At 42.1% G+C, this 72,089-nt stretch overlaps 1 protein-coding gene across 7 annotated transcripts; it reads right to left on the bottom strand.

Annotated features, from left to right (window-relative positions):
- Positions 1–34,948: 34,948 nt before the first annotated feature.
- On the bottom strand, positions 34,949–63,097 carry LOC139360922 (small ribosomal subunit protein eS4, Y). 7 transcript variants are annotated; one of them, XM_071089411.1, is made up of 8 exons: positions 63,040–63,069; positions 62,352–62,429; positions 59,127–59,307; positions 57,346–57,443; positions 48,634–48,805; positions 43,717–43,809; positions 36,387–36,544; positions 34,949–35,111 (listed from the first exon to the last, which is right to left on the bottom strand). In XM_071089411.1, the coding sequence occupies exons 1-8, from the start codon at positions 63,040–63,042 to the stop codon at positions 35,010–35,012; spliced, it is 885 nt and encodes a 294-aa protein (XP_070945512.1). In that variant the 5' UTR covers positions 63,043–63,069; the 3' UTR covers positions 34,949–35,009. The 7 variants fall into 7 exon arrangements, with proteins under 7 accessions (XP_070945512.1, XP_070945511.1, XP_070945515.1 ...); XM_071089410.1 differs by lacking the exon at positions 63,040–63,069 and adding an exon at positions 62,884–63,033; XM_071089414.1 differs by lacking the exon at positions 63,040–63,069 and adding an exon at positions 62,626–62,870.
- Positions 63,098–72,089: the final 8,992 nt, after the last annotated feature.

Below are 72,089 nucleotides of genomic sequence, written 5' to 3'. Positions count from 1 at the left end.
TGCTTTTGAAAGAGAAGAAATATGGCTCTGTTCTGTCCAGCTCACCAGTGGCCAGAAGTCTTATCTCTGGTGTTCCCTGAACATTGATATTATCCTGTTCTTTTTTCAAGATGCCCAGATTTCATACTGTTCAAACACACGTTCTCTACAAACAATATGTGCAGTTGACACAATCATCACAGGGTCCTGAGGTGACATTCATCCTCTTCATCTTACGAAGAAGATGATGGGATTAAGAGATTAAAGTAAAGATAGGCATAGGAAATCACAAAGGTATTGATTGGGGTAGAGATAAATGTCCATGAAATCTTCACAATTTATGTTCAGAGATTGCAGGAAATACAGGCATAAGAAATTATACTGGCCAGGCGCGGTGGCTCACACCTGTAATCCCAGCACTTTGGGAGGCCGAAACAGGCGGTTCACGAGGTCAGGAGACCAAGACCATTCTGGCTAACAAGGGGAAACCCTGTCTCTACTAAAAAATACAAAAAACTAGCCAGGTGAGGTGGCAGGCTCCTATAGTCCCAGCTACTCGGGAGGCTGAGGCAGGAGAATGGCGTGAACCCAGGAGGTGGAGCTTGTAGTGAGCTGAGATCTGGCCACTGCACTCCAGCCTGGGCGACAGAGCTAGACTCCGTCTCAAAAAAATAAAAAAATAAAAGTATTAATTTGGGGACTAACAAATGCCCATGAAATCTTCACAATTTATGTTCTTCTGCCGCAGCTTCAGCTGATCCCTCCGTTTGGGGTCCCTGACTTCCCTCAACATTTGGGTAATTAACTTGTTTGCCCTCCATGAAGTAAGCAGTCTTGTATGCAAATGATCAAAGTCAGTTTCAGGACAACATGAGTAAACAAGCTATTCAGATAAACTCCTCTACATTCCCTTGTTAAGTGCTTTTTTTTTTTTTTTTTTTTTTTTTTTGACAGTCTCGCTCTGTTGCCAGGCTGGAGTGTAGTGGCATCATCTTGGCTCACTGCAACCTCCGTTTCCTGAGTTCAAGAGATTCTCCTGCCTCAGCTTCCCAAGTAGCTGGGATTACAGTTGTGTGCCACGACACCCAGGTAATTTTTGTATTTTCAGTAGAGATGGGGTTTCACCACATTGGCCCAAATAGTCTCAATCTCTTGACTTCATGATCCACCTGCCTTGGCCTCCTGATGTTATTTGCTTTTTACTACTAGCTCAAAGTAAGAGGATCAGGCTGCCTTCAGTCATAAACCTTTCCTAAAGTTTTTTCGGAACCTATCCTTCCAAGAAAGTTTTGTTTTTAATATAATTTCCTCTTATAATTTCTCCCACCACCCTGAACAAATTGCCACATCTCCCCCATTTGTTTTTTGCATCAGATTTTGTTGATTGAAGAGTACAGATGTGTGCAGCAACAGGTCTATCAGAGTGGCAGTCACTGCTTGTATTCTAGCTTTACATCCTAGACTTAGGAAATAACTTAAGAGTATAATTAGCAACATTCTTTTCTAATCAAGGAGTGACCTACAGCAGTGGGGGGTCTATCCAGGAGAGATGATCTCACACAGCCTTCCATATGGCTGTTTGTTGTGCGTGTAGATCTACGGCATTGAGGGATTCTGGAATTTTAGTTTTATGTTGCTTTACAACTGCTGTTAAATTGTCATGAAAGATTCCCCAGAGGTGTTGTTTCACTTTATCCCAGCTATGTATTAACTGATTCCATGGTTGTGAAGTCACACAGATATGTTTATGCTCCCAGTTGCATTTTAATTGCTGTCAGAATACCAGTGCATCTTGTCACTCCCCCACATATTCCAAGGCAGCCTCAAGGGCTTGTGGACATGCAAGAACCTTTAGATCTATACCTTGTTATAAGAGAAGTTTCTTACACACATTTCTGGCGAAATTATCTATAAAAGAAGCCATTTGAACTGATTCCGTACTAAATGCTACAGCAACACTAGTAGTTGCTGGGATGACTATGGTTGAGACTCTAAAGGCTATAAGTGTAACTTTGAATCTTTTGTGTCTGACCTGGGACAGGACATGTTCTAAGATTCCCTGCCCTTGCCAATCGTGTGTTAAATTGACTGGTAGGAAAGCCCCAGATGGTCTCCTGAATACCATGACACTAGTAATATTTAAATTAAATATATTATAATTAGAGATACAAAAGGCAAATCAAACCTGTCCCTGTGCTACGGTCACAAACATGGAGTTTTGGGGTGTAACAGAAATATTGTTTACCATAAGAAAAACATGAATGGGTAGTGTGCAAATCAGCCACTGATCAGTGCGATTATGAAAAAAGGTCAGTAGAATAATTGTGACTGGAATTATGGTATGTCCCATGCCCGGCGTTAAAAGGGGTGCAAAGACGTCCCAGATAACATAAAGTGTCTTGGGGTGGCATGGACTTTACTTGAGGATGGAGACATGCCATCCCTCTTTTGGCCCAAATTATAGGGGAACGGGACGTGGCTACAAAACTGTCACTGACACCACGATAGACAAGGACGTCAGTATGATCACCCTGCAAACAGCTATGGGGGGCTCCAGTTTAAGATGCTATAATTGCCTAACTGAAGGCTACAAGCTTATTCCCCATGACAGACCTCAGAGCTAAAGTGGAATCCATTACTTTCTTGGCTTTGTTCTTTAGCACAGTGAGGAATGTTTGGGAAAGTGACACTGATTGCCCTGCCCAGTTTAAGGTTATGACTGATCCTCTTCACCATCCCCCAGGTAATGCCCAGGGCTTGTGTAATCCACAGAAGCTGCACTGTCCGGGGCTGCAGGTCCTGTAGGATCATTTTCTGTATTTCTGGGTTGGGTCCTAGTAACTCCATGTATGGTTTGATGCGTCATGCTGGAATCCAAAGAGGGACTTGTGAGGGTGTGAACACAAGCATATCCTCTCCTCCACATTAACAATTCATTTAGAACACATCATACATTAATCTTTCCATCTTTGCACAAAACTACAGGTTGAGAGGTTTTAGCAAAATGCTTTTCTACAGCTGATTGAAATTTATCATCTAAATTTAAAAAAATAAGGGTAAATAAGGCTTGTGTCAATAGTGTTGCATAGTCCTTACTCATATTCCCCTTTTTTGTTTTTTGAGCATATCTTTAAATGTGGAGTGGGTATATTCTACTAAGGTCTGTCCTTGAGGGTTATACAGGATGCCTGTGGAATGTTGGATGTTCTATGTATGATAAAATTATTGAAATTGTGAGCTGGCATAAACCAGACCGTTATCAGTTTTAATTTTTGTGGGATGCCCCATAAATGCAAAAGTTAAAAGATGTTTAATGAAATAATGGGTGGACTTTCCAGGAAGAGCATGAGTGCTAATTAAATGAGAGTTGGTATCAAGAGATACATGTACATATGAAAGTTTCCCAAATTCAGGAACATGTGTAACAACTGTTTGCCATAACTGATTAGGTTCTAGTCCACTAGGGTTTACACCTGTTGAAGGAGGGGATGTGCCTGTGAGCTGGCAATCTGGGCATTGCAGGATAATTTGTTTAGCTAGTCTCTGGGTAAGTTAAAATTACTTAGATGAAAAAAGCTAATGTGATTGGCTGGCTTGGTCAGGCAGTGATGTCATAACTTGTAGGTGTGCTTGATCACTGCCATAAGCCAACGAGCCAGGCAGTAAGCTGTGGGCCCAAATGTGTGTAATGAAAATAGGATGTGTATGTTGACCTAGCAATTGTTGAAGTCAGAACAAATATGCACCCAGGGTGGGCTCCAGGGTGGACTTAATGAGGGCTGTCTCAAGGTTCTGCAATAAACAAACAGAGTAAGAAGAGTCACTAACAATATTGATGGGCTGAGTGGAAAAAGCCTCCACAGTCAATACTAAGGCTCCAATCTCAGCTCTCTGAGTGTTAATAAATCCAGAATGAGTTGGGGAATTATGGGGTCTCCACTAGACAGCCTCTTTTCCATGTTCACCAGAGCCGTCAGTAAAGAGTGTTAAAGCATTAGGTATGGGAGATTGAAATACTTTTGTAGGCAAAACTACAGAAGTATGAGATAAGAACTGAAGGAGCTTGTCAGCAGGAAGTGCATGCTCTATATGGCCTGAGTAATCAGAGAGAACTATTTGCAGGTCTATCACTATTTGCAGGTTTATTGCTTCAAATTGCTATTTACTTAAAGGAATCTTATTGATATTAGGATCATAACCTAGCAACTGATTGCATCTGTGGCCTGAACAGATGACTTTACTGGCTAATTGGATATAGGGAGAAACTGTTTTAGTCCCAGTATGTGAGCAAAAAACCCACTCTAGAAAGCATAGCCCTGGGGCTATCTGTTCTATTAACCCTGTAGAGGAGTGTTTAGTGGGAAAAATATAAAATTGAACTGAATACCATGGGTCAATATGAGCTAGTTGTCGTTGAGAAATAGCTAGCTCTGCTTCTTCAATTTCCCATTGTGCTGCAGAAGTTAAATACCTGGAAGAGTCTAGGGCAGCATTGCCTTTTAAGATAGAAAACAGCTTCTGTAATTTATCACCTTTTATGCCCAAGATGGGGCAAAGCCAGTTAATATTGCCTAGCAGTTTTTGATGATCATTTAAGGTACATAAGTTGTCAGTATTTAATTTAAACTTTTGCGGTCTTACTGACCAAGAAGTTAGTATGTACCCAATATATTTCGAAGGAGAAATTGGTTACAGGATACAACAGTTGGCATTAGGTCTCTTAATTGAGCCTGTGAAAATGAGGCTCCACTAGCTTTAAGCAGCTGTTTCAATACTTTTATATGTTGTTTCTGTTGAGCTGATAACTGTTGTCCCAGATTGAAACCCTAGCCTGAACAATTCCTTCGAACTTGGAAATCCTGAGTGGGCACCAATGACTTACTGATTGCGCAGTCTTCTTCACCTTTGTTTTTGAGGGTTCTGTCATGATGCACTGCAGCATTCCTCTCATGGGACACCATCTGCCAGGTCTGACCCACAGACCCTGGTCAAACGACAGATGAATAAATGCACTCAGACACAGGTATCCAGTTGAAGAGCAGGCTAGGGGATTGGGCTGCCTACAGACATTAAGAAGTATGCTGTAAAGAGTCAGCAGCAGCAGCCCTGACAAGCTGGTGCCACAGGCATTTGTTTAGCACTGATTTAATGACAAAAGCTTTGAGTCAACACACTTGTGGATAATTAACATAGTCACCCTCCCCAGACAAAGCAGTCCTGCACAGAAATGCTCAAAGATTGGTGTTAGGACAACATGAGTAAGTAAGCTATTTAGATAAACTTCTCTATATTCCCTTGTTATTTGCTTTTTACTATTAGCTAAAGGTAAGAGGATCAGGCTGCTTTCATATCCCTTTCCTAAAGCTTTTGCAAAACCTTCTGGCCTTCTAAGAAGGTTTGTGTTTTTCCTATAATTTTCTCTTATAATTTCTCCCACCACCCTGACCGAGCTCCTACAGAGTAGAATCAGAGAAGGTGGAGTAGAGAGCTAGGGTTTTCAACTCTGCCATGTGGTAACAAGACACTCTTCCCCTCCTAGCCAGAGAGAGATGCAAGTAAGGCCATGGGTGAAGCTGAAACCTGCACATACATTTATCAATAACAAGAAACCCTGCCTTGTGTGTCAAAGGAAGTGAAGAAGGGAATTTGGAATTCTGCCTCTACTTGACATGCACACCACTTGCCTCTCTTAGGGTGGTATCAGACAAAGCCAGCTACAAATAAGGGTCATAATAAGGTCTAGAGTCTCCTAATAGTCCCTCAAATATTCAAGTTTCAAATAAAAATTACTCATAAAAATCAAGAAATAGGAAGTTCTCCACCTCAATGAAACAACATGAGAAATGTCAACACAGAAATGTCAATACTATCAGGATTATCTGAGATTTTTAAACTGTCATCATAAAAATAATTAAATGAAGAATTATGAACATGCTCAAAAGTAATGAAAAAGTATAAAGCATAAAAATTAAAGGGTTCAGTAAACAAAGGGAAATTTTAGGACTAAAAACTATAACAGAAATCATATAACTTGGTCTGAGGTGATCCTAAATGTATGTAGAGAAAATATGTAAGGCATAAAAAGGAAAATAATACAGGGAATAATGAGAGGTATACAGATTTATATTCTTCACTGAACATAGTCTACTGATGTCAGTAGACTACGACAAATTACATTTATAGAATTGCATACCTCAAAAAACAATTTAAAAAGGCATGTATTTATACTTCTTTAGGTATACTCAAAAGGTGATAAATACATCAAAATGAATGTCTCAGATCTCTTCAAATAAAACACATAAAGGACAAAAAATAAAACTCAAGAGAAAAAAAAAACCAGCAAACAGAAAATGAAGAGCTCATGAACATATCAAAAATTAACATTAAATGTAGGCTGGGCATGATGGCTCATGCCTGTAATCTCAGCACTTTGGGAGCGTGAGACAAGAGTATTATAAGGTCAGGAGATTGAGACCATCCTGGCTAACATGGTGAAACTTAACCTCTACTAAAAATACAAAAAAAAAAAAAAAAAAAAAAGGAGCCAGGCATAGTGGCCTGCACCTGTAGCCCCAGCTACCCAGGAGGCTGAGGGAAGAGAATCGCTTTAACCCAGGAGGTGGAGTTTGCAGTGAGCCAAGATAGCACCACTGCACTCCAGCCTGGGCAACAGAGTGAGACTCCATCTTCCAAAAAAAAAAGAAAGAAAAAAAAAGTAAACTATTTTAAATAGTTTAAATACATCTAAAATATGGAGATTAGCAGTGTGAATTTAAAAACATGCCCCACATGCATACTATCTACAAGAAACTCACTTTCACATAAAAGTAGAGACAGAATGAAAAGTTCAAAAGTAAAAAGAAAAATGTATCATGCATACATTAAACAGAAGAAAGCAGGAGTGGACAGATATATTACCAGATAAAGTAGACTAGCAAAGATAAAATTATCAGTGATGTAAAAAATATTATATAATGATAAATGAAACTACTAACCTAGAAGAAACCGCAAACTGAACTGCACATACAGCAAGAAACAGAACTGAAAAGATGTTAAATAAAACCTAAAAATATAAAAGAAAAAGACAAATCTACAGTTATAGTTGGAAAGGACAACATCCTTTCCCAATTCACAGAACAACAGAAAGAAAACCAGCAAAGAACAGGACTCAGCAATGCCACCAACCAAAAGAATCTAATCAACATTTATGGAACATTCCGCCCAATGCAAAATACACGTTGTTTTCACGGTTCCTGAGCCATAAAAGAAAATTTAACAAATATAAAAGACTTACAATAATCCAGTGCATTTTCCAACCACAATAGAACTAAAGTAGAAATTAGTAAGACAAAGATAGCAAGAGGAAAATCTCCATAAACTGGGAAGATAATACTTTGGTCAAACAAGAATCCTTTAATAATGAGAGGATTAAAGAAAAAGTGCAAGGAAAATAAAACAATACATTGAGCTGGATAAACGTGAAAATACATTTCAGATAAGACGATGGTAAAAGCAGTGCTGACAGGTAAATTTATGGCATTAAATTAAAACATGAGAAAAGAGAATATATTTCAAAAATATACACTTCCACTTTAAGACACTGTATATAGAAGACCAAAATTAACTCGGTTTTCTTTGTCTGGGCTCAGCCTTTAGGACACACGTCCGCTGGGCCAGTGAATACCTTAAAATAAACACTTTTCTGCACCCTGTCCAGTCTCTCTGGTTCCTTAAATCACGCTTCATCTGCTGCCAAAACATGGGAACTGGAGATAGGAGATTTCTGTCTCCTTTGTCTGTGGGACTGAGGCCTCGGAACAAGGGAGATCTGGCACCCTTGGTGCCACGGGAGGACTTCAGCCCATAAAGGAATTGGCCCTCCTGTGGCCTGGTGCCCTCCCGACAGCAACAGAACCGGCAAAGGAGATTGCCGGACAGTGTCAGGAGCAGTGCGCAGGCATCTGACCTGCAGTCCAAGGCTGGGCCTTAAGGCAAGACCCCTCCCCAGCAAGTCTGATCACCTCCCAGGGTGAGACAACTAGTCTGACCCAGAGGGACTGGGGACAACAGGAGAGGCCCCTTGTTTCAGATGAAACTTATGCCCCAACCGACATTAAATGCAAGAGAGGCTTGTAGGTCGGTCAAAAAAGAAAATGAAAGTGGCGAGAGGGGCTCGCCGCTTTAACTAAAGAAAGAGAGAACAGAGGAGATGCAAGGAAACTGAAAGTGGCAGGGGCTCACCGCTTTAACTAAAGGCCAGTAACTGGGAAACTGGGAACTGGAGAGGTGTGTCAAAGTATTTGAAAGAGATGGTCTTAGCAGAGGCCAACACGGGGTGTGACCTGGGGAGACACAGATAGACAGCGTGCTCCGAAGCGAGTGTGGGACGAGCCAGATCTAGGGCATTGCATACAGCCAATAGGAGTTGCTCCACGGCTGCAACTGACTGTGACAGGATTAAGGTACTCTCCTGGTTTAGCAACGCCCAAACTTCCCGTAACACCCGGAGTCAGTCTAGGAGTGAAAGTGAGAGCGAGCGTGCCTCGCAAGGCTGGAGATGGAAGGAAATGCGTCGAAGCCTACCCCATTGGAGTGTATGTTGAAAATTTTCAAGAAAAGTTTTGTTTTTTGTTTTGTTTGTTTTTGAGAGGGAGTCTCCCTCTGTCGCCCAGGCTGGAGTGCAGTGGCCGGATCTCAGCAAGCTCCGCCTCTCGGGTTCACCCCATTCTCCTGCCTCAGCCTCCCGAGTAGCTGGGACTACAGGCCCCCGCCACCTCGCCAGGCTAGTTTTTTGTATTTTTTAGTAGAGACGGGGTTTCCCCCTGTTAGCCAGGATGGTCTCAATCTCCTGACCTCGTGATCCGCCTGTCTCGGCCTCCCAAAGTGCTGGGATTACAGGCTTGAGCCACCGGGCCCTTCCAAGAAAGGTGTTTTAATAGAGATTATGTAGTTAAATGGTCTCCTCAGAGATTGAGAACTCTCTGTGAACTAGATTGGCCTTCTTTTAATGTCGGGTGGCGGGCTGAAGGAACAATAGATAGGCAGATAATTGGCCATGTGTTTAGGGTAGTAACTGGAACCGCAGAACAATCTGGGCGCCCCAATCAGTTGCCATACGTTGACTCCTGGCCCAGCATCATTCAAAATCGCCCCAAGCGGCTGCAAGTCTGTTTTGAAAACTACTGTAACAGCTTGGGAGTCTGTGACAAATCAGACACAGTAAGAGTCCAAAGACACTGCAGAGAAAAAGAAAAAGCCATAAGGAGAGCAGAAAAAGCCTGTTTTGCAAATTCCGCCTGGGGAGAGGAAAATTCCACCTTCCTATGTACCAACATATCCATCTCTGGCAAGGCTAAGGCAGGATGCCACACAAGTGGCCCTAGAGGAATAAAGCTCAGAGGAGAGTGAGTCTCAGGTTTCACCCCACTAGGAAGAGTTAGAGCCCCTGTCTGTAAAGACTAAGGAAGAACCTTAGGATAATGTGGCAGGTCCTCTCTGATTAGGCCGCACCCAAGCTTTGCCGATGCCTCTCTGGGAGACACAAGGCTAAATTTATCATGATGAACAAGGTCAAATCCCAGGAGGGCGGCGCCTTTTTGTTTACCAGCCTTTCTCCACCACTGACCTCCTAAGCTGGAAACAGCTTACACCCTCCTATACGGAGAAGGCCCAGGCCCTTACAGACCTGATAAGGTCCATCTTTCTGACTCATAACCCTATCTGGCCTGATTGTCAACAACTTCTTGTAACATTGTTCAATATGGAGGAATGCCGTAGAGTGGCACAAGCAGCCCTCCAGTGGTTAGAAAGCAATGCACCAGAGGGCACAAATAATGCCAAGCAGTATGCACAGGAGAGGTTCCTGGAGACAGATCCAGGTTGGGACCCAAACCAGTCAGAAGGGTTACAAAACCTGCAAGGGTATTGAGAGGCACTCCTTAAAGGAATAAAGGCCAGAGGGAAAAAGGCAATGAATATGGGAAAGGTCTCAGATGTTCACCAGAAGGCTGATGACAGCCCCAGTAAATTCTATGAAAGGCTCTGTGAAGCATACCGGCTTCACACTCCCATTTGACCTGGAGGCTATAGGGAACCACTGCATGATTAATGGGGCATTTGTGGGCCAGGCACAAGGTGATATCAGATGAAAGCTTCAGAAGTTGGAAAGGTTTGAGGGTATGAATATCACTCAATTCATTCAAGTGGCTATCAAGGTGTTTGTTAATTGAGAGGAGGAAACCAAGAAACAGGCAATGCCAAAGCTAAGAAAAAGGTTGATTTGTTTGTTGGCTGATGCCCTGGTAGAGAGACTGGATTTGTGAGAGGATGTGGACATGGACACGGTTGTGGACATCGTTGTGGAAGAGGACAAGCTAGGCCAGGGCAAGAGGTCTGGCTAGGCTTGAGAGGGATCAATGTGTGAGATCCAAACAGAAAGGGAATTGGAAGGATGAATGTACAGAAGCAGAAAAGGAAGGAGGCAACAGCCAAGGACCTGAGACACGGCAAAGGCCAGCAGCTGCAAGCCATTGCATTTTGAAGTAAGAAGCTGACTTGGTCAGCCTGGCAAGAATTGAAGAATATGAGGACTGAGACAGACTGAGCTCCATCTCTCTGGGCCCCTGGGAACCCTTGGTCTCTATGGAAGTAGGGGGCCAACAGGTGGGCTTTATGGGAGATACTAGTGCTGAGCACTCGGTGGTGACATGGCCAGTGGGGTCACTATGTAAAAACTGTGCTACTATAGTTGGGGCAAGGAGTCTCAGAAAAAAGGTCTTTCTTTCAGTCCAAGAGGTGTGTTATTGGAGGTCAGGAGGTCTGGCATGAATTTCTGTATCTGCCAAACTGTCCGGTGCCCCTCTTAGGGAGGGACATATTTCAGAAACTACAAGCTCAAATTTCTTTCAGGTCAGAAGGAAACATGACTCTAGATCTGAGTCGACCTAATGCCACGGCATTAACCCTTACCTTGCCAAAAACTGAGGAATGGAGGCTATACATGAAAGAAGCATATAAACTGTCCAAGTTTATAGGCAGACTAATGGATAGGATTGTTCTGAAGGTAACTGAAGTGTGGGCAGAAGACAATCCACCAGGACTAGCTATACCACAAGCATCAGTGGTAGTAGAGCTGAATCTAAGTGTGTTACCAGTGCAGGTTCCACAGTACCAGGTGTCCATAGAGGTATTACAAGGTATGAATAAACATATGAGCCAGCTGTTAGAACATGGAATTATAAGAAAATGTGAGTCACCCTGGAACACACCTCTCCTACCAGTTGCAGAAACCATCTGGTGCAAGACCTATAGGCCATAAATAAAGTCACTGTTACCTTGGATGCCGTGGTGCCCAACCCATATACAATGATGAGTCAGACACCTGCTCATGCTGTTTGGTTTACTTGTTTAGACTTAAAGGATGCTTTCTTTTGCCTCAAGCTAGCTCCAGTAAGCCAACCTATTTTTGCATTCCAATGGGGAGAAACATAGTATACTTGTATGTGACTCCCACAAGGGTTCAAAAACTCCTCTCCTCTCCTTGAGGAGGCATTAGTGTAGAATCTCAAGGATTTTGTCCCGCCAAATGACAAATGTGTCCTGTTGCAGTACATAGATGACCTTTTGCAGGCCTTACTAAGGAAGATTGCTACCAGGGCATTGAGGACTTCTTGCTTCTACTGTGTAAAGCAGGTTATAAGGTGTCCCAGAAGAAGGCCCAGATTTGTGAACAAGGAGAGAATCTAGGTTTCTAGTAACTCAAGGGCAATGCAAACTGGGCAGTGAGTGAAGACAGGCTGTTTGTACTCTTCCAACATCTGTAACATGGCAGCAGATCAGAGAATTCTTAGGGGCAGCTGGGATATGCCGCATTTGGATACCAAACTTTTCACTTATGGCAAAACCGTTGTATGAAGCCACTGAGAGGGGAGAAAAAGAAACTCTCCTATGGGCAGTTGAACAGGAAGAAGCTTTCAACATTAAGAAAGCTTTAATCCAGGCTCCAGCTTCAGGATTGCTTGACCTCACTAAACCATTCTTTCTCTTTCTCTTTATGAGAGAAAGAGAATGGCCACGGGAGTTGTAGTTCAAATGGTAGAGTTGTGGTATTGACCAGTGGCTTTCTTGTCAAAATGACTAGATTTTGTGGACTTTGGATGGTCCCCCTGTTTCAAGACATTGGCCGCCACGGTAATGCTAGCCGAGGATGCTGCCAAGTTAACTCTAGGACAAAGGCTAATAATATGGGTGCCACATGCCACAATTGCCCTAAAACGTCAAAGAGGATATCACTGGCTATCTAATTCAATAATATTAAGATACCAAGGGCTCTTATGGGAAAATCCAAATATAAATTTAGAAACTGTAAATATCCTAAATCTGGCTACTCTTTTGTGCATGGAAATGCCCAAGCTGCATGACCAATTTCCCCACCACTACTGTATGGATGTGATGGATGAAATATTCTCGAGCCAGAAGGATTTAAAAGACAAGCCCATCAATCAGGCAGGAGAAAGAAATAAAGGATATTCAATTAGGAAAAGAGGACATCAAATTGTCCCTGTTTGCAGATGATGTGATTATATATTTAGAAAACCCCATCATCTCAGCCCCGAATCTCCTTAAGCTGATAAGCAACTTCAGCAAAGTCTCAGGATACAAAATCAATGTGGAAAAATCACAAGCATTCCTATATACCAATAACAGACAGACAAATCATGAGTGAACTCGCATTCACAGTTGCTACAAAGAGAAAATACCTAGGAATCCAACTTATAAGGAATGTGAAGGACCTCTTCAGGGAGACCAATAAACCACCGCTCAATGAAATAAAAGAGGGCACAAACAAATGGAAGAACATTCCATGTTCACGGATAGGAAGAATCAATATTGTTAAATTCGCCATACTGCCCAATATAATTTATAGATTCAATGTCATCCCCATCAAGCTACCAATGATTTTCTTCACAGAATTGGAAAAAACTGCTTTAAAGTTTGTATGGAACCAAAAAGAGCCCGCATCTCCAAGACAATCCTAAGCAAAAAGAACCAGGCTGGAGGCATCACATTGACTTCAAACTTTACTACAAGGCTACAGTAACCAAAGAAACATGGTACTAGTACCAAAACAGAGATATAGACCAATGGAACAGAACAGACCCCTCAGAAATAATACCACACATCTACAACCATCTGATCTTTGACAAACCTGACAAAGACAGGAAATGGGGAAAGGATTCTCTACGTAATAAATGGTTTTGGGAAAACTGGCTAGCCATATGTGGAAAGCTGAAACTGGATCCTTTCCTTACTCCTTATACGAAAATTAATTCAAGATGAATTAATCACTTAAATGTTAGACCTAAAATCATAAATATCCTAGAAGAAAACCTAGGCATTACCATTCAGGACACTGGCATGGGCAAGGACTTCATGACTAAAACAACAAAAGCAACAGCAACAAAAGCCAAAATTGACAAATAGGATCTAATTAAAGAGCAGAGCAAAAGAAACTACCATCAGAGTGAACAGGCAACCTACAGAATGGGAGAAAATTTTTACAATCTACTCATCTGACAAAGGGCTAATATACAGAACCTACAAAGAACTCAAATTTACAAGAAAAAAGCAAACAACCCCATCAAAAAGTAGGCAAAGGATACGCATAGACACTTCTCAAAAGAAGATATTTATGCAGCCAAGAGACACATGAAAAAATGGTCATCATCACTCACCATCAGAGAAATGGAAGTTAAAACCACAATGAGATACCATTTAGAATGGCACCAGTTAGAATGGCAATCTTTAAAAAGTCAGGAAACAATACATGCTGGAGAGGATGTAGAGAAATAGGAACACTTGTACACTCTTGGTAGGAGTGTAAACAAGTTCACCCATTGTGGAAGACAGTGTAGTGATTACTAAAGGATCTAGAACTAGAAATACCATTTGACCAAGACATCCCATTACTGAATATATACCTACAGGATTATAAATCATGCTACTGGGGGCAGGCGCCCAAGATGTCTGAACAGGAATGGCTCCAGCCTCCAGCTCCCAGCATGAGCAACACAGAAGATAGGTGATTTCCGCATTTTCAACTGAGGTAGCGGGTTCGTCTCACTGGGGCATGTCAGTCGTGGCTGGTCAGCTGGTGCAGCCCAACCAGCGAGAGCTGAAGCAGGGCGAGGCATCGCCTCACCTGGGAAGTGCAAGGGGGAAGGGAATTCCTTTTCCTAGTCAAGGGAAACTGAGATACACAACACCTGGAAAATCGGGTAACTCCCACCCTAATACTGAACTTTACCAAGGATCTTAGCGAACGGCACACCAAGAAATTATATCCCACACCTGGCCCGGAGGGTCCCACAACCATGGAGCCTCCCTCATTGCTAGCACAGCAGTCTGAGATCTAACTGCAAGGCAGCAGGGAGGCTGCCAGAGGGGCGCCCACCATTGCTGAGGTTTAATTAGGTAAACAAAGCCACCGGAAAGCTCGAATTGGGTGGAACTCTACGCAGCTCAAGAAGGCCTGCCTGCCTCTGTAGACTCCACCTCTAGGGACAGGGCATAGCTAAACAAAAAGCAGCAGAAACCTCTGCAGATGTAAATGTCCCTCTCTGACAGCTTTGAAGAGAGCAGTGGTTTTCTGAGCACAGAGGATGAGATCTGAAAACAGACAGACTGCCTGCTCCAGTGGGTCCCTGAACCCTGAGTAGCCTAACCGGCAGATATCCACCAATAGGTGCAGACCAACATCTCACACCTCACACGGATGGGGACACCTCTGAGAGGAAGCTTCCAGGGCAAGAATCAGACAGCAACACTCACTGTTCAACAATATTCTATCTTCTGCAGCCTCCGTTGCTGATACCCAGGCAAACTGGATCTGGAGTGGACCTCAAGCCAGCTCCAACAACCTGCAGCTGAGGGTCTTCACTGTTAGAAGGAAAACTAACAAACAGAAAAAATACCCACACCAAAATCCCATCAGTACATCACCATCATCAAAGACCAAAGGCAGATAAAACCACAAAGATGGGGAAAAAGCAGTGCAGAAAAGCTGGAAATTCAAAAAATCAGAGCATATCTCCCCCCTCAAAGGAACCCAGCTCATTGCCAGCAATGGAACAAAACTGGAAGGAGAATGACTTTGACAAGTTGAGAGAAGAAGGCTTCAGTGGATCAAACTTCTCAGAGCTAACGGAGGAATTACATACCCAGTGCAAAGAAACTAAAAACCTTGAAGAAATAATGGAAGATGGATAACTAGAATAATCAATGCAGAGAAGGCCATAAACGAACTGATAGAGATGAAAGCCATGACATGAGAACTACGTGACAAATGCACAAGCTTCAGTAACTGACTTGATCAACTGGAAGAAAGAGTATTTAGTGACTGAAGGTCAAATGAATGAAATGAAGCGAGAAGAGAAGTGTAGAGAAAGAGTAAAAAGAAATGAACAAAGCCTCCAAGAAATAAGGACTTACGTGAAAAGACCAAATCTATGTCTGATTGGTGCCTGAAAGTGACTGGGAAAATGGAACCAAGATGGAAAACACTCTGCAGGACATCATCCAGGAGAATTTCCCCAACCTAGTAAGGCAGGCCAACATTCAAATTCAGGAAATACAGAGAATGCCACAAAGACACTCCTCTAGAAGAGCAACTAAAAGACACATAATGGGCCAGGCGCGGTGGCTCAAGCCTGTAATCCCAGCACTTTGGGAGGCCGAGACGGGCGGATCACGAGGTCAGGAGATCGAGAGACGATCCCGGCTAACACGGTGAAACCCCGTCTCTACTAAAAAATACAAAAAAATAGCCGGGCGAGGTGGCGGGTGCCTGTAGTCCCAGCTACACGGGAGGCTGAGGCAGGAGAATGGCGTAAACCCGGGAGGCGGAGCTTGCAGTGAGCTGAGATCCAGCCACTGCACTCCAGCCTGGGTGACAAAGCAAGACTCCGTCTAAAAAAAAAAAAAAAAAAAAAAAAAAAAAAAAGACACATAATGGTCAGATTCACCAAAGTTGAAATGAAGGAAAAATTCTTAAGGGCAGCCAGAGAGAAAGGTCAGGTTACCCTCAAAGGGAAGCCCATCAGACTAACAGCAGATCTCTCGGCAAAAACTCTCCAAGACAGAAGAGAGTGGGGGTCAATACTCAACATTCTTAAAGAAAAGAATTTTCAACCCAGAATTTCATATCCAGACAAACTAAGTTGCATAAGTGAAGGAGAAATAAAATCCTTTACAGATAAGCAAATGCTTAGAAATTCTGTCACCACCAGGCCTGCCCTACAAGAGATCCCGAAGGAAGCATTCAACATGGAAAGCAACAACAGGTACCAGCCATTGCAAAAACATGCCAAAATGTAAAGACCATCGATGCTAGGAAGAAACTGCATTAACTAATGAGCAAAATAACCAGCCAGTATTATAACGACAGGATCAAGTTCACATATAACAACATTAACTTTAAAAGTAAATGGACTAAACGGTGCAATTAAAAGTCACAGACTGGCAAATTGGATAAAGAGTCAAGACAGATCAGTTTGCTGTATTCAGGGGACCCATCTCACATGCAGAGACACACATAGGCTCAAAACAAATGGATGGAGGAAGATCTACCAGGCAAACGGAAACACAAACAAACAGAACAACAGGGGGTGCAATCCTAGTCTCTGATAAAACAGATTTGAAACCAATAAAGATCAAAAGAGACAAAAAGGCCATTACATAACGGTAAAGGGATCAATTCAACAGGAAGAGCTAACTATCCTAAATATATATGCACCCAATACAGGAGCACTCAGATTCATAAAGCAAGTCCTTAGAGACTTACAAAGAGACTTAGACGCCCATACAATAATAATGGGAGACTTTAACACCCCACTGTAAACATTAGATCAACGAGACAGAAAGTTAACAAGCATATCCAGGAATTGGACCCAGCTCTGCATCAAGCAGACCTAACAGACATCTACAGAACTCTCCACACTAAATCAACAGAATATACATTCTTCTCAGTACCACATCACACTTATTCCAAAATTGACCACAGAGTTGGAAGTAAAGCCCTCCTCAGCAAATGTAAAAGAATAAAAATTATAACAAACTGTCTCTCAGATCACAGTGCAATCAAACTAGAACTCAGGACTAAGAAAGTCAATCAAAACCGCTCAACTACATGGAAACAAAACAATCTGTTCCTGAATGACTACTGGGTACATAATGAAATGAAGGCAGAAATAAAGATGTTCTTTGAAACCAATGAGAACAAAGATACAACATACCAGAATCTCTGGGACACATTTAAAGTACTGTATAGAGGGAAATTTATAGCACTAAATGCCCACAAGAGAAACCAGGAAAGATCTAAAATTGACACCATCACATCAAAATTAAATGAACTAGAGAAGCAAGAGCAAACACATTCAAAAGCTAGCAGAAGGCAAGAAATAACTAAGATCAGAGGAGAAATGAAGGAGACAGAGACAGAAAAAAGCCTCCAAAAATTCAATGATTTAAAGGGGTATCACCACCAACCTCACAGAAATACAAACTACCATCAGAGAATACTATAAACACCTCTACCCAAATAAACTAGAAAACCTAGAAGAAATGGATAATTTCCTGGACACTTACACTCTCCCAAGAATAAACCAGGAATAAATTGAATCCCTGAATAAACCAATAGTAGGCTCTGAAATTGAGGCAATAATAAATAGCCTACCAACCAAAAAAAGTCCAGGACCAGATGGATTCACAGCTAAATTCTAACAGAGGTACAAGGAGGAGCTGGTACCATTCCTTCGGAAACTATTCCAATCAACAGAAAAAGAGGGAATCCTCACTAACTCATTTTATGAGGCCAACATATCATCTTGATACCAAAGCCTGGCAGACAACAAAAAAAGAGAATTTTAGACCAAAATCTCTGATGAACATCAATGCAAAAATCCTCAATAAGATACTGGCAAACTGAATCCAACAGCACATCAAAAACCTTTTCCACCATGATAAGTGGGCTTCATCCCTGAGATGTAAGCCTGGTTCAACATACGCAAATCAATAAATGTAATCCAGCATATAAACGGAACCAGAGACAGAAACCACATGATTATATCAACAGATGCAGAAAAGGCCTTTGACAATATTCAACAGCCCTTCATGCTAAAAACTCCCCAATAAATTCGGTATTGATGGAACATATCTCAAAATGATAAAAGCTATTTATGACAAACCTACAGCCAATATCATTCTGAATGGGCAAAAACTGGAAGCAGTCCCTTTGAAAACTGGCACAAGACACAGATGCCCTCTCTCACCACTCCTATTCAACATAGCATTAGAAGTTCTGACTAGGGAAATCAGGTAAGAGAAAGAAATAAAGGGTGTTCAGTTAGGAAAAGAAGCAGCCAAATTTTCCCTGTTTGCAGATGAAATAATTGTATATTTAGAGAACCCCATCATCTCAGCCCTAAATCTCCTTAAGCTGATAAGCAACTTCAGCAAAGTCTCAGGATACAAAATCAATGTGCAAAAATCACAAGCCTTCTTATACACCAGTAACAGACAAACAGAGAGCCACATCATGAATGAACTCTCATTCACAATAGCTTCAAAGAGAATAAAATACTTAGGAATCCAACTTACAAGGGATGTAAAGGACCTTTTCAAAGAGAACTACAAACTACTGCTCAGTGAAATAAAAGAGGACACACAAATGGAAAAACATACCATGCTCATGGATAGGAAGAATCAATATTGTGAAAATGGCCATACTGCCCAAGGTAATTTATAGATTCAATGCCATCTCCATTAAGCTACCAATGACTTTCTTCACAGAATTGGAAAAAAACTGCTTAAAATTTCATGTGGAACCAAAAAAGATCCGAATTGTGACGACAATTCTATGCCAAACGAACAAAGTTAGAGGCATCATGCTACCTAACTTCAAACTATACTACAAGACTACAGTAACCAAAACAGCATGGTAGTGGTACCAAAACAGATATATAGACCAATGGAACAGAACAGAGCCCTCAGAAATAATACCACACATCTACAGCCATCTGATCTTTGACAAACCTGACAAACACAAGAAATGGGGAAAGGATTCCTTATTTAATAAATGGTGCTGGGAAAATTGGCTAGCAATAAGTAGAAAGCTGAAACTGGATCCTTTCCTTACTCCTTATACGAAAATTAATTCAAGATGGATTACAGACTTAAATGTTAGACCTAAAACCATAAAAACCCTAGAAGAAAACCTAGGTAATACTATTCAGGACATAGGCATGAGCAAGGACTTCATATCTAAAACACCAAAAGCCATGGCAACAAAAGCCAAAACTGACAAATGGGATCTAATTAAAGAGTTTCTGCACAGCAAAAGAAACTACCATCACAGTGAACAGGCAACCTACAGAATGGGAGAAAATTTTTACAATCTACTCATCTGACAAAGGGCTAATATCCAGAACCTATAAAGAACTCAATCAAATTTACAAGAAAAAAACCAACAACCCCATCAAAAAGTGGGCAAAGGATATGAATAGACACTTCTCAAAAGACATTCATACAGCCAACAGACACATGAAAAAAGGCTCATCATCACTCGCCATCAGATAAATGCAATTCAAAACCACAATGAGATACCATCTCAAACCAGTCAGAGCGGCAATCATTAAAAAATCAGGAAACAACAGGTGCTGGAGAGCACGTGGTGAAATAGAAACACTTTTACATTGTTGGTGGGACTGTAAACTAGTTCAACAATTGTGGAAAACAGTGTAGCGATTCCTCAAGGATCTAGAACTAGAAATACCATTTGACCCAGCCATCCCATAACTGGTGATATACGCAAAGGATTATAAATTATGCTGCTATAAAGACACATGCACACATATGTTTACTGCGGCACTGTTCACAATAGCAAAGACTTAGAGTCAACCCAAATGTCCCTCAATGACAGACTGGATTAAGAAAATGTGGCACACATACGTCATGGAATACTATGCAGCCATAAAAAAGGATGAGTTTGTGTCCTTTGTTCTCACTCAGAGGTGGGAAGTGAACAATGAGATCACTTGGCCACAGGAAGGGGATCATCACACACCGGGTCCTGTTGTGGGAAGTAGCATTAGGAGATATACCTAATGTAAATGACGAGTTAACGGGTGCAACACACCAACATGGCACATGTATACATATGTAACAAACCTGCACATTGTGCACATGTACCCTAGAACTTAAAGTATGAAAAAAAAAAAAAGAAAATGTGGCACATACACACCATGGAATACTATGTAGTCATTAAAAAGGATGAGTTCATGTCCTTTGTAGGGACATGGATGTAGTTGGAAACCATCATTTTCAGCAAACTATCGCAAGATCAGAAAACCAAACACCGCATGTTCTTACTCATAGGTGGGAACTGAATAATGAGATCACTTGGACAGAGGAAGGGGAACATCATACACTGGGGCCTATTGTGGGGAGGGGTGATGGGAGAGGGGGGAGGGATAACATCAGGAGATATACTTAATGTAAATGACGAGTTAATGGTTGCAGCACACCAACCTGGCACATGTATACATATGTAACAAATTTGTACGTTGTGCACATGTACCCTAGAACTTAAAGTATAATTTAAAAAATATAAATCATGCTGCTATAAGGACATATGCACACATATGTTTATTGCGCACTATTCACAATAGCAGGCTTGGAACCAACCCAAATGCCCATCAATGATAGACTGGATTAAGAAAATGTGGCACACATACACGATGTAATACTATGCAGCCATAAAAAAGTATGAGTTCGTGTCCTTTGTAGGGACATGGATGCAGCTGGAAACCATCATTCTCAGCAAACTATCGCAAGAATAGAAAACTAACCACCGCATGTTCTCACTCATAGGTGGAAATTGAATAATGAGATCACTTTGACACAGGGTAGGGAACATCACACACCGGGGCCTATTGTGGGGTGGGGGACAGGGAACGGATAGCATTAGAAGATATACCTAACGTAAATGATAAGTTAATGGGTACAACACACCAACATGGCACATGTATACATATGTAACAAACCTGCACCTTGTGCACATGTACCCTAGAATTTAAAGTATTAAAAAAAAAAGTTCTTTGAGCCTGGTACAAATATGAAATCCAGGAACTTACCTTTTGCTCTAAGCCTAGTGATGAAAGGTATAATATCTCCTATTGGCTAAATTTCTATATAAGCTTGACGATTATGCCTGTGAACTGAAGTAAGAAATATATCGTAATCCTATTTGTGGGCAAAATACTAGGCAGAAGGGTAACATCACATAGGTGCTGTGCCATGCAACAGACCAAGACAGAGCCAAATCATGAGTGAATTCCCATTCACAACTATTTCAAAGAGAATAAAATACCTAGGCACCCAACTTACGAGGGATGTAAAGGACCTCTTCAAGGAGAACTACAAACCATTGCTCAGTGAAATAAAAGAGGACACACACAAATGGAAGAACATTCCATGCTCATGGGTAGGAAGAATCAACATCGTGAAAATGGCCTTACTGCCCAGGGTAATTTATAGATGCAATGCCATCCCCATGAAGTTACCAATGACTTTCCTCACAGAATTGGAAAAAAAAACTACTTTAAAGTTCCTATGGAACCAAAAAAGAGCCCGCAGTGCCAAGACAATTCTAACCCAAAAGAACCAAGCTGGAGGCATCATGCTACCTTACTTGAAACCACACTACAAGGCTACAGTAACCAAAACAGCATGGTTATGGTACCAAGACAGAGATATAGACCAATGGAATAGAATAGAGCCCTCAGAAATAATACCACAGATCTACAACCATCTGATCTTTGACAAACCTAATAAAAACAAGAAATGGGGAAAGAATTTCCTATTTAATAAATGATTCTGGGAAAACTGGCTAGCCATACATAGAAAGCTGAAGTTGGATTCCTTCTTTACACCTTATATAAAAATTAATTCAAGATGGACTAAATACTTCAATGTTAGACATAAAGCCATAAAATCCCTAGAAGAAAACTTATGCAATAGCATTCATACCACAGGCATGGTCAAGGACCTCGTGACTAAAACACCAAAAGCAATGGCAACAAAAGCCAAAATAGACAAATGGGATCTAATCAAAGTAAAGAGCTTCTGCACAGCAAAAGAAACTACCATCAGAGTGAACAGGCAACTTACAGAATGGGAGAACATTTTTACAATCTACCCATCTGACAAAGGGCTAATATCCAGAATCTAGAAATAAACACATTTATAAGAAAACATCAAAAAAACTCCATCAAAAACAGGTGAAGCATATGAACAGACACTTCTCAAAAGAAGACATTTATGCAGCCAACAGACATGTGAATAAATGCTCATCATCACTGGCCATCTGAGAAATGCAAATCAAAACCACAATGAGATACCATCTCACACCAGTTAGAATGGTGATCATCAAAAAGTAAGGAAACAACAGGTGCTGGAGAAGATGTGCAGAAATAGGAACACTTTTACACTATTGGTGGGACTGTAAACTAGTTAAACCATTGTGGAAGACAGTGTGGTGATTCCTCAAGTATCTAGAACTAGAAATACCATTGACCCAGCCATCCCATTACTGGGTATATACACAAAGGATTATAAATCATGCTGCTATAAAGACACATGCACACGTATGTTTATTGGGGCACTATTCACAATATCAGAGACTTGGAACCAACCCAAAGGTCCATCAATGATAGACTAAGAAAATGTGGCACATATACACCATGGAATAATATGCAGCCATAACAAAGGATGATTTCATGTCCTTTTTAGGGACATGGATGAAGCTGGAAACCATCATTCTGAGCAAACTATTGCAAGGACAGAAAACCAAACACCGCATGTTCTCACTCATAGGTGGGAATTGAACAATGAGACCACTTGGACACTGGGTGGGGAACATCACACACTGGGGCCTGTCATGGAGTGGGGGTAGCGGGGAGGGATAACACTAGGAGATATACCTAATGTAAATGACGAGTTAATGGGTGCAGCACACCAACATGGCACATGTAGACATATGTAACAAACCTGCAAGCTGTGCACATGTACCCTAGAACTTAAAGTATAATAAATAAATAAATAAATAAATAAATAAATAAATAAATAAAGTCCAAGAAAAAAACAATTTAAAAAAAATAAATAAATATATACACAAAAGACCAGCCCTTTGAGGACCAAGATGTTGAATATTTCACAGATGGGAGCAGTTTTATATCAGAGGGGGGTCTACCAAGCTGGGTATGTAGTGGTGACTCTAAGTTCAGTTGCTCAGGCACAGGCTTTCTCCCTGCTGTGACCTCAGCACAGAAAGCAGAATTAAGAGCTCTAAGTAGAGCACTGCTGGTGGCCAAAGGAAAAACAATCAACATTTACACTGACTCAAAGTATGCTTTTTCCACACTGCATGCCCACGGGGTTATTTACAAGGAAAGAGGACTTTTAACTGCAGGAGGGAAATAAAAATAAAGAGGAAATTTTAAAGCTCTTAGATGCTGTGTGGGCTCCAGACAGGATTGCAGTCATTCATTGTAAAGGACACCAGATGGAGGTGGCATAGAGGCACAAGGAAATAGCAAGGCAGAGAAGCCAGGCAAGCAGCTATGTCCAACCTAGGTACTAAAAAGTAGACCCCAACCCTGCCACTTCTTCTACAGTCTTCCTTTACTGAAGCCCCAAGTTACTCTTCAAATGAGAGAGCTTGGTTTGAACAAGAGAGCGGAGGTTACATAGAAGGAGGCCGGTGGAAGTTCTCAGATGGAAGGCTAGCCATTCCAGATGCAATAGCCCCCTGATTTGTGAAACAGTTTCATCAAGGAACGCACATGGGTAAAACTGCTTTAGAGACTCTTGTAGGACGGCATTTTTATGTGCTGCACCTTACTGCTATCACTCAAGCTGTTTATGGCAATGCGTGACTTTTGCTCTGAACAATCCAAGGCAAGGGCCAACTCAGCCCCCAGGAATTCAAGGTACAGGAGCGACACCTTGTGAGAACTTGCTTGTGGACTTTACCAAACTGCCCCGAGCAGGGGGCTAATGGTGCATGATAGTGTTTGTTTGCAATTTTTCAGGATGGGGTTAAGCATTCCCCACAAGGACAGAGGAAGCCCGAGAAGTAACCAGAGTATTGCTAAAGGACATTATTGCTAGGTTTGGATTGCGTCTGACCCTAAGATCAGACAATGGCCCAGCATTCATGGCTGAAGTTGTATAGCTACTAACTCAGCTGCTAAAAATAAAGTGGAAATTACACACAGCCTACTTCCCACGGAGCTCAGGGAAGGTAGAATGGAGAAACCAGACATTGAAGCAGTTGCTGAAGAAATTCTGCCAAGAAACTCATCTTATGTTGGATCAGGTCTTGCTCATGGTCCTTCTCTGAGTCAGATGTACCCCTACCAAATTAACTGGGTATTCACCCTATGAGATTGTGTTCAGCTGACCACCCCCAATTATATATCAGATTATAGGTGATCTCTGGGAACGAGGAGAACTAACTTTAAGAACTAACTTTAAGGCAAATGCAGGCCTTAGGGCAAGCTATGCAGAAGGTCCACAGCTGGGTTCAAGAAAAGATGCCTATTAGCCTGACAGACCCAGTCCACCCTTTTACACCTGGGGATTTTGTTTGGGTTAAGAAATGGAACCCAACCACGTTAGGGCCCACATGGGATGGGACCCACCCTGTAATCTTGTCTACTCTCACTGCTGTTAAAAGTTGCAGCTATCATACCCTGGATTCATCACAGTCAACTGAAGCTGGCTGCCCAGGACCAGTGGACCAGTTGGCAGGACGCAGATCATCCAACATGACTGATTAGGTGGCAAAACCAAGCCACTGCTGAGAAGAACTGCCCTGCTCTGACCACACCAGAATCTGGTCTATGCATAGCTGAAGCTTGAGGAGTCTTCAAGCCCTGCTCTAGTCACACAACTGAAAGCTGACTAGTCTACCCACAGCTGAAGCTTGAGGAATCAGCAATAGATAAGTAGATGTGGATACAATTCATAAGTCTAGTTTTGATTTTATCAGTATTAATTATCTTGTTATAATGCTGTTACTACAACTGTTGCCAATCCCTTGGCCCAGGAGAAAGCCCCCCCTGCCCATGTGTAGTGTAATCATGTTTCTATTATATACACTAATGTTGTTACCATTTCTGCCTAATTCTTCCTTGTCTCTTACCTCTTTTCATCAGAAATGTTCATTCAACTATAGAAGCAATCATGGTCAGACACACTACTGCATGAAAAATGGCATTGACTGAGTATTAGGCTTTGCCCCAAGAAGAATATGTACGAGCCCAACAAGAAATAAACAATTTTGGTGCTCTCTATTAAACAACATTAATACAGAGCACCAAAGTGGGGATGAAGTGGGAAATCAAGAAAATAACAGAATAGTAGCATAAGTAATAATAGTAAAAATTATCATAATAGTAAGAAAAATAACAGTTCATAGAATGAATTTCTGTATTAACCAAGGCTGAGAAGAATTTAGCCCCCCAAAGTTAAAGTTAGAAAAGAATACTAACTGTCTGTTCAAAGAAACACTAACTGTATCTATCTACCACATATTTTGTAGGCTCTGTAAACTCGTTTCTTTCTTCCCTGCACAGCTGCAAGGTCACAAGACAGATAAGCATAAGCTGCAAACCAAGTTAAGACATGTTACAAAAGTGTCACAGCAGACTTTTGTTCTTGTTTCTGTAAGCCTGCTTCACATAGTACCTGCCTGAAAATGCTTAAAAGGGAATCATTTTCTTTGTTCTGGCCTCAGCCTTTAGAACAAATGTCCGCTACGCTGGTGTACACCTTAAAATAAACACTTTCCTATACTCCATCCCGTCTCTCCGGTTCCTTAAATCCTGCTTCACAATGAAGTAAGAGAAAAAATAAAGTACTTTCAAGTTGGAAATGAAGAAGTGAAATTATCTTGGTTTGTAGACAGCATCATTTTACACACAGAAAAACCTAAAGGATTCATCAAAACCAGAACTAATAAAAGAATTCAGAGGTCGGGTGTAGTGGCTTACACCTGTAATCCTAGCACTTTGAGAGGCCAAGGTGGAAGGATTGTTCGAGATCATTCAAGATCTTCCCACCTTGGTGTTTAAGACCAGCATGGGCAACATGGCGAAACTCCATCTCTACAAAAAATACAAAATTAGCCAGATGCGGTGGCTCACGCTTGTAATCCCAGCACTTTGGGAGGCCAAGGCAGACACATCATGATGTCAGGAGTTTGAGATGAGCCTGGCCAGCATGGTAAAACCTTGTCTCTACTAAAGATACAAAAAACTAGCTGGGCATGATGGTGAGTGTCTGTAATCCCTGCTACTCAGGAGGCTGAGGCAGGAGAACTGCTTGAACCCAGGAGGCGCTGGTTGCAGTGAGCCGGGGTCGCACCATTACACTTCAGGGTGTAGTGTGAGACTGGTGACAGGATGAGACTGAATCTCAAAAAAACAAATGAACAAACAAAAAACAAAACAGCAGCAAAAAAATTAGGCATGGTGGTAGCTGCATGCCTGTAGTCCCAGCTACTTAGGAGACTGAAGAGTGAGGACTGAGCCTGGAAGGTTGAGGCTAACGTGAGCCCTGATTACACCAATGCACTGCCAGCCTGGATGCTAGAGGAAGACGCTGTCTCAAAAGAGAGACAACCTGTAATGCCAGCACTTTGGGAGACTGAGGCAGGTGGATCACTGGAAGTAGGAAGTGCAAGACCAGCCTGGCCAATACAGTAAAACCCCATCTTTACTAAAAATACAAAATATTAGGATGGTAAGCTCCTGTAGTCCTAGCTACTTGGGACTGAGGTGGAAGAATGTCTTGAACCTCCTTAGAGGCAGCAGAGGTTGCAATGAGTCAATCTCATGCCACTGCACTCCAGCCTGGGCAACAGAGCAAGACTGCATCACCAAAAAAAAAAAAAAAAAAAAAAAAAAAGACGAGAGAGAGAAACAATACATAAATAAAGCCAACATTAAAAAATAGCATTTCTACACACAAAGAGATTTATCTGAAAAAAGCAATCACAAAAAATAAGCCCACTTACAATACCTACAAGAAAGTTAAATACTTAAGAGTACGTTTAGGCTGGTTGTGGTGGCTCACACCTGAAATACCAGCACTTTGGGAGGCTGAGGTGGGTGGATCACAAGGTCAGGAGATCGAGACCATCCTAGCTAACACAGTGAAACCCAGTCTCTACTAAAAATACAAAAAAATTACCCAGGCGTGGTGGCAGGCACCTGTAGTCCCAGCTACTTGGGAGACTGAAGCATGAGAATGGCGTGAACCCAGGAAGCAGAGCCTGCAGGGAGCAGAGATCACAACAGTGTACTCCAGCCTGGGCAACAGGGGAAGACTCCATCTCAAAAAAATAAAAAAAAGAGTATGTTTAACTGACTGGGCATGGTGGCTCACATCTGTAATTCCAGCACTTTGGGCAGCCAAGGCGGGTGGATCATCTGAGGTCAGGAGTTTGAGACCAGCTTGGCCATCACGGTGAAACCCGTTTCTACTAAAAATACAGAAATTAGCTGGGTATGATGGCGCATGCCTTTAGTCTCAGCTACTCAGGATGCTGAGGCAGGAGAATCACTTGAACCCGGGAGGCAGAAGTTGCAGTGAGCTGAGATCATATTATTGCACTCCAGTCTAGATGTTGCAGCAAGACTCTTGTCTCAAAAAAAAAAAAAAAAAAAAAAAAAAAGTATGTTTCACCAAGGAAATGGAATCATCTGTATACTGAAAACTACAAGGTACTGATAAAATAAACTGAAGGAAAAGTTGCTGCCTGTTCATGGATTAGAAGAATCAATATGGTCAATTTTCAATTCTACTCAGAGCTATTTATTTCAGTGCAATCCCTATCTATGTCAAAAAAAAAAAAGTGTCTTGAAAACAGAATAGAAGAAAAATCCTGAAATTCATCTGGAACCACAACAACCCTGAATAGCCAAGTCAATCTTGAGCCAAAAAACAAAACTGAGGTTATCAACTTACCTGACTTCAACATATACTACAAAGCTACAGTAACCAAAACAGCATTACACTCAAAAAGAAAGAAAGAAAAACAGCATTGACGTATGAAACAGAATAGAGTCCCAAAATAAATCCATACTAATTTTTGACAAAGGTGCCAAGAGCACACAATGCGTAAAAGACCGTCTCTTCAATGATTAGCATTAGGAAAACTCGATATTGACATGCAGAAGAATGAAAATAGGCTCTCTCACAATACACAAAACCAACCAAAATACATTAAGAACCTCAATGTAAGTCCCAACATTTCCACAACTAAGTATAAGGAAACACAGAGGAAATGTTCCAGGATACTGGTCTGGGCAATGATTTGCTTAATATGATGTAACAGGCAACCAAAACAAAAACAGAGAAATGGGATTACATCAAACAAAAAAAGCTTCTGCACGGCAAAAACAAAACGAAACAAAAACCAGTACAAACAGTGAAGAGAAACCTACTGGGTGAGAGAAAGTATCTTGCATACCATAGGAATGATAAGAAGTTAATATCTAACATATGAGGAACTCAAAACTTCTCAATAGAAAGTTTTCAACTAACTCAATAACAAATGGGCAAAGAACCAGAATAGACATTTCTCAAAAGAAGACGCAGGAGTGGTCAACAGCTATTTGAAAATACTCAATATCATTAGTCATCAGAGAAATACAAATCAAAACCACAAAGAGGTGTCACTTCACTCCTGTTACAATTGCTGTGATGAAGGAGAAAAAAGTTAACAACTGTTCACAACGATGTGGAGAAAACAAAATCAATGCGCACTGTCGATAAGAAAGTAAATTAGCACAGCCATTATGGAAAACAGTATGGAGGTTATTTCAAAAATTACAAATAGAACTACCATAGGATCCAGCAATCTCACTGTTAGGCACATATCCAGAGAAAAGAAAATCAGTATTATCAAAGTGATATCTGCACTCCTATGATTCTTTCAGCACCATTCACAATATCCAAGATATGGAAGCAACCCAAGTGTTCATCATGGGAAGAACAGATAGAGAAAATGCAGTATACATACACAATGGAATCATCTTCAGCCTTACAAATGGAGAAACTGTGCCATCTGTGATGAAATACAGATAAATCTGGAGGGCATTATAAATGAAATAAGCCAAGCACACAGAAGGACAGATTTTGCATGATCCCACTCACGCCTAATTCAGAAACATCAATCTCATAAATGTGGATTACAACAGTAGTTAACCAGAGCCTGGGGTACTAGGGGAGGTGGGGTTGAGGAGATGTTAGTCAAAGAATGTATATTTATAGTTAGACAGTAGGACTAAGTTCAAGAGATCTATTATTCAGCATTATGACTACAGTTAATGACAACATAGTGTATTCCTGAAAAATGCTAAGAGATTGAATGTTAAGGGTTCTCACCACAAAAATGGTAACAATACACATTTGTTAGTCACATTTAACCAGTCTACAATGTATGTGTACTTCAAAACAACATGCTGTACATACGCAACACATATAAGGTTGTCAATTTTAAAAATATTTTTTTAAAAAGTAAAAATATAGAGAAAAAATGTCGTGTGTTATTCATCATTGGAATGGTTTGAGAAATTTCAGTATTCATCATTGGAATGGTTTAAGAAATTTCACTCTCTTTTCAAAATATCCATCAGAGACCAAATACAAATCTTACAGTGCTATAAGCACAAAGTCATGTGACATAAATCCTGGCTTTCAGACACATTATAATTGAGACTGCAATGTTAGTAAAGTGGGAAATGCACCATATAAAGCATTTTATCTCATTTCCCATGAGGGTGAGAGCGCCAGAATTTTGGCAATGTTGCCTGCAGTGGCCAAAATGCTGTTCTGATTACAATGTCTGAAGAGTATTGGCAGAGATCCCAGCATCTTATGGAGCAAGAATAATGAGAAATGTTACATGAGACTAATTTATTTCATGCTTTTGGCATTACTCCAAGTAGGTTAGCATTAGTCGGCATCTCAAGTGTTTCAGCAAATCTGTTCAAGTTACCCAGTTTCCTTTCCTTTTAAAATCACATCTCAGTTGTGACAAATATACCTGTGTAATCAGAACTCCAATGCCACAGGAAATAGATGGCTTAGAAAGTTCCCACATGCCTGTTAACAGTCAAAAGCCACCTTCCATACATCCTAGCCCTTAAAAGTGGCCACCCCATGCATTACTTCATCAGACTAATACCTTGTTTTTAAGGGTGGCATAATGTGTTTATGAAAACGAACACCACTTAAGGTATACAAATTGATACTCTTTTTACATATTCACTAATTGAGTTTACTCCCCAAAAGTCAAGATGAAGAATAATTTTTCAGTACCCCAAAAGTCCATTCTCAGTTACTCATCCCTACCTCAAGGTAAGTGCTCTTCTGTTCTCTGTGCACCAGATTTTTTATGTTCTTGAACAACATATAAATTAGAACCTCTTTTGAGTTTAGCTTCCTTTGCTCTAAACCATGTCAGTGATACTCTTCATGTTGCTCATCTTTTAAGTTTAGCTTCCTTTGCTCTAAACCACTTCACTGATAACACTTCAGTGTTGCTCAATGTTTTAGAAGCACTTTCCTTTTTATTGCTTGTGTGGCTTGTTCCATATCACGTCCTTTAAACTACCTCTCCGGATTTTCTTGTATACTGTTATATCTGCCTGCTTGTATTCAGAACATATCCGTATATGTAACTATATGCACAAATGCACAGTAATTCTTCACATGGTAGGCATATGGTATTTGGTTGACTTTCTTACTAGGAAAGGAGCTATTAAAGATGGTCAATTTCTAGGTGTTTGCAATTTGCAACGCCTGTTTCAACACAGCCATCCCTAAAATCAAGACTCTGGGATCCTTTCCAGGAACACATAAAGTCACAATTATTTTCACACAAAATATAACTTGCCCTTTTCACCATACTAATGTTTGCACTGGAGGTTCAATGGCACTGGTGGTTGAGACTCCTGGCTTCCTACCACTAATGGATCAAGACAGTAGCACCAAACTGCACTTGAAGTCATTTCTAATTTTCGCAATCATAAAAGCTTCCCTAAATATAAATAAGCAAGTTTCACTTAAGAATATCCCCAGCACACAGGGAGAATATCATGTGAAGGCTAGTTATGTAGCCACAAGCCAAGGAACTATAAGAGCTTGGAGAGGCCTAGAACAGATCCCTCCTAACCATTGAAGCAGTATGGCTCTGTCGACACCTAGTTTGGGAATTCTGGCCTCCAGGATTAGGAGACAACTAATTTTTGTCTTTTAAGTTACCCATTTTGAGTACTAGCAAACTAATACAAACGGAAAGCACGGTTTGGAGGAAAAGTGTTAACATGCCATTAACTTGTATGTACTCTTGGTTGACTCTATTCTACTGAATGTCACTGATCAAAGGCCTTTGTGTAGGGCCTGATCTAAAAAGACCTCTACCCCAGTTCCATTTTCTTTCTTTATAGACCTGTCATGGACAGAACCTTACTTTTGTTGACTCTAAATAATCAATTTCCCACACATGAGCTCAAGCTTCAGTATTTTCTGTCTGTTCTGTTCAGTGCATGTCAAATAGTAGGTGCTCAAAAAATATGCCTCAAGAATGAAGAAATGAGAAAGTAATGTTTCATTTGGGAATACAGATTTTTGTGTATGGTCAAGAGCTGTTGACATTGATGGTGCTCATTCCTTTGTTCTGCTTTTCATCCCTTTTTTCCTTTTCTTCATCTCTCTTTGGGCTGGGATTTAAGTATTTGGACTTGTTGCATGAAGGTCATGGGCCTGAGTTGCTCTTTCTCTGCTGTGGATATGTGTGTTTTTGTACCAGTTTGTCTATGAGTTGTACAGAGAAGAGGAGTTCTTAGTCCTGCTCTGCCACCCCTCTTGGTAGGAGAGTTGGAGGAAACCAGACCTTCAAAGCTTGAGCACAAAGGCCTGAGGGCTTGACCTCTGCCAGACAGAAAGAGGCTGTCAGGTTACGGACCTCTGTAGGGCAAAGATTAGGACCCACGTGCAGTCATAAAGTTTAAGACATTAAACAACAGAGGAGCAGTATTTTGTGAAAGCTCAGACTTGTTGCCTTTTGAGGACCAAGGCAAGCTGAAAGAGACTCAAAACAAAGTTACGGGTTGACAGTGTAGCTCTTTGAGCTCACCAGCTAGTGAAATATAGGAAGAACAAACTCAAATAATATGCAGTGCACAGAGGAGGATATTAAGTCAGAGATGAACATTTATGGGATAAAATCCTCCAACAGGCCGGGCGCGGTGGCTCAAGCCTGTAATCCTAGCACTTTGGGAGGCCGAGACGGGCGGATCACGAGGTCAGGAGATCGAGACCATCCTGGCTAACACGGTGAAACCCCATCTCTACTAAAAATACAAAAAATTAGCCGGGTGAGGTGGCGGGCGCCTGTAGTCCCAGCTACACGGGAGGCTGAGGCAGGAGAATGGCGTAAACCCGGCAGGCGGAGCTTGCAGTGAGCTGAGATCCGGCCACTGCACTCCAGCCCGGGCGACAGAGCGAGACTCTGTCTCAACAAAAAAAAAAAAAAAAAAAAAAAAAAATTCCTCCAACAGAGCAGGCAATAGATAGAAGAGATATATGCCAGCGGATGTTTAGTGGCTTAGTTTTACTTACATATGATTTAAAATTCACCTACTTACAGAAAGCATTTGAGGGAGATGATGAGATGAGGGTGAGGGATAAGGTAACAATAACCCAAGGTTGTCAAGCATGATGAGGTAAGGAATGTCCCTACTTCAGGGAGGAAGGATTGGAAAGAGAAGACATTTTTGAACGTGTTCAGTATTGCAATTGTGAGTCATGAGATGGAGGGACACTGAAATAACAGTGTCACGAAACAACAATAAACATGGTAGTCAGAGAATTACCCACCTCTTTTCAGTGTAGTATCTTTGTTGCACTGAGTCAAAACTTTGACTATCAGCCAGGGTGAATGGCTCATGACTGTAATCTCAGCACTTTGGGATGAGAGGTCAAGGAGGGCAGATCAATTGGGGTCAGGAGTTTGAGACCAGCCTGTCCAATTTTTGTACATCCAAACTACAAAAATTAGCTGGGCATGGTGTTGTGTGTGCCTGTAGTCCCAGCTACTCAGGAGGCTGAAAGGCACAAGAATCGCTTCAACCCAGGAGGCAGAGGTTGCAGTGAGCTGAGATCACACCACTGCACTCCAGCCTCGGCAACAGAGTTAAGACTGTCTCAAAAAACAAAACAAAATTTGATTATCACAGGTGCATGCACACATGGACCCAAACACACACACACCCATTTTGGCAGTTGCAACCGGGATCTTAAAATTACACCAAATTCCTCAGTTTTTAAAGTTTTTCCTTTCTGTGTCCTGAAAGAAACCCCCTGGTTTTCTCTTTCATTTATGTGGTCATTTCACTTCAGTTCTTTCAGAAACAACAGATGTGATACACAGGAAGAGCTCAAAAGCAAGCACCAAATGAGGATTTACAGCAAAACAGCAGTTACAACCATAGGTTTTTGAACTTGTGGATGCATAAAGATACCCACTTGGCAAGTACCTCCTTTAAGACTCCAAGGAAGAAGACTATTGACTCTTATTCCCTCTATAACTGATTCATTTATAGAATCCAACAAGAGACAGTGTCTTGCCCTGTCGCCCAGGCTAGGGTGCAGCAGCAGAATCAGGGCTCACTGTAGCCTTGAACACCTTGGTGAAAAAAGCTATCAACTGGTCCTTCCACCACCACCTTCCAAGTAACTGGGAGTACAAGCATGCACCACTACACCTGGCTAATTTTTTTTGCTTTTTACTTTTTGAAGAGACACAGTCTCAATATATTGCCCAGGATGGCCTGAAACTTGTGGGCTCAAGTGATCGACTCCCAAAGTGTTGGGATTACGGATGCGAGCGACTGCAATAGAAAATAACCTTTATTTTTACTTCCTGTTATGTATCAGAATTCAGCATTTGCTTTTCAACAGTACCAAATCTTGAACTGTTGGCGTCAACTGCCCGCCCCCCGCCCTTTTTCTTTTGTTTGTAAGTCTTTACAAACATCAAAGATGCCCACATCCCACTGCCTAGTACTTGTAAATGCTACCTGCCAAGACAAAGTGGACTAAATGTGATGTCATTTAAGTGACAGTCCATGAAATAGAGATTATCCTGGTGGGCCCTTAAAAGTGGAGAACTGTTCCTGACTGGGTCAAAGAAAGACTATTCAGTGTATCTGAAGGATAGGACCACTAGGCAAAAAATGCACGTGACCTATAGAAGCTGAGAACAGGCCTCAGCTGCCAGTCAGCAAGCAAACAGGGAACGTGCCCTACAGCCATAGAGATCTGAATTTCTACCAATAATGTGAATGAGGAAGGAAACTAACACCTTCTCCAAAGCTTGCACAAAAGAACACAGTCCTTTTGCAGAGAGAGGCCGGACTTTGGAACAAAAAAATTGTGAGGTAAATTCCAAAAGGTGAAAAAAGAGGGGAGGAGGGAAGCGGGGGGGAAAGAAAAAGCATAACCATGGTAAGGCACAAAAAATTATTTTAAAACTCCCTAACTAACACAAACACATTTTTCTTCTATGATTTCAACAAATGTTCATTCCCTCAGGCAGCCAGAAGTATCATGCTTTTTGCACTTTATTTAGTGATGTTATTGCCATCATTCTGACCAGAGAAGATGTGAGTAACACGTATGAGGGAAGGAACGAAAAGGTTTATTTCCTGGAGGGTCAGAGGAAGAACAAGTGGTACCTAGAGATCTTAAGATGGTGCCAAAACTAGGCCCAAAATTCAAACCCTACTATTATCCACAAAGGGGAAAACACACACACACACACACACACACACATATATTTGGAAACAGGAATTCACTGTTTATTTGTGCAAAGAGAAAAAATATGCCACTACTGTAACTTAGCCACTGCTCTGTTTGGCAGCCAGTCTCTTGTCTCTCTCTTCAGCAATAGTAAGTCGGATGCCCTTTCCCCTGGGCAGGGAAATCCAAGGTTTATTACCCTGCAATTGAGAAGGAGATAAAATAAGTATATAAAGGGATGAAAAGGGAGAAGACGAAAGAAAGCGGGAGGGAAAGACAAAAATAAAAAGAAAAAAAAAAAACAAAACCCAACACTTCACCAAAACACGTATGCCTTGTACCTTCCTTTACATTAAGGGGCACCTAACAGAACACTACCAAGCAAAATTCCCAACAAAATAAAAACTTCCCTCTACGTGTTTCCTGAGAGTTGTCTGCCTCTCACTGTTCCTCCCACTTCCCACTGCTGAGCTGCTGAATACAAGTCTTCCTGCTTCTATTTTGTGTGAAGCAATCAGTCAAGCAGCTTTTCATGAACACCTTTTTCTATGAGGCACTCACAGTGCTGAGAAAAAAAAAAAAAAAGGCCATTAACCTCAGCTTCTCAGTTTTGAAGTGCAGAACTGTCAGCTCCCTGTCATCAGCTTTACAGAGCTTTCACATGCATCTACTCACTCCCCTGATTTCCTGCTTTCAAAAGTACAGAATGAGGTGTCATAATTCAGTACTGAGAAGAGAAATGGACCAACTATAGAGCTGCCAAGTGGCACAGCCAAAGAGGCAACAGTAGGCCTCCCTCCGTACCATATCGTCTCTCAAGTATCAAATGGCTGCCAGCGTACAAGTGTTAAGGTGCCGCTCCCAAGGCTGAATTGCTTGATGAAAAGCTTTCGATTAAATCCCTTGCCCTTTGCTTAAGTCATACAGTAATGGACTTTCATGTGAGGGTACTGTGTGACTCCAGAGGTGCTCCTTCACTGAAAAGGTCTTCAAATATCTCAGAGCAAGGTCATCTTTAATGAGTAAAGGAAACTAACAGGTGGTATGTGGCTTGTAAATGTCCTTATTCTCAAATTAGCAACTCACTCATAGTCCCTTACATCAATCTTCATTATCGACTCCATGTTGAATGGTGAGGTATATGATGTAGTCTCAGGGCAGTTGGCAGACAGTGACCTTAACCCAGCACATACCAGTGGTATAGCCCTGCAGAAGTTACAAGGCTGAGTTTAACTTAATTTGTTGTGTGACAGTGCTGGCAAGTCACACAGACCTCCTCAAGAGGCAGGCGCAAGGCTCTAGATCTAACTAACACTCTTTCTGGGTCAGAGGCTCTAAATACAGAGCTTGCTGCACTCTGTGCACCTTAACAAAAGAAAAAGAAAAGAACAAACAAGCACCAGTAGTGATTGCAGGTCTTTATGCTTTTTAGGGTGAGTCTTCTTAGAAAGCAGTAAAGATAGTGGAAGTCTTACATTGCCAATGACAAAAATGTTGGAAATCCTTGTGGCAAAGCTGTTGCCACTGGCATCCTTCACATGCACCACATCGAAAGAACCAGGATGTCTTTCCCTGTTTGTGATCACACCAACACGACCGAGGTTAGCTCCACCAATCACCATACACACATTGCCTAGAGGGAAAGGAAAACAAACAGAAGAGCAGTCATTTTAAAACCAGATAGAGGCCTGCTGCCTTTAAAACCAATTAACACAGATGGGCTCACCGGGACAAAAAAATGGAGGATCATTCCAAAATCATAATTTCAAGAACTCTTATCACTATGAACATGCTTTCTGGGAAGCAGATTGCAGTCAGCATTTTAAGGCAAGCCCCTAAGGATTTTTCCCACAACAAGCTTTCCCTGCATTGTTTGTCCAACAATAATTCTTCAAAGGTTAAATAAATAATCATTTTGGGGGGGGCGGGAGAAAAGATGGCACAGAAGAGTACTAGGTGGGTGGGAAGAAAGGAAGGATGACTGAGAGGGAGGGAGAACTGGAGAAATTCAGGCTAATCAGAAAGACACTAGACAATAGTGAAAGGCCTTTAACTGACTGCTAGTTAATCCAATCCATAGAGGGGGAAAGTTCCAATGTTCTGATGGCTGTCACGGGGTCCCTGGAACAATAACGTTCATTTCAGATATCTGGACTTATTTTTGTGGGACATAACCACCTAATATAAGCATCCTATACAGGGCACAGGCCACCATGTCAAGGAAGTTTTATTTATTACAGAATAAGCATGTTTTAAGAAAAAGTTTCCCTCAAACCATTGCTAATAAAGACTCAGCCATGAGTCCACTTTTTTATGTGAAGACACATTAAAAAAAAAAAAAGAAAAGAAAAAAAACAGAAGACACACCAAAATCAGAGAATGCAGCCCTGTCTTAATGTCAACAAAACAAAACACAAACTAGTAACCTAGCCTAAAAAACTCCAGGGTAAGTTTGAAATTATAATCTATGAATCAAGGGGAAAAACACTTACTGAGCTCTCAAAACCTGACGGGAAAAGAAGAAACCAACTCAGCCTGAGGGTCTTAAAGATGAGGTTCTGGGATAAAAGAAAATTAAAATTATGTTTCGGGTGAAAATTGCTCAATTTGACAATGAACAAAGAAATTTCTGTAGTTTGACCCTCCCTACCACAAAGATGTTTGCTGATCCAAAATGCAGATTTTTAACAGAAATCCAGGGCCAGTGGGAAAAATGTGTTTGGGTACAGTGAGAAGTCACAGGAATTAAAAGGACCAAAGGTTTTGCCTCAGCATTAGGAAGTGTACTGAGAGTCAGAGAAGTGATTTGAAAGTAATTTTTTGTAAGTGCTGGTATTGCATTTATTCCAGATGGTATGGATACCCAATAATGTGCAGGTAAGTCACAAGAAAGCACCCACACACTCCTACCAGAAAGATAAAAAAAATCACATTAACAGCCCAAGATTTTGTTTCTTAGGTCAGCATACTCGGCCAGTTCTTTAGGGTTCTTGTGGCAGCCACTGAGAAGACAGTTAAACGAGCAGCACCCAACATCTTCAGCTACAAAAAATTTTTGTACACTATGCTTTAGTTCAGAGTTTAGGAAGATCTGGACAAAAACACCTGGTCAGTAACAAAATGCAAGGTTTGTTCTATCTGATAAGCAGAAGATGGCACCTGAAAAAGAGGTGAGATGAAATGCCAATGAAAGCTTGGGTGTTTTGTTCAAAAGACCCAATTGCAGAGACTCCTGTAAAAGAAACTCAGTACTTGGGAAAGAGCAGCAGAAATGCCTCGGACTGCTTATGTCAATAATAAGGTCCACAAAGGTTTTTCAGTTTATTTTTCAGAGTCCTTATGTGGGAACACTATGGACTTAGGATGCACAGGGAAAAAACAGAACTAAGTTACTCATCATAAGATTCAAATTGTTAATAATAGTTCCTTCCCTTCACTTGCTTGCCACTGCTTCTAGAAGTGAAGAAAGGGTATAAACTGATGAAAACACTGACTCTTTCAAGGTGTGTTAAGTTCCAATAAAAAGCCCCTGACATTTAGGAAAGTACTCACCAGGGCACTTTAGTATATGTAAGATGAAAGCTAAGACCTTTCACAAGAATCACTGTCACTCTTGAATGTGTCAGATCTATTCTTTATATCTATTAGACAACCCTCAGGAAAACAGAATAAGTGGAAACTACTGTTGACTTTTGTTGTGAGACTCTGCCTTCTTTCTGATGGCCTCACGACGACAGTGGAATAGAAATCAAAGCGCTGGGTTCAGTCTCCAAGTGAAAGCTCTAACCGGAGACCCTCAAGGCAGAACCCTCACAAACACATGAGCCCAAAAACAACCCTGTCTTCCTAACAAAATACAGAATTTAGCCAGGTGGTCATGTTTGTAATCCCAGCACTCTGGTGGGTTGAGGTGGCAGTTCACATGAGGACAGGAATTCAATACCAGTTTGGCCAACATGGTGAAACCCAATCTCTACTAAAAATACAAAAATTGGCTGCATGTGGTGGTGGGCAACTGTTCCCAGCCTCTTGGAAGGCTGAGGCAGGAGAATCACTTGAACCCCAGAGGCAGAGGCTGCAGTGTGCCAAGGTTGCACCACTGCACTCCAAACACAGCGAGACTCTGTCTTAAAAAAAAAAAAAAAAAAATTGACCTCATATTGTTCTTATTAACAATACTTTACATATAGTGTATAGCATGGAAGAAACTAAGACACCATGATAAAAAACCACCATCATCACCATAGCATCAAACCAAATGCAGAACTTGGAAATGCCTTGAAAGAGTCTACAAGGTCACAAGCAAAACAAAACAGAATAAACTAATGTAAATCAGCAACAAGAAGCCCACCTTTGCAGAGTGACCTACTGGATCTGAAAATCAAATAATGAAAAATTTAGTGACCAAAATTAAGAATGGAAAGGAACAGGTTTAAAGAAACATGCCCACAATTGGTTGCAGAGAGAATCAGAAAAACAGAAGGTGCTGGGAGGAAATGCTCATGATTTACCATGGAAAGACAAAGGATGAAAAACAGAGAAGACTGGATGACTGGGTCTACTGTGAGAAGTTCTAATACAAGTTAAATGCAAGTTCAGAAAACCAAGGTGAGAGGTTAGGGACAAAACAGTATGTGAAAACACAATTTTCTAGAATGATGCCAACCCAGATGCATGAAATCCGTCAAAAATCTCAAGAACAGTAAAAACAGAAACAGGATATTCCCACCCACATCCTGCCACTATCACAGAGGAGAATAAAGAAGGTAGTTAATTCTGAGCTTTGATGATTTCAATATGCACACTGTAATCACAAGCACAACCACTTAAAAATAACAGAAACAGATGTGGCTTTATTTCAAAACCACCAAGGAAACATAAATAAAAACTAAAACATTAAAAAATAATAACACAGCAGACATCAGTAAAATGGCACAAGAGGAGGCCCCAGGCTCTCCCTCCCTACTGGACATACAGACTTCACAACAACATATGCAACTAAACTGCACTGGTGAATACTCCACAAATCAGTTAAGAAGCTGCAGGACCCCAGGCCAGCACAAAGCCAAGAAAAGAAGCAATAACCCAATAGAAACATTTGTGGCTTTTTACCTGCACAAGACACTCCACTTCCCCAGCACCGCATAACACATTTGTGAGAAAAAAATCCAAAATCCTGGCTTCTCCCACAGGAAGGAAAGAGAAATGTCAACGATGGATGGACGTTCTGGCCTTTCAAGGGATCAAAAGCCACCTGAAAAGCTGCTTTCTGTCTTATGTAAGTTAGTACTGACAAGGAAGGTAGTTTGGACACCCAGGCTCGAGAGACTCAGAGAAAGAAGACAAGGCATGCAGGTAGGGTGTGGTGGCTTGGGCCTATAATCCTAGCACTTTGGGAGGCTGTGGTGGACAGATCACTTAAGGCCAGGAGTTAGAGACCAGCCTGGTCAATATGGTGAAACCCTGTCTCTACTAAAAATAGAAAAAACTAGCTAGGCGTGTTGGTACATGCCTGGAGTCCCAGCTACTAAGGAGTCTGAGGCAGGAGAATGCTTGAACCCAAAAGGTGGAGGTTGCAGTTGAGATCATGCCACTACACTCCAGCTTGGGTGACAAAGCAAGACTGTCTCAAAAACAACAACAACAACAAAAAAACACAAAGACCTGTGAGTTTTGGGAGGTCAGGACAGTTGTTACAGCACCAGACAGGCTGTACTACCACAGACAATCATCAGGGAATGAAAGAAGTTAGGGGCTTCAGAGAAGTACAGCTAGGAAAGTGCACACACAAATCCCGAGCTGAGAGATCTCCAGAACCTCTGGCCTGGTTGACTGATGAAAGTCATCGTTCCTGTATGAAGACACCTGGGAGAGACTGGAGGAGGTGGCTGTGTTTCTCTAGAAAAATAAGCCTAAACAAATGATGATTTATGAGTTACCCACAAGGAATTCAAACTAACCATCTTAAAGATGCACATCAAACTAAGCGAGCACAGACAGGCAGACAAAATCAGAAAAACAACACATAAACATGAGAGTTACCAAAAAAGTGAAGGAAACCCACAACAAATAATCAAACTAGAGCTGAAAACCATTAAAATGAATTGAAAAATTCACAGGTTCCAAACAAGTTTGCAAACCTGAAGACAGGCTATTGAAGTTAACAAGCTAGAGGAGCAAAAAGGAAAAAAAAAATAACAAAGAAAGGTGGGCCTAAAGAAGGGAGTATGAGACACCATCAAGAGGAACAATACACAAATTACAGGAGTCACAGAAGAACCAGAGACAGAAACAGAATATGAGAAGGTGATTTGGGAGAAAGAGGGGGAAGGGCAGAAGGACTACCAGAAAAAACATAATGGCCCAGGCGTGGTGGCACACACCTGTAATCCCAGCACTTTGGGAGGCTAGGTGGGCAGATCACAAGGTCAGGAGATCGAGACCATCCTGGCTAACATGGTGAAATACCGTCTCTACTAAAAAGACAAAAAATTCGCCGGGCATGGTGGCGGGCGCCTGTAGTCCCAGCTACTCAGGAGGCTGAAGCAGAAGAATGGCATGAACCCGGGAGGCGGAATTTGAAGTGAGCTGAGATCGCGCCACTGAACTCCAGCCTGGGTGACAGAGCAAGACTCCGTCTCAAAAAAATAAAGAAAAAGGCCCAAACTCCCCAGTTGTAAGAAAGAACAAAGAAGATGGACATACAAATTCAAGAAGCTGAACTCCAACTAGGATAAGCCCAAAGAGACACACATCAAGAGACAATATAATCAAACTGCCCAGAGTCACGGAGAAAGAATCTGGGAAGCAGCAGGTAAAAAGTGACTCATCATGTGCAAGGGAACTCCTACTAGATAAGCAGTTTTCTGATAATCTCTGATAACTCTGCCATCCAGAAGACAGTGGGATGACATACTCAAAGTGTGCAAAGGAACAAATTGTCACCCAAGTGTCAATGAAAAGAATTTAACTCTGTAAAATATTTGAAGAGATTTATTCTGAGCCAAATATGTGTGATCATGGTCCATGAGACAGCTTTTAGGAGGTCCTGAGTATATGTGCCCAAGGTGGTCAGGACACAGCTTGGTTTTATACATTTTAGAAGGGCATGAGACATCAAACACATTTAAGAAATACACTGGTTTGGTCCAAAAGGCAGGACAACTCAAAGTGGGGTGGTCGAGGCTACTGGTGAACTTCAGCATTCTCTGGTTGACAACTGGTTTGCCTAAGATGAGTTTGCCTGAAGACCTGGGATTGACAGAAAGGGAATATTTTAGTTAAGATAAAAGATGGTGGAGATCAAAGCTGAAGGAGTCTTATAATGGCTGCCCTTGGAGACAGACATGAAAAATGTTTCCGATACAGATTTTAGTTCATCTCTTTAGGGCTGGAAGAATTTAGAAGAAAAAAGATCTAGCTAAAGGAGACTCTTTACTGCAGATTTTCCCCTCACAAGAACAGCTTTGTAAGGCCATTTCAAAATATGGCAAAGAAACATGATTTGAGGTAAAATTTTTTAACTTTCTCCATTGTCTCAAAATGTTATGCCAGTGTCACGATGGAAAGTAAGTCATGATAGATAGGGTTAAATAAAACCCATCTGATGATAAGTCATGCCCATTTGTAGGGCATGATTCCCCAGTCCCCTTAGACAGGAATTTAGGCAAGACAAAAATCAGAGTTCAGTCCTCACAAGAATACCAATCCAGCAAAAGTGTCCTTCAAAATTAAAGAAAATAAGACCTTCCCAGATAAACAAAAGCCACTAGGCTTGCCCTAGAAGAAATGCTAAAGGGAATCCTTGAAGTGGCAACAAAAGGACATTAGACACAAAACAGTATGAAAATATAAAGATCTCTAGTAAAGGTAAACATACAGAAAAACAGAGAATCCTGGATCATAATGGTACATAAATCACTTTTAAGTCTGGTATAATATTTAAAACACGAAAGCATAAAAACAACCATAAACCAATGTAAATGGGTACACAATAGAAAAACATTAATGTGTGGCATCAATAACAAAGTTGGTCTGAGGGGATATGGACATACAGCTTAACAGCTGAAAACAGACTGTTTTCAATTTAAGATAATTTATATAATTCCCTTGGTAACCACAAAGAAAATAACCAATGAAGGACACATACAATAAAATTAGAAAGGATTCAAAGTATTCTTTTATTTTTTGTCAATACGAAAAAAGAAAGCAGCAAAACACAAAAGGCAGGTAATAAGGGAGAAAAAAAAGGGACAAAATATCTACAGAACATACCGAAAATAGCAACAGAGCTATACTGATGCTTTCCTTAACAGTAGTTATTGACTGTAAATAGATTAACTCCCCACCCTAATCTAAGGACACAGACTAGCTAAATGAATACATCCAACCAACCAATCAAAGTACAACAATATGCTACTAAAAAAGACTAGTTTTAGATTTAATGACACACATAGGCTGAAAGTGTAAGACTAAAGCTGATGTTCCAGGCAAATGGTAACCAAAAGAAAGCAGAGCTGATCAAATTTGGTTCAGACAAAATAGACTAAGTCAAAAACTGTCACACAAGACAAGACAGCTCAAAAATATTTATGTTACAAAAGACCTCAAATTAAAACCTAACTAAATCACAAGAAACTAGAAGAGCAGAATAAATCCAAGGTAAGCAGAAGGAAGGTAATTAAATAAAGATTGGAGCAGACATAAGAGAAAAAAAAAAAAACAGAAAAAAAGCTAAGGGTTGATTTTTTGAAAAAAGAAATTAACAAAAGGGACAAAACCTAGGCTGGGTGTGGTAACTCCTACCTGTAATGCCAGTACTTTGGAAGGCAGAAGCAGGTTGATCACTTGAGACCAGGAGTTCGAGACCAGCGTAAACAACATGGCAAAACTCCATTTCTATGATAATAATACAAAAATTAGCCAGGTGTGGTGGGTGTGTGCCTATAGTCCCGGCTACTCGGGACAGAGACAGGGAGAATCATCTAAGCCTAGGGAAGTTGAGGCTACCATAACTAGTGATCGAACAACTGCACTCCAGCCTGGATAACAGAGTGAGACCCTATCTCTAAAAACAAAACAAAACGAAACAAAAATTCTGACAAAACTTTAGCCAGATTAAGAAAAAGAAGATTCAAAAAAATTAAAATCAGAAATGAAAGAGGAGATATAACCAACGCCATAGAAATAAAAGCACCATGAGAATACTATGAACAAGTGTACAACAACAAAATGAAGAACCGAGAAAAAATTGAAAAATTCCTAAAAACATAAAATGAACCAAGACTGACTTGTGAAGAAATAATAATTATAATAAAAAAAAAATTAACAGATCTAACTAGACCCGAAATTTGAATCAGTAACAAAAAAGTTCGCAAGAAATAAAAGCCCAGGACGTAAGAACATTAAAAGAATAATTACTACCAATCCTCTGGAAAAGGCTGGAGAGGAGAGAACACTTTGAAGCTCATTCTGTGAGGCCAGAATTACCCAGATATGAAACACAGACAAGGACATCACTAGGAATGAAAACTACATGCCACTATCTCTAGTAAGTACGATGCAAAAATCCTGACCAAAATGCTGGCAAATCAAATTTGACAGCACATTAAAAGGATTATACACCACAATCAACGATGATTTACTCCTGGAATGCAAAGAATAATGAAAGATACAAAATCAATGTTACCTTAACAGAATGAACGACAAAAACCAGGCAGTCATCTCCACTGATGCAGAAACTGCATTCGGCATGATTCAACATCCTTCATTAATAAAAACACTCAACAAATTAGGAACAGGAGGATGTGGCCAAAACATAATAAAGGTCATATATAATATAAAAAGTCCACAACTAACAGTATACACATGGGTGAAGGAATGAAAGCCTTTCCTTTAGGATTAGGAACATGGCAAGGATGCCCACTCTAGAGATCACTACCTCTGTTCAACACAGTACCAGAAGTCCTGCCCAGGGCTATTAGGCAAGAAAAAGTTTATAAATAAAAGACACCCCAAGTGGAAAGAAGAACCAGGTCCCAATGGGTACTAAGGGATAGCTATACAATGAAAACTGCAAATGTCCATATAACTCAAAGCAACCTACAGATAGTTTCATTGCAATCCCCATCAAAATACCAATAGCAATTTTTTCTTCTTTTTGACCAAAAAAAAAAAAAAATCAGCTGTAAAATTAACATGGAATCTCAAGGGACACACACCCTCAACCCTCTGACCACCAGAGATAGCCAAAACAATTTTGAAAAATAAGGACAGGCCAGGCATGGTGGTCCATGACTGTAATCCCAGCACTCTGGGGGCCAAGACGGGCAGATCACCTGAGGTCAGGAGTTTGAGACCAGCCTGGCCAACATGTTGAAACCTCATCTCTACTGAAAATACAAAAATTAGCCAGGCATAGTGGCTGGCGCCTGTATTCTGAGCTACTCGGGAAGCTGAGTCAGGAGAACAGCTTGAACCCAGGAGGCAGAGGTTGCGGTGAGACTAGATTGTGCCACTGCACTCCAGCCTGGGAGACACAGCAATACTGTGTGTCAAAAAAGAAGAAAGAAAGGAATAAAGGAAGGGAGGAAAGGCAGAAGGGGGGAAGGGAAGAAAGAGAAGGAGGGAGGCAGGGAAAGAAGGGAGGGAGGGAGGAAGGAAGACACGAAGTTGGATAACTCACACTTTCTGATTTGACACACAATACAAAATGATAGTAATCCAACAGTGTGGTATTAGCATAAAAAACAACAGAAGGAGGAAAACAGAGTCCAGAAATAAACCTAAGGGTATATGGCCAAATGATCTTTAACAAGGGTGCCCAGAACTCTCAATGGAGAAAGGATAGTTGCTTCAACAAATGGTGGTGGTAAAACTAGGTCTCCATATAAAAGAATAACATGGGGAAGACTTTACCTTACACCATACAAAAATTCAGCATTAAATGGATTAAACATAAGGCCTCAAACTGTAAAGATCCACAGCCAAAAACAGAGGACCACAAGCTTCTTGAAATTAGAGACATGATTTCTTGGGTATGACACCAAAAGCAAAAATAGACAAACTGAAAAATGCCTGCCAATCAAAGGAAACAACCAGTAAGGGTGAAAAGACAACCTAAGGAATGGAAGAAAATATCCGCAAATATTAAATCTGATAACATCTAAAGAACTCCCACAAAGCAATAGTACCAAGAAACAACCTGACTAAATACTGGGCAAAGGACTTGACTGACACCTTTCTCTGAAGACATACAAGCACACAAAAAGATATTCAACATCTCAACTCATCACAGAAATCCAAATTTAAAACAACAACAACTAACGAGATATGATTTCAATGCCTATCAGGGTTGTCAAGAGAGAAATAAAAAGAAAATATACAAAAAGCAAACAACAGTAAAGTTTGGGCAGGAATATGGAGAAACTGAAACTCTTGTGCACAGTTGATGAGAATGTAAAACAGTGGGGCTGCTACGAAAAGCACAAAAATTACTCAAAAATTATAAAATTTCCACATATGATCCAGCAATCCCATTTCTGAGTGTATACATAAAAACATCCAACAGGATCTGGGAGAGTTACCTGCACAGCTGTGTCTGCAGCAACATTACTCAACAATAGTCAAGAGGTGGTGGTAACCGAAATGCCCATCCAGAGGAATGGATAAAGATAATGTGGTATACACACAATTGAGTATTATTCTGCCTCAGAAAGAGGAAGGAAATACTGTCACATGCCACAACATGGATGATGAACCTTGAGGACACTATGCAGTGCAAAGTAAACTAATCGAAAAAAGACAATCACTATGATTTCCACTTATTAAAACAAACTCGAAGTCAATTCACAGAAGCAAAGAGTGGGATGGTGGTTGTTACGGGCTGTGGGGAGGAGGAAGTGGCAGAGTTGTTTAATAGGCAGAGTTCCAGTTTTACAAGATGAAGGCATTCTGAAAATCTGCCACACAACAATGTAAATGTAGTTAACACTAATGGACTGTACAGTTAAAAATAATTACGATGGTAAATTCATGACTATCTTTTTTTTTTTAACCACAATTAAAAATTATTTAGGCATTTTAAACCAAACAAACCAAGAACTACAAAGAAACCTTTGCCCTTATTCAGTTGGTTTCTTCTTACCAGGAATATTGGCTCTGTGAAATTATTTTATGTAAACTCCTAGGAGTAAACTTAATAAGTAATAAATAAGCAAACTAATAAATGCCAAAAGTTTTGTGTAAAACAAAGATCTATATATTTCAAATAAAGTTAGGTAGGGGAGAAAAAATCTGTTGAATTTTAACAGGGAATTTCATTTAAAAAACAAACGGCAAATATTTCACTTAATTGGAGATAGAAAGTCCATGTCCATTTTAAAAATTATTTTCAAAGGTATGCAAAAGTTGACACAAGCATAATACGCTCCTACCTATCCACTCTCCAGTTTCAAAACATTTGAAAAATCATGGCCAGCGCTGATTCATCTTTACCCATGTAGTCCCGCGCTGAATCACTTAGAAACAAATGGCCACTACCAAATTGTTTGAACCTGAAATATTTTGGTAAGCCTCTCAAAAAGGGAAGTAACTCTGCAAATGATTGCTAGGTATCTTAGGCATCTTCCAATATATACACGCTTTCTTTTCTCCCTTTATCCAAGTTTGTCTTGATTCTTTGACAAGAATACTTCCTCAACGGTACGGTGCACTGCCACTACTGGGAGATGCATGATATCTAGTTATGTCTTTTGTGGACACACTGAAATCAACATGTTTAGGCGTCATAAGCATGAAACATCCAGTTTCATATCCCCTCTCTCAATGTTTTCCCCTAATGAGAAGGCCTCTCAACTTTCACAGCCCAACATCCTTACCTAAAATTTCCAGCTGAACAGTAAATACCAGGAGTGCAGGCAGCACAGGCACAAGGTCATAGTGGTCAAACAACAATCAGCCCCAGCGTGTGGAGTACTGAATTCAAAAGAGCCAGCTTGGGCTCTTTCAACAGCAAGCCAACTGAGGACTTTGGCTGGGTCTTAAATCAGGGTCCAAGTAGGGACTATGGAAGTGCACATAAGCAACAGAACAAAGTATAAAGTCATCAAAGGTAGGCAGGAGTTGCTACTGTTTGTTGTCCCTATCCTGTTCTTTCAGTGTTTCTGCATTTCTAGAAATTTCTGTTAAACATGCTGGGCAAAATATTTTACTTCATTAGCACATCAGATACTAGCAAGCACTTGGGTGTAAACCTGTCAGGAGTCAGAGCCTGGGGTGTAGGAAGGTGAAACAAATCTGCAGACACATCTTTTCCTTATCACTAGTTTAAGGTCATCCGGACAACTTCAGCCCTTCACCTCAAGGAACACACATAAAATTTATCACATTTAAAACAAAGTTCCCCTCTCATGACAAACCAAATGGACACACAGTTTACATAGCTATGGTTTACATTCTTGAAAGAGGCTGGGCTGTTGGATGTAGCCCAAAGGGACATCACACCACTACTCAGCATCAAGAATCCACTGCAAACCCAAGAGACCATGAGGCAACATACTCTCTCTTAGGGAGAGCCAAATGTGTTCTGTTTCTCTCCAATCAAGATAGTGGTACAGATAAAACAGAATAAAATAGAAAGAAAAGATAGGAAAAGAAAAGGCAAGGGAAGTGGCCGAGAAGACAAGGAAAACAAACAAACAACAGCAACAAAAAACAACTTACCTGTGTCAAATTTGATAAAGCTGGTTATCTTGCCAGTCCCTAAATCAATCCGGACAGTATCATTCACTTTGATGACAGGATCTGGGTAGCGAATGGTTCGAGCATCATGAGTCACCAGGTGTGGAATTCCCTTTGTCCCCACAGTAATCTTCCTCACTTTGCACAACTTGTACTATACACATAACAAGGAAAAACCAATTTAAGAGGTAAACACAAAAAGTCAGCCCAAAGCAGTCACCCAACCATTATTATCCCACCAATTTTCAGCATTTCTTTAGTTAGAGAAGGAGTGCTCTTGGGAAAATTGTATTAGCCACTCACAGAGCTGATGGTCTGCCATAATTATTTAGTAATTTAGACATCTGGGAAACCTCGCCAAGGGGGAATCTGTTTCAGAATCCTCTGGGGGCTCTGGTAGCTGAACTAACTTCTGGTCCTTTATCAGAGGCTACAAGCCTGTTGCCTGTACACCTGAGCAGTAACACAGAATCAACTGACTGGTCTATCATTTTCTCCTCAAGGATGTTTTTCCCGAGAGAACTCTCATCTTGCTACTCTGGAGAGGTGGCTAGTGCCCTAGCAACAAAGTTAACTCTCCTACTGCTAAAAACATGATGCTTTTATGACCAGGTTAGATAAAAACAGCTTTCTCAGCCAACCAGGTGCCTTCCATACACAATGCTCCTCTTCCTCATCTGATTTTTCAGTGGTACATCCCATTATCTATGGGCCTTAGTTCCTTGTTAAAACTTATTGCTCTGGTACTGCTCAAATGACATCTACCAGTAGAAGCTGTTCAAAATATCTCATACCAACTATGTGTGTCAGCCCAACAGTTAGCCAAGCCCCATTATGCTCCAGAAGCAATCTTCAGAAGCTTCAAATGGTATACTTTGTAATCTCAAATGAACATAACCCATTTGTGGCTGTTAATGTCCATCCTAGTTAACACAGGCCCCCCCCCAGAGTGTCACTGTTCCAAAGTAAAAAAGTGATTTTCTTTTAGCTTTGCTGGGAGAAAAAGCTTCTCAGGGCAAGTTTTGGGTAAATATGTAAATAACAAGGACAAGTAGAGTGCCAGGTGACAAAAAACCCCCATGAAAAGATGAGAGAAACCCTCCAAAAAGTGCACAATAAATGACTCCAGCTCCTGCATTTCCTCTACAGATATTTCACTCTCTCCCTCATCTTTGAGCTCTCAGGACTGACTAGATTTGCCAGTTTGTCTCTATCATTGCTTTTGACCTGCCTAGGAGGTGTGGAAAGAGACATGGCAAATAAAGAAATAAAGTAGCAAGAGCTTGGGCTCTCACTCCTATAAAAAGGCCCCAAGTTCAAATACTGTATCCTTAAGCTTCAGAGGACAAGATGGGAATAATTATTGCATACTCCTACATGTAATACATTTATGAGATGAAAGAACATAAAGGACCTAGCAAAGCAGTTAATGCCAGCTAATATTACTTCTGCTGCTACTACAGATCCAACACTATTAAAGCACTATGGAGATGTGAGGCCATTTAATATAATGCAACAGTCCAAGAAAGTGATGACACTCCACATGTGGAACTTAGGTCATATTAATTCTACCAGTTAAGGTAAGGGAATTCACCAGCCAGGCATATCCAAGCCCACTTATATGTGTTAAGGCCTGGCTCCTAGGCAGTCAGTCTAATGAGAGCACTCTCCTCTCTCCATCTCAAAAGTTCACAGTTGACACAACCCTCCAGGCACTCTCTTTAGTGAGTGTTCAGTTTGTTTACCAACACCAGCTCACATTTACCCCCACTACAAATACAAACCCAAGATCATTTTCAGCTTTCTTGGTCAAGGAGTTAAGCACAGAAACGAAAGCTGCCTGGCTCCCCAATCAGAGCTGCCTACTGGACCAACCAACTGAAAATCTTAGATAAAAGAGAGGTCCCACACAAATGCAGAAATTGAAGAAACCCCCAGACACTGTGTGAAAACATACCAACTAAAACTCTTAAAGAATGTCAGAAGTAGTCCAAAGGACAATTAAGCAGATGGAGCTCTTTTCTTTCAAAATGAAAACCAAATCCTTCTTTCCTGTTGCCCTGCCAGTACCACCCCCAAATTAACTTCAGGAATACCTTTGGGTACAGATTTCTGTTTGACCCTAAAGGACAAGACATCAGAAACTTGCCTGCATACATACAAAAAGGCCCCAGTATGTAAAACTTTTGTTCTACTGCCAGTCATAGTAAGGCAAAGCAGGGCAGGAGTCCTTTGAAAGTTTAGGGCCTGTATGACAAGTTTGGATGGGACGTGGAGGGAGTGAATGGTGGCAGGGGAGCAAAGCAAACATACTGCAAACCAAGGTGACCATGGGAATGGATTCACCAGCCAGGGATGTTTTAAGTACTTTGCATTCATAAACATGTGTATTGAAGGTTAAGCATGCAGAGGTAGGGTCAGGAGGTGTTGTCATCAAGACACTGAATAAAACTTGGCACACTCCTTCCAACCACACATAAATACCCCCATAAAGGAAAAAAGATCCAAATCCAACATACAACCAAATTCAGCAGATAGAATTACATACCAGAATACAACAACATCAAGCTATGGTGCCACAGTAGGCAAAAGATACTTAAGCGTGATGAGGCAGAAGGAGAATATGGACACAGACAGAGTGACCAGGGTGCTGAAGGAGGTCTTTTTGAGGTTCATTGAGCAGCCAAGCAGAATCGCCTCAGACAATAAACGGCATACAAGGGTTACTAACCTGCCAGCTTCGCATGAATACATGTGGATGGGGTACAATATGATAATCAAAGCCCACTCTTCTCTTTGCCTTCTACTCCTAAATGGAAATCTACCAAGCTACAGTTCATAAGCACCAGAGCAGCTGGTCAAGAAACCAGGCTTGTTCAAGCCTAGGGTAAATAACTGAGGAGTTATTTACTGAGGAGTAAATAACTGAGGAGTTATTTACTGAGGAGTAAATAACTGAGGAGTTATTTACTGAGGAGTAAATAACTGAGGAGTTATTTACTGAGGAGTAAATAACTGAGGAGTTATTTACTGAGGAGTAAATAACTGAGGAGTTATTTACTGAGGAGTAAATAACTGAGGAGTTATTTACTGAGGAGTAAATAACTGAGGAGTTATTTACTGAGGAGTAAATAACTGAGGAGTTATTTACTGAGGAGTAAATAACTGAGGAGTTATTTACTGAGGAGTAAATAACTGAGGAGTTATTTACTGAGGAGTAAATAACTGAGGAGTTATTTACTGAGGAGTAAATAACTGAGAAGTATATTAAAAAAAACTGAGGAGAAAGCAAGCAGAGAAAACACATTTTCCCCTTTTACCTCCAAAGGCCTTGGGACAAAATCATAAAAAACAGAACATCACTCCACAGCCTATATTCTGCAACCAGTGAGGTCAGACTTGAAAACAATCTGTCTCTGTTGACTTCACTCTTCCATCCCCATTTAGGAGAAGGACAACTTGCAATCTGCCTTTAAAAGTTACTCTCCAATCAACAGTATGCCTTCGTCCTTTATTCTGCTTTTGCAATCCCTATCTTTCACAGTGCCAGTTCAGTGACCACTTACTAAGGCAGTATACAAAACCTAGGGCTCCTAGTGGACAGTCTCAATCTCTCCAGCTGTACTCCATGCTAGATTTAAGAAACCTGTCCTTGATAACATGAGAAAAGAACTCTGAAATGCCATGCTCTAGCTCTCAAATGGTTCTACGCAGTTACCAAGATCCCTATTACTGATACATGTATTATAATCACTGCTCCCTATTCAGAATAAAAACTGCCCTCCCAACTTCATGAGGCAAGTCTTTGCATCATGGCCTGCTGAATGCATCCTTGTCACCCAACTGTCCTGCACATTTTTTTGTATGTGACATCCTGAACCTACTTGGGGATTCTAAAATGTTTCCAGTGAAAACTAATTCTGTTGCCTTTCCACCCTGGCTCATTAGTTCCAAATATCCCAGGTAAGACAGGTCCAAGCAAGTTCTATAGCTGTGAACTCACAGAAGGCCTATTCACACCTCAAAGTCTACCTGCTGCCTTCCACTTGTCACATACATCCTGTGCAGTGTACTGTCTCAGCTGAGATGACAACAGTGCTAAGATAGTCATAATAGTTAGCAGGTATAGGTGACAGGAGAGAGACAGCAAAAACAAAACAAGTAAAAACACTTTCTTCTTCTGTATCTTTCACAGATTCTCTCACTAACCAAAACTTTCTGCATGACAGCAAGAGCACCACCATGGCATCAAACTTGAAACCTTGGGCCCAAAGGTCCTTTGTCTTTAAATGCAGGCATGAAACACCCTCTGAAAAAGGCACGGCCTCTCCCTTTAAAGGTGCCACCAGTTCCAAGTGGCTTTCCTCCATCCTTTGAGGTTCACTCTGGAACCATTAATCCAAGCTTCATGATGCATGTCAGTTCTTGAAGTATCCACAGGTAACTTGACTGCCACACAAATGACACTCATTAACTATCCACAACTGAGTAAAATGCCTGTAAGCATGTTAGCATATTAACAATTCTGTCTAACCTTTATGCAAAGCTGAGTGACCAGGTTTGCAGTACTTTCAAAACCAGGCCCAAGACAGGCTAAAAACTTCTGATCACTTTTATTAAGAAAAGTGATCCAGCAAAAGCCAACACCATGGCAGGCTTTCTTCATATTCACTACAAACAACTTTACTACCTGTGCACCAAACCTTCATGTGGCCAAAACAGTTCAGGATTTAGATCTTGGGTCCTCTTGCTTAGTAGAGGCCCATCCCGCCAGGAAACTAGAGCTTCACTAAGGGTAACGCTGGACGTTTCATGAGGGGAACTTCCAGATGAGTAAACCTCTTAGCATAGGGGTAGCCTCAACATCTGCAGAAAATCAATCACTTTTCCTTTGCCCCACAACTGAAAAGACGGTCTTCAGATTTTGAAGATGTGACTCCCCCATCATCTTCTCACCCCACCTCATAATGAACAAAATGTCTTTTGAAGCAACTTGAATGGAGCTGGAAGCCATTATTCCACGTGAAGTAATACAGCAGTATAAAAAATCAAAACTCTTATGTTCTCGATTGTAAATGGGAGCTATGCTATGAGTATGCAAAGGCATACAGAATGATACAATGGGCTTTGGAGACTTGGGAGGGGACCAGGAATAAAAATAACTATATATTAGGTATAATGTACACTACTAGGGTGACAGGTGCACTAATATCTCAAAATTCACCATGTATAATTCATCCAAGTAACCCAAAAACCACTTGAATATAAAAAGCTACTCAATTTTTAAAATTTAGTTACTGTTTTTAAAAGAAATGTGGAGAAAACGACTTCGTGTGTGGCTAATGTACAGCACTCTACCAAAAGAAAACCTCAACTCTGCCGCCTGTCTCTTCAGCAATCTTGATGAGCGATGATTTGTAATCACATCACCACCTATTACAACATGCCTGCCCCATCAACACCCTTTCCATACAACCTTGACTGCAAGGTGAGGGCCCGTGTCATTCTCCAAAATGAAATGTCAAATATGAGGCTTCACTGAAAGCATTCTACTCTGTCCTTCTCGAACCGCAGATTAAAGAACTCTTTGCTTCCAAGTTTCCACTGCCTTTTGTAGAACACCCACACAAACCAGTCGGAAATCTTTCCCACCTGGCCTCCTTTAGAAACAAACAAATGTTAACTGCCCAGGTTCCATCTTTTCTGAACCTTAAAATTCGACTGCCTATTCTCTCCACCAGTTTTTTTTCCTTGCCCAACAAAAAACCACTAGTCTCCACACTCATCATCTTGATCTCAACCACCTCCTTTTGCACCAGATTCCAATGGTCTAAAAAAAAAAAGGGCAAGCATTGCCCCTTATCTTAAAAGAAACTCCCTCTTAACAAAGTTACCTTTTTCTAGTTACCGCCCTCTATCTTGTACTTTGGGAATAACTCCCACCTTTATGAGGTTCAGTCTTCTCAATGTTCAAGAATGACAATCCACAAACACATCTCTGGTTGGTTACTCTCTGACATTCTCTTTTTGATTGCTTTAACCAGTGTTTTCTACTTTTCAAGAAACAGAACTTACACCACCTAGATCCTGTTCATAAACTCTCTGCAATATGAAATCTCCCTCTCCCCATGCACATTCATCATTGAATACAAGCTGCCCAATGTCAAAGAGGATTCTGTGTCACCTATTCAGACAGCTTCTATTCTAACTCATACTTGAGCAGTGTTTCAGTCCTCTATTTCAGTCAGCACCTACTTCTTTCTGTCTCATCATCAACTTGCAAGTTCCAACACAAGCAGAACCCAAAGCATTAACGTACTGTCCTTCCACAACTCTCTCAAGCATCCATGTATTTCATCAAGATCTGCAGCTACCATCTCCTTACCCTACCAGGAAATACTCAGTCACCCTGTCACACATGTTCTTCCCCTCTACCACAATAGGGGATGCATACTCTAAACCCTTTGTCTTCTTTGCCATGTCCCAGGTGATACTTGTGTCTTTTATCTCGACTCACAATGGGAACAGGCACTGCCTTAGTTCCCATTATTCATGTGCAGGATCATCACAGGCTCACCCAAAATCTTTCCTTTTCTCCCATCCACTGTAGTAGCAATCATAGAAAACAAAAAAAAACAAGATCCACCTTATCGCCCATTCGTAAATCCAATGACTTCCATTTCTGTGATCTTCAACTAATACCAAGTTGTTAAAGGGAAAAATTATGTCTGAAATCCATCAGGCTGTTTTCTCAAGACCCACAAAATACCCCTTTTCTAGTTTTATTTTCGAGAGTGGAGGGCTGTTTGGATATTCTGTTTCTCCACTAACCTGTGCTACCTGGAGGACTAATAGCCTGTATAAAAAGGCTCCATTGTGTGTCCCTGACTCACTGAAATCCAAGAAACCCATCATTCTCCACTCTAAAAGTCACTGTGCCCTTTAACCTGTGGCTCCTGGGTGGGGTGTGATAGGGAATGCTCCCTTTCCAGCTGTCCTAAGAAACAACCAACAAAGAAATAAGCTCAACCAAAACTTCCCCAAATCTCTGATCTCTTGCACAAAGATAAGGTCCTTACCCTAACCCAGAATAGCCATTTGGCACTTGTGGCCACTATGTGATACTCACCTGGGCACAACCTTTTTACATGGTGGCTGGCCAATGTAGTAGAGCCAGTACTAGGTATTAACAACACTCCAATATCTCCTTCTCCTACTCTATCTCTCCCCATTTAAAAATTCACAACAACGGTTGGGTGTGGTGGTTCATGCCTGTAATCCTAGCACTTTGGAAAGCTGAGGCAGGCAGATTACAAAGTCAGGAGTTCAAGACCAGCTTGGCCAATATGGTGAAACCCCACGTCTACTAAAAATACAAAAATTTGCTAGGAGGGGTGGCACATGCCTGTAGTCCCAGCTACTTGGGATGCTGAGGCAGAAGATTAGCTTGAACCCAGGAGGCGGAGGTTGCAGCGAGCAGAGAAGGCACCACTGCACTCCAGTCAGGGTGACACAGGCAGATTCCATCACCAAAAACAAAACAAAACAGAACAAAACAAAAAAAATCACCGGGGCTACCAATCTGTATTGTCTCTTGAGATCCAAATTCCTTACAAAAGCAGAAACCAGTCATCAGATTTGAGATTTCCCTGTGCTTTCTAGCTTTTGGGCACAACAGAACCCAACAGCCTGGGCAACTGAACACACTTCAGGATGCTAGACCTAGTTCCTATCACCTAAAACAAAGCACCTCCTTGTGGGAACAATCCACAAAACAGAAGGGACACTGCATCAAGGGACACTACCAAAGAAGTTAAAAATAACCAAACAACTGACCAATTAAAAAACTACCCAGACATGAAAATATTTGTGAATTCTTATAGGGACTCCAATGTGTTTCCCCCAAAGAAACAACTGAGAAAAAGGCAAGCTGGTTAAACGAAGTGGAAACAATGTCCAATAAAACACTGAGATTCATCTGTAGAATGTGTCTCACAGTTAGATGGCATTTGGTCACTGTGCAGGTGATTTGTGTTATGTGAGAAATAAGGAAGAAGTCACCCCATGACATTAAATCCAGGGAAAAGAGGAACGGATGACTGAGGGGTGATCCTGGTTTCCAAAGAAGTGTTCCCTACACAGAAAAAAGGCAGGTGCTGTCCACACAGAAAGGAACTCCCTTGAAAAGTTTCCCCAGTGATACTGACTTTGGCCATTACATTTGGAGAGGGGGTAGTTTTAGGATTGAGGCAGACATCAGGAAGTCAACAATCTTCTATGTCTAGTAAGTGTGAGGCACCACTACTACTAACATAGTCACAGAAACCTGGCAAAACAGCATATTATCATCATTTCAGAGAAAATGAACGCTTAAAAAAGGTTCTACATACTGTTGCCCATGGTTACATAATTAATCAATGACAGCGTTCGGATTCTCACCCAGGCCTTCCTGGTTCCAATACCAGACCTTCCTCAGAGAACTGCTTACTCTGTACCCTGCTTCTAAAACAGCCTCGTGTGGAAAATCCATTGTCTTGTAACACGGCTGGCAAACCTACGTGCCTGAATTAAACAACCAGACAGACAAGCAGAGACAGCAATTATTCCCAGAATATGTTCTAAATGCTGTCTGACAACCTTAGCAACAGACCTATCTGTATGGAAATTATAAAGCTCACTTAAAAGCTCACATACCTTTGCCTCTTCCGCTGTGATACGATGAACAGCAAAACGGCCCTTGGTGTCATAGACCAGGCGGAAATGTTCACCTGTCTTCTCGATGCTGATGACATCTGATCACAAACAAGCATAAGGAACGTTATTAATGTAAAGTTTCTTTGGCCTACACAGCAAGAGCACTCCATGCCAGGCTGAACGTGAGAACATTTTAGCAGCCTGGGGATCCCCCAGTGCTTGATGTGGGTGCTTGAACGAAACCAACCAGCCCCAGTCCTGTCCCAACAAATTACATCCAATAAAAGGAAGTGTCTATATATATGGCTACTCTACTGCTTTCTATGTTGTGTAATGGCTGCTTGCGACTGTGTTCTGGGTTAATGCACTCAGGATGCAGAGAAAACACACATAAGCATACCCACACACACTAGGAAACCAAATGAATGAGCAGTCCTCACATTTAAGCAGGCAAGGCTCAAGGCTCTGCAGGTTGCCCAGTCAATGGCTTGGCAAGCCTCGCCATGACTCTATGACTTCCCTTATCAGGAGTCTTGCCTTGCTTGGGACCTGGGGTTTTGAGCAAAAAAGCAAAATACAAAATGCAGTAAAAAAACAAAAAAAGCAAAGAAGGAATGAAAGTAGGAAAAGAAGGTCTGTCTTTTCTAATTCAGCAGCTGGATCCTGCAAAGTCTGGTCTGGAATGCCTCTCACCTCTGTAGCTTCCACACCACCTGATAAACCAAACATCCCCCAGCTTTCTGGAAAATACTAGGCTAAAAAAGTGTTACAAAGTATTGACCGGCTGGGTGCAGTGGCTCAAGTCTGTAATCCCAGTACTTTGCGAGGCTGACGTGAGCAGATCACAAGGTCAAGGGATAGAGACCATCGTGGCCAGCATGGTGAAACCCTGTCTCTACTAAAACTGCAAGAATTAGCTGGCCATGGTGCCGTGTGCCTGTAGTCCTAGCTACCCAGGAGGCTGAGACAGTAGAATCGCTTGAACCCAGGAGGTGGAGACTGTGGTGAGCCACTGTGCTGCAGCCCGGTGACAGAGCAAGACTCCATCTCAAAAAAAAAAAAAAAAAAAAAAAAAAGGTATTGAGCCTGTCGCCATGGAAAGAAAGAGTGAACAAACCACTAGGTCAGAATTCCCCAGTGCCTTTTCCCTACCATCCCTCTCAGCACACTTTTTCTCTAGATGAGTGTGACCCTTTTCTCCCTTCTCCACTCTCCTCTCCTAGCAAGCTGCAAATGCATCGGTGGAGATCTGGCATGGTTAAGTCATCAACAGAGAAAGTGGAAAGACAGGGCCAAAACCCTGTTCACCGACAAAGATTCTCTCCTTGACCAGTCATTAGCCAGACTCCTCTGAGCCCTCTTCTTGTGGGCTTCAACCCTGGCCTATGAAGATCTGAACACTAACATGGCTTCTAGAAGCTCAAGATGAGCCCAATCTCTGTCAAAGTGCCTGCCTGAGAAAACTCAAGGCTGCCAAAAGAATTTACTGGTTTTTTTCAGTCAACACCTGAGGACAGCTCTTCAGTCAGGAACCTAAATTTGATAACTGCCAGCTAGCAGCCACTGCTGGTCTCATCCCATTTACATTACCAACCCCTTTCCAGCTTTTCACTTGAGCCTTGCCACTCTGTCCCTATCCTTCATTCTCCTTCTGAAATGACCAGCAATAAATCGAGTACAAATCAGAGTCAGGTTTTGTTTACCATGGGCAACATGTAAGTCCCACACCTTGCATTTCTCTCAACCTGTTCCTTCGTCAAAACAAAGAGCTCTTTCCTTACCCATGAATCCAGCAGGGTATGTGACATCCACTCGAACCTTGCCATCAATTTTGATGAAGCGTTGCATACATATCTTCTTTACCTCATCTCCAGTCAATGCATACTTAAGTCTATTCCTGAGGAAGACGATCAGGGGAAGACATTCCCTCAGCTTGTGGGGACCTGTCGACGGACGAGGTGCCTGTAGAAGACAATGGCAGGCAAGCTGATCTCTCAAGATCCACCCCTTATGTAATCAGATTGAGTAGATGATTTGCCTTAGTTCAGCATTAGTTGAACTTGTTGAGAAAGAGGAATAAAAGAAGGCAATTATATCATCGATTTAGAGAGGTATGCCTTGTTAGGAAGATCACACCCCCAATATGGAAGTCCCATTTTGTGCCCCTTCCTTTCACAAATTCAGGCTCACAACCATCTCCCCATTTTGCCCTGCCCCAAGCACCACCACCACTGGTACTGCCTCCTTAAACTTTCCTTGAATACAACACTACATCCCATGTATCTCGGGTAGAGCTTACACTTTACCCACAACCTACGAAGACATATTCTACTACTTTCTCACCATTCCAGGCCTCAAAGTCCCACACAAGCCCTGCCGATGCTGTTAGACCACGCCTTAACATGGACTGTGTGTCCTTCCCTTTCTTGGCTGCTTGCCAGCTTTAGTTCATCAAATTCACACTGCAACAAATCCTGTAACCTATACTTTTGCAGTTTTAGTGTTATAACAACTTTGGACTATTTGCTACCAGTACATAGAAAGGTCTCAAGTTCTGGGGTGGTACTGTTTTGAACTCCACTCCTCAATTATCTCTTAGGCTCAGACCACACAGGAATCCTTCCTAATGGAGACTGTTCTTAAAGCTGCTTCTACAGCTCCCTCTTTAGCTTTATCCCTTTTAAAATGGACTCACAATCATTAACCACACACTTTCATCAACACTAAGGGGAAAAGAGGGGAGCCCACAATACCGAGGACTAAGTTCCCAGCAAGTCTTCTTTATAAGAGTGCCTTGGCCAAGCACAGCAGCTCAACACTGTAATCCTAGCACTTTGGAAGGCCGAGGTGAGTGGATCACCTGAGGTCGGGAGTTACAGCCAGTCTAACCTATGTGGAGAAACCCTGTCTTCACTAAAAATACAAAACTTTGCTGGGCATAGTGGTACATGCCTGTAAACCCACCTACTTGGGAGGCTGAGGCAGGAGAATCGCTTGAACCCAGGAGGTGGATGTTGCAGTGAGCCATTGCATTCCAACCTGGGAAACAAGACTGAAACTGTCTCCAAAAAAAAAAAAAAAAGTGCCTTGCTTATCCTCTCAACAACAGAGGGAACAGTGGCCCACCAAGGGGGGGGGGGGTCAGATACTAGGGGGCAGTAGCAGAGGTAAGACCTGGAAGCAGAAACAGACAGGGAAAGGCTGCAAATCCAGGTCCCCAGGCAACACACAGCCAATTTTCTCTCTGAAAATACCAGCATGAGGAACACAAGTTTCTGCTACTAGTGTTCAGAGTTCCACCTGTCCCAAGAAGAGGCTATGTAATCTATCAAGTTAGTTACCAAGTGCCTACTATGTGGATGTGGACCCTGAGGGCTGCATATTTTCTCTTGGATGCCCCATGTTTATTCCTGCCCAAAAAACTTTTGGTATCTTAATCATCTCGCTTCCGTCTTCTTCTTCACACGGGCTCCCTTTCTATCTCAGAAGACCCAAAACTTTCTTATGGCTTCAACCACTCTCTTCCATTGTCACCACACCAACAATGTGGAAACTGCCTAGTCTGCCTCTTCTCAGAGGTTTGCCTTCTTTGCCTCTGGGAATGTGTCCTCATCCTGCCAAGTCTTCAAGGTTGAGTTCAAGAGACTCCTGCATTTCTCACACAATTTCCTGCCCTTGTTTCATGGGCTCCTGTAGCCTTTGTTTCATGTAGCTCCTGTAGATACTGTTAAACCTGTATCTTGGGCTCAACGTAAAAAACAGCTACTCCACCCTCTGAAACAAAGGGTAACTTCAAGTTAAATGTATTCGATTACTAATGGGGACTCAGTGCACTGTAACTGAACTCCTTTGTTATGTGGAATTCGGCAGGTTCATTAACCCCCTCAGCTCTGGGCTCTGGGAGTGCCCACTAAATTGGGAAGTTCAAAGAGCAAAGGAGACCACCAGGACTTGATATCCTGGTGTTTTGTTGTTGTTGTTGGCATTTTTAATCCTGCATCTATTTGAGAGCGCCAGCTCTAAGAAATGGTTTTGTGGTATGACACAATTTGAATAAATCACAACACACCAGCCTAACAGCTCTTTTGAAAATATTAACCCCTATGATGGGCGCTGTGGCTAACAAGGACATTTTGTGGATAACAGCAAAGTGCTGTAATCTCAGCACTTCGGGAGTGGCCACAGCCGGTGGATCACAACGTCAGGAAATTGAGACCATCCTGGACAACATGGTGAAACCTGGTCTCTACTAAAATACAGAATTTAGCTTGGTGTGGTAGCTCATGCCTGTAATCCCAGCTACTGGGGAGGCTGAGGCAGGAGAATCGCTTGAACCCAGAGGGAGAGGCTGCAATGAGCCGAGATCACGCCACTGCACTCCAGCCTGGAGACAAGCAAGACTGTCTCAAAAAATAAAAAAAAATAAAAGAAGAATCCCAAACATCTCCCATAGTTCATTACTTTAAGTCTTTCTGATCTCCTGGAAGAGGCTTCATCATTTTACACTCTTTAAAACTGCAGTCGCTCAAAGCCCCATTCATCCTTCCCACGGCCCTATTATTTTTCTCCCAGCCCTCAGCACCTGTGAACATACTGTAACTTCCCTCTCCTCTCAGCAGGATATAAGATTCAGCAAGAGAGAGGGATAGATTTTGTTGTCCAACCATTTTGTACAAGGGTGGGCCCACATAACACCACCTGGTATGTATTAGGCTTTCAATAGTTACTAAAACATGGCACGCCCAGGTTCTCAGCGACATTATGGATCACAACAGTGCTCAAAGTTGAGGGCGGAGAGCTGTTCGACCCGCAGTTTCCAAACAAGATGTCATAACTTTTTTCTCAGGGTCCTTTTCAGAAGGGAGTAAGGATAAGTTCCTTGAGCGCCAAGTCTTCACCAACGAAAATCCCACATAATAAATAAGCAAACAGTATTCCCACGAAATAGCAAGTCACAGGTAACCAGCATGCATTCCTGACTAAAAATCAAATATAGTTATACTCACAAATACACCCGTTAATTTGTCGAGCATCCAATGCTTCGGCGCTGCAACACGCTTCAAGTGCTTCTTGGGGCCCCGGGCCTGAAAAGGACACCAAACTTTTTCAGAGAAATTCGTCTCATTTGACAGTAAAATGTCCTCATCTTCAGCTGTAAGAACTGCTAACGAGTAATACCTGATCCGAGGAGAAAGGATAGTCCAGCCTATTTCACGCCCAGTTTTGAGCAAATATTACTTCCTGCCAGATCCCAGAACAAACCCCGCAAAACTCACAGACCTTTGAAAATCTCACGAGTCTCCCTGGCGTCTTTCAAGAGAGCGTCCACAATGCTCTCCAAGCGAATCTGAGATTGCTTTAACGTATGGATAGAAGCTAACATGGGTAAAAAGCTAGTGCTGGCCTGTGTAATCAAGGGTGGGCTTGCAAGGTTAGCCGAGGCAGCTTGTCTCTAAGACTCACGTGCCAGCAGCACCCCCGGCCCTCAGTCCGAGCACAAGAGCCAGCTCGGAACCCCCAGCCGCACTCTTCTCAGACCTCCGCTCTCCAAATCGGGTTTCCTGAAAGCAGCACAAGCAGCATTCCCATCCGCCAAGTAGGGGCACCCGAAAAGTGAAAGATCGCCAACGTGGAAAGGCCCTTCTTCAAAAGATGGAGGCCGGTAGGCCCTGAGGTAGGGCGCACACGTCTTACCATGGCGAAATCCTGCGACGGAAAAGAACCTCTTCTTTTCCGGTGCAACCGTACTCTGTGGTCGTAATCCGCGGGAAGTCAAATGAGTGAGAATTTCGGTTCCGATTTCCGACTCTAGTAAGTAACCTTTTCCTATTCTACAGTTGTAGAAGTCACACTTAGAACTGAATTTCTTAGCATTTTCAGTTTCTGATACCAATTCACAAGTGTCAGTTGTGCCACCTGACTTTTTGTTGTGCTTCCTCCCCTCAGGTCGGCTGAGCTGTGAGGACGCAGTTTACACTCTAAAAATTACCTTTCGCCAACTTTAAAAATATTTAACAGAAGCTCTGAAGGAGCACGATTTAGGAGCCTTAAAAAAAAAAAATAAGAAGAAATAACCTATGTGATTCCTTGTGACTGTGACACGTTGTATTGTAAAATCATGATTTGAGAAACAAATAATTCTTTCTGAATTGGGGCCAATTTCACAAGTTTGAGAACGTATTTAAATCGTCTGTATTGTAAACTTTGAAAGAATAGGTTTTACGGGACGTGAATTGTAAGATCAATAATTTGTTTTGGATTAACTTGTGGTGATGGTTGCACAACTCTGTGCGTGTCCCTAAACTCCACAAAATTCTCTTTTAGAAAGGTGAGCTCGGCTATGTAAGTTGTACCGCGCGCGTGTGTGTGGTGTTACAGCTTTATTGAGGCCATGTAAAACACAATCAGCCAAATGAAGCTGGACTTGATGTGTACCATTTGACGAGTTTGGACATAGGCGTAAACCCACAGTACCACCATCACAATTGAGGTAATAAACATCTGCATCACCTCCAAAAATTTCCTTGTGTTCTTTTCTGGGTGTTTCTTTTCTTTTTCCTTTCCCTTTCTTTCTTTCTTTTATTGTGTTTTTGAATGAGGCAGGGTCTGGCTCTGTCGCCTCGGCTGGAGGGCAGGGGCGCCATCTCAGCTCTCGGCAGCCTCGACTTCCCAGGGCTTGAGTGTTCCTCCCACCTCAGCCTCCCACAGTGTTGAGACCACAGGCACCTGCCACCGCTTTCCGGATTTCCCCCCCCCCCCTTTTTTTTTTTTGAAACGGAGTTTGGCACTGTCGCCCCGCTGGCATGCAATGGCGCGATCTCAACTCAGTGCAACCTCCACCTCCTGGGTTAAAGCCATTCTCCTGCCTCAGCCTCCTGAGTCGCTGGGATTACAGGTGCCTGCCACCAGGCCCAGCTATTTTTTTTTTTTTTTTTTTTTTTTGTATGTTTAGTATAGACGGGGTTTCACTGTGCTGGCCAAGTGATGTCAGACTCCTGACTTCGTGAACCACCACAGTCTGCTTTCAAAGGTGCTGGGATTACAGGCGTGAGACACCAAGTCCGGCCTCCGACTTTTCTTTTTTCTGTAACTGTGGAGAGAACACAATACAGTAAGATCGACCATTTTTACTAATTTGTAAGCGCATTAACAGCGCCTGAAGTGTTTTTGTTGTTGTTTTGTTTGTTTTTGCATTCAATTCCTTGACTCATGTCTGTGCCAGTGTATGTGCCAGCTAGCAAGACAGCAGACTCCACACTGTTTGCTCTGTACTAGGAGTCACCTATCCTATTCTGAGACTCCTAGACTTCTTTTGTCATTTCTCAGGTCCCCTTGCTGATTTTGTGGTAGGAGTTATTACGAAATTATTTTAGGCAAATAGAGAGCAGTTTTCATTTTTTTAAAACCTGCTCCAGTAAAGTTTCTTATCTAGAAGGAAAGCCCGGGCTTTTAGAGCTTGGGCTCTTAGAGCTTGGCTGGCAACATTTGATATGCAAATGCAGGCCATTAGAAACTGAGTCCACTCAAACATGGAGATTCCTGTGCCCTCTTGCCCTTGCCCTGCATGTTCCTGGCAACATGGCCACCCCCACATATCCCCATGTGCATAGAACATCATGGCATCGTTTATTTGCACAGTAAAAGACTAGAGTAGCCCATGGCTTTTCCATGAGCTAAGTGAATGACATGCCTGGTCAAACCAATCCACTGCGCCCTCTGCAAATCAGACACCTCCTCCTCCAGCCTCTGCATATACCTGGCTTGTTTCCTCCCCACCTGGGTTCCATCTCTTGGGTTTGGAGTTCCCCTCCCTCTGTCTCTGTACAGAGGAGCTGCTTCCTTCTTCCTTGTTTCTTGCCTGTTAAACTCTCTGCTCCTTATAACTCTACCTGTGTCCTGTTGCTTTATCTAATTCAATGTGAGACAAGAGCTCTGGTGTTGATAGCCTCATCGGAGCCCTATCAATTTCAGTTCCGGTCCTGGACAGCCCTTCGAGAGCCCTTAACCTTAATTGGGCTGATTCCTTCCACTCTCTGTGGCAGACAACTCACTTTTCTACTCTTTTGCCCATGATTTTCCTTTTTTATTGTTCTCCCCCGAAAAAGCATTCGCTCCTCCAGATATAACACTGCTGAATACTGCTCTCTGACTAAAACAGGCTTTTCTGATTGAATCATTTTCAGAAGACTGTTAGTCAAATACATATGTGGACATGAGGAGAGCCCTTACCAGCCAATTATCCTTATTAAATTCTGATCCACAAATGCTAGGGGAGAGCGATTTGAACAATAATAAGATTTCCTGCACAACTGACTCTGCATGGATTACTCTTTCTCCGTTGCAATTCTCCTGTCTTGATAAATCAGTTCTGTCTAGGCAGCTGGCAAGGTGAACCTGTTGGGCGGTTACAGAGCTGCATCCCTAAGCATGTCCATGGCCTCCTAGAGCCTGGAGACCTTCTACTGTCCTGTCTGGGAGGCAGCCAGGCAGTTCCTGCTGATCTTCCAGCCGCTGGCCTTCCCCTGTCCCTGGAGAGCAGCAGCTCTGCCTAGTACTGAGCCACCTGGAGCTGCTGCCCTGCTGTCAGCCTGATTCCCCTGGCCCTCCCTGCTGCCTCAGCACATCCTGTCTGCTGCAGCTGCTTGGCTGACTGGGTAAGGGTGTGCTCCATCTGTGGGTTGAGACCTACTCAGTGCCCAGATGAGGACATATGGCAAACGAATTGTAACTAGATGTGTGCCTGGGTGATGGTGCACCGCCCTTCTGCTGGATCCGGCTCCTGAGCACTTGAAGCACAGAGAAAAGGGAAGCAGAGGCACTTCCCTCGGGACCAGATGAAAAGAGTAGGTAATTTTTCCATGCAAAATGATTGGTAAAAATTCCTGTCCACCTAGGTTTGGTTTTTAAAAATCCATTCATTGTGTTTCTTAACAGGAAAATTTCAGAGAATGCAGCTGAGCAAAAATTGCACCAAGGAGAAACTCACAGCTAACAGTGTGTGTATGTGTGCACGCCTTTTTATTTTTTTAGGTGGAGACTGGCTCTGTCTTCCAGATTGGAGTGCAGTGGCACCATTGCGCCCCACTGCAACTTCCTCATCCCAGGTTCAAGCGATTCTCCTGCCTCAGCTTCCAGAGTGGCTGGGACTACAGGCATGCAACAGGACACCCGGCTCAATTTTGTATTTTCATAGAGAGGGGGTTTCACCATTTTGGCCAGGCTGATCTCAAACTCCTGATCTCAGGTGCTCTGCCCACCTGGGGCTGCCAAAATGCTGGGATTACAGGACTGAGTCCCCACAAATTCTTTCCTGTTTTGCACCATATGTTATCTCCTGCGTGTTTTGTGACCTAAAATCCCCTCCTTATCCAGGCTTTTGAGGCTTCGTTTTTCCACCATAGGTGTGCAAACTGCAGCCCGTGAATGAAATCCTGCCCATATTCTAAGGCCCATGAGCCAAGAATGGTTTTACATATTAGGTTTTCGTTTGTTTGTTTTGAGACAGAGTCTCATTCTGTTGTCCAGGCTAGGATCATAGTTCACTTCAGCCTCAACCTCCTGGGCTGAGACTACAGGTGCATGCCACCACACATGGCTAATTTTAAAATTTTTAGGTAGAAATGGGATATCACTGTGTTGCCTAGGCTGATTTCCAACTCTTTGGCTATAGAGATCTCACACCTCAGCATTCTAAAGTTTTGGGATTACAAGCCTGAACCACCTCACCTTGCCTCAAAATGTTTTTAGAAATCAAAAGAAAAAAAAAATCCTGGCGTGTGAATATACGTGAAACTTAAAAGTTAGTGTCCACACATAAACTTTGATGGGGCATGCAGCTATGTTGTGTACTGCAGCCTGGGTGACAGAGTGAGACCCTGTCTCAAAACATAAAAATAAATAAATACAGAAGTTCTTGCTCTGTCACTCATGCTAGAGTGTGATGGTGCAATCTTGGCTCACTGCAACTTCAACTTCCCAGGCTCAAGCAATCCTCTTGCCTTAGCCTCCCAAGTAGCTGGGGCTACAGGTATGGGCCACGCCTGGCTGTATCCCACATTCCTTGACTCATGACCTCTTCTTCCATCTTCAAAGCCAGCAACTGTGGTTTAAGTTCCTTCTTATCTCTGGTTCTCTGCAGCTGACAGTCTGCTTTCCGGGATTCTGGCAGTTACATTGAGCCAACCCAGCTAATCCAGTATAACCTCCTCATTTCAAACATCCTTAATGTCACCTGCAAAGTCTCTTTTGCCATATAAGGGAACATATTCACAGGTTCCAGAGATTAGGACAAGGACGTCTTTAGGGAAACTTATTTGGGTTATCACAAGTGTTTGTCCGCTTTAACTTATATACATAGTTTCATCCAGCTGTGGTGTGTGGTGACTCACACCTGTAATCCCAGCACTTTGGGAGGCTGAGGCAAGAGGATGGTTTGAGACCAGGAGTATGAAACCAGCCTGGGCAACATAGCAAGACCCCATCTCTACTAAAAATAAAATTTAAAAAAAATTAGTGGAGCATGGTGATATGTGCTTATTGCCCCAGCTATTTGGGAGACTGAGGGAGACGTGTCACTTGAGCTGAGGAGTTTGAAGTTACGGTAAGGACTCATAATGCCACTATACTCCAGTATGAATGACAGAGAGTAATCCTGTCTATTATAAAAAGAAAAAACACCCCCATAGTGTCTTATCTCTTAGATCAGCAACCTCCAACCTTTTTGGCAGCAGAGACCAGTTTCATGGAAGACAATTTTTTTCCCCCATGGATTGGTGCTGAGAATGGTTTTGGAATGATTCATGTGCATTACCATTATTGTGTACTTTATTTCTGCTATTATTACATTGTAATATATAATGAAATAATTTTACCACTCACCATCATGTAGAATCAGTGGGAGCCCCAAGCTTGTTTTCCTGCAACTAGACAGTCCTATTTGGGAGCAATAGGAAAGAATGACAGATCATCAGGCATTAGATTTTCATTAGGAGCCTGCAACCCAGATCCCTCACGTGTGCAGTTCACAAATAGGGTTCACACTGCTATGAGAATCTAATGCCACTGCAAATCTGACAGGAGGTGGAGCTCAGGTGGAGTGATGGGAGTGGCTGTAAAAAAAGATGAAGCTTCACTTGCTAGCCTACTCCTGCTGTGTAGCCAGTTTCTGATAGGCCATAACCCACAGTGGTTCATGGCCTGGGGGTTGCAGACACTTGTCTTAGATTAATCACAGCTCCAAGCTCGATTTCATGTAAAATCTTCTTCCTCCAACCAGGGCCTGTGGGACTGGCCCATAGAGGGGCACAGGCAGGGACATTACACTGCTTATATGTTGCCCTGTCAAGGTGGTCACCCCCATGTGGGCTGGGATCTTCATGTCCCCAGTGCCGAGAATGGCACGATCTTTGCTCAGTAAACATTCAGTGTACACTGAGTGAGACATACTGTGCTGGTACAACTTTATTATTCTTTAATTGAGATATAACTTAAATAGTGTAACAGTCACCTTTAAAAGTGTGCAGTTCAGTGGCTTTTAGTGCCATCTGCAGAGTTACACATCAGTTAGCATCACTACTAATAGTTCCAAAACATTCCCTCCATCCCAAAAAGAAATCCTGTACCTATTAGCAGCCAACCTGATGTCAGTGGAATCATACCCTATGTACACCTTTTGTGTTTGGCTTTTCACTCAGCATTCTATTTCTGAAGATTACCCACACAGCAGCACACATCAGTACTTCATTCCTTTCAAGTGGACGTTACCTTTGCACATGCTGATGGCCATCCTGTAAGTTCAGGTTGTAGAAAGTGTCTGCTATCACTGGCCCCTCTTTCTCTGTAGAAAATGTATACCCGAAGGCAATTCCCAGAGTGATGGTGCTGATGGTCCAGCACATTTCTCCACCCTCCCTGAGCATAGGATGCTGGTAAATCCCACTGCTGGGGACTCCTGATTGTCCTCAAATTGAAGACAGCCAGACCTGCAGGGCAGGCCCAGCATTGTGGGAAAGTGGAGGCAGGCTTGGATTGCCAGCCTGCCCTGAAGAGCAGCGTAGTAGCAGAAAGCAGCCGGTTCTGACGTCTGCCCAGCCCTTAGCATAATGGCACAGGCAGGCTGAAACGGATTTCCTTGTTCACCCCACTGAGGAGAGCAACCCACAGCTCTGAGAAAAGGATCTGAGCAAGGCAAGGCAGGTAGTAATGTGCCAGATGTTTGGATTCAGGGTTCAGACTTCTTGAGCCTCAGAACATCTTCCTGGGATAAGGCTAAAGGAGGAATAAGTGGGGAGGCTGGGTGGGTTTGCAGAACTGGAAGGAGCACCTGGCAAGTACCATAATTGTGAGGTGGTGTCTTAGTCTTTCCAGACTGCTGTAGCAAACATCACAGACTGGCAGTGGCTCATACACAACAGAAATGCATTGCTCACAGTCCTGCAGGCTGGGAGTTCAAGATCAAGGCATGGAAGATTCGGTATCTAGTGACAACACACTTCCTGGTTCCTAGACGGTATGTTCTTTCAGTTTCCTCACATGGTGGAAGGGGTAAGAGAGCTCCCTGAGGTCCCTTTTATAAGAGCATTCATCCCATTCATTAGGATCCACCCTCATGACCTCATCACCTCCCAAGCCCCCACCTCTTAATACCATCCCCTTGAGGATTAGAATTTCAACATGAATTTACGGGGACATGAACATTGAAACCATAGCCAACGAGAAAAGAAAAATGCCGTCAGAGTGTATACTTTCATGAGAACTTCCTATTCTGTGATATTATCAAGATGGGTCCTGTTTAGATCAAGTCTCAGAAACTGCAGTCACTCTCACTAGGATAGCTACAATCAAAATTGTAAAATAGGCTTACCAAAGATATGGAGAAGTTAGAACCCTTGCACATTGCTGGTAGGAGTGTAAAATGGCACAGATGCTGTGGAAAGCAGTTGAGCGGTTTCTCAAAATCGTGACCGTTGAAATATCTGACCCAGCAATTCCACTCCTACATATACACCCAAAGAAGTGAAAAGAGAAACTCAAATACTTTTTTTTTTTTGGAGAACTGGCTTCACTCTGTCCCCTAAGCTGCAGTGCAGTGGTGCAGTCATAGTTCGCTGCAGCCTCAACCTCCCAGGTTCAAGCAATCTCTTGTCTCAGTCTCCTGAGTAGCAGGGACTGTAGGCACACACCACCATGCTGGGCTAATTTTTTACTTTTTGCAGAGATGGGGTCTGGCTGTGTTAATCAGGCTTGTCTCGAACTCCTGGACTGAAGTGATCCTTCCACTCTGGCCTCCCAAAGTGCTGGTATTACAGGCATGACCCACTATGCCTGGCCTTAAACTAATCCTTGTACATGAGACATATTCACAGCAGCACTACTTACAGTAGGCAAAAGGGTAAACAAATTAAATGTCCACTGAAGGATGAGTGGGGTCTGATGATACAATGGAATGATATTTAGTCACAAAAAGGAATAATGTACTGATCCATGCTACAACATGGGTTTACCTGTTATAGTGAGTGAAGGATGCCAGATGCAAAAGGCCACACAGTGTATGCTACCATTTACAGGAAATGTCCAGAACAGGCAAATCCACAGATACATAAAAGCAGGTGAGAGAAAAGGGAATAATGGCTTAGTTGATACCGTATCTCTTTGGGGGATGATGAAAACATTTGGTTGGCCAGGCACGCTGACTTATGCCTGTAATCCCAGCACTTTGGGAGGCGAAGGCAGGAGGATCACTTGAGGCCGGGAGTTTGAGACCAGCCTGGGCAACTTGGTGACATCCCATTTCTACAAAAACACAGAAACAAAAACAACCATTATGGTGTTTTCAGTGGTGATGGCTGCACAATGTGGTGAATGTACTAATTGCACTGAATTGTTCACCTTAAAATACTTTTCTGTGATGTTATTTCCACTTCAATGAAAAACAACCAACCAACCTTAGCAGCATGAGGAAACTCTTTGCTGAGGGGATTTCCTTTGTGTACATTTTCCTGACCCATCCAGGGTACAGGAGCTGGCCTTGCTCTTCCAGGCAGGGCTCTCTGCCCTGCTGTGCTGTGGTCACTGTTGTGCTTGCCCCCTAGCACCATCCTGCTGCACCATATCATGGCATGGAGCCTGACCACCGTGGTCTAGGGTGAAGGGAAACACCATGCTCTACCCTTTCATGTCCAGGGACTCCAGTACCCTAGGCGGCTCCATCCCTGACCCCTCATTGCAGGGGGCCTCTTGCAGGGAATGCAGAGACCCTGACCCACAGAGTGGGCTCCTTGGAGGTCAGGTCTCAGGGCCACGTGAGGCCACGCTCACAGCCCAGACATGGAGAGCTGACTCCAATAGCCTGACCTCTAGAATCATTCTCCCCTGCTCCTGCTTTTCTTATTTGTGTGCATAGGGCCTGTGCACACAAGCATGCATATGAAGCTTTCAGTATATCTCCCTCCATGTAAGTCTGCATGCAGAATTTTTGTGTATTGCCAGCACCCATATATGTGCACTTTTAAATTTTTGTTCTTCAAGCTTCCTCTAAATGATCAGGTGAGCTTAGCATTCATGGATTGAGTGTAGGATAATGTGGAAGAAGCCAAGGGGAGCCTTGGGAAAAGCCCATTCAACAGCTCGGCTTTCTATGCTTTCTCACCTCTCTTCCGTCACGCACAGAGAGGGAGATGTGGCTGCTGAAACTGTCCCAAACAACAGAGACACAGGTAGATGTAACCACTGTAATTGTCTTAGGC

The sequence above is a fragment of the Macaca nemestrina genome, chromosome Y (genome assembly GCF_043159975.1).
Source record: "Macaca nemestrina isolate mMacNem1 chromosome Y, mMacNem.hap1, whole genome shotgun sequence".
Classification (NCBI taxonomy): Eukaryota; Metazoa; Chordata; class Mammalia; order Primates; family Cercopithecidae; genus Macaca; species Macaca nemestrina.
This window is presented reverse-complemented; position numbering and strand designations above follow the sequence as displayed.

What these genes read in the sequence shown, in the direction of transcription:
- LOC139360922 (XM_071089410.1), bottom strand. Translation starts at nt 62,934, where the DNA reads ATGGGAATGCTGCTTGTGCTGCTTTCAGGAAACCCGATTTGGAGAGCG. An exon ending in ACCCGATTTGGAGAGCGGAG is followed by an intron (nt 62,430 to 62,883) that starts GTCTGAGAAGAG and finishes TGTCCTTTTCAG; the next exon opens with GCCCGGGGCCCCAAGAAGCA. An exon ending in CCAAAGTACTGGCATTACAG is followed by an intron (nt 36,545 to 43,716) that starts GTAGGAGTTACC and finishes CTTTCCCTCTAG; the next exon opens with GCAATGTGTGTATGGTGATT.